The sequence below is a fragment of the Scyliorhinus canicula genome, chromosome 9 (assembly GCF_902713615.1).
Source record: "Scyliorhinus canicula chromosome 9, sScyCan1.1, whole genome shotgun sequence".
Taxonomy (NCBI): domain Eukaryota; kingdom Metazoa; phylum Chordata; class Chondrichthyes; order Carcharhiniformes; family Scyliorhinidae; genus Scyliorhinus; species Scyliorhinus canicula.
The window spans coordinates 157,960,561-158,019,451 of NC_052154.1; the positions used below are offsets into that span (position 1 = coordinate 157,960,561).

The following is a 58,891-nucleotide window of genomic DNA, read 5'->3' on the forward strand; positions in this document are numbered from 1 at the left end:
ATTTTGGGGGGTCCTTTGTAGACACAGCAAACGCCAGAGAACACCTGTAAACAATGCACATAGCCAGAGTTCCTGGTAACTGCTGACACACTTTCAAGACCCCTCTGTAAATACTGCACACACCTGGGGAGAATCACCTGTTAAATTCTGGTACATGGCCCGGGCACTCCCTGTTACTATTGGCCCAATCCCACTGACCCCTGTACATATCGCCAGATACGTGAAGATGTGTTAATGAACTAAGTTAGCACTGAGACTCTTAAGAATAATGTTTATTATGAGAATCCAGGAACAATTTGTGGAAACCTGTCTGCAGACAACTGGACAGAGTCTAGGGGTTTACTGGAATCCCCTCATGGAGATGTACGCAAAGTTTAAGACCTATCGATTAAAGAGCTTGTCATCCTGCTTTGGTAGGAGGGGTCAGGTTCAAACTATCCTTTATTCTGAAGACTATTAACTATATCTAAAAATCGGATCAAAATCTCAAAATTCATTCCCAATCATCGTGGTGTGATCAGTTGGAATCTGATGGTCTACTTTACACATTTTGTTTTCCTGTTGAATTTGATTTGAGGTTGAAATCTGAGAGAAAGATCTTGGTTCCATGGCGCCTCATTGGTCCTGGCCTGAAACTTTCAAACTGTTCAGCCAAGGGTTTCAGTCAGATGTCTGCTGTACTTATGGAAAATATCCAGATGTAAGTAATTTCCAGATCTTTTTCTGAGAAGTTGAACCTAGAGAAAAAAAAACATTAAGGAAAATGATCAAAATCTACCATTAATATGAAAGAGACTGGTATCTCACATGCCCATCTGTCTCAGACATCAGTCTTCCCCAGAGACAAATCCATCAGTTACCTGTCACTACAATTACCCTCTGATTGACCTTGACAATCTAATAGCAGCTATCAGGATCTGGATCTGTCCATTTATTGGACCTTTCTCATATGTATGCAACACCCCTACTACCCGTGCACTCAAACTGAGCCTTTTACGCAGATGATGCAAAACGTGTGAACTGTGACGATCATTGTGATAGACTTCAAGAGGAAGTAGAAGGCTGATGGAATGGGCAGAGAAGTGTGAAGCGACACATTTTGGGATGAAGACTGAGAAGAGGCCATTTCAAATAAAGTGCAAAATTCTAAAGTGGTTGCAGGACTCGAGAGAACTTGGGAATATACTGGAGACAAATTGTTGCAGATGGCAGAGCAGATTGAGAAAGCAGTTAACATGGCACACAGGATCTTGGGCTTTGTAAACAGAAGGATAGAGTTGTAGGATAGACATAGATAAGAAGTTATAATGAACCTTTACAAAACACTGCTTGGCCTCAACTGGATAACTGTGCCCAGTATTATACTATTTGGCCATTATCAGTACTTGCCCCAATAAAAATCCTTGCAGCACTATTTGTATTTATCCCAATATCTGTAGTTACACCATTAAATATACTTGCCCCATTATTAGTATTTGCTCCTTTGGCTGTTGCCCTTCACCAATAGTCCAGTAGAAGGTCTACTGATACCCAAGAGTCCCTGACATAGGACAGAAGGCCATTCAGCCCCTTGGGTCTGCTGCACCATTCAAACAGGTCATAGTTAATTTGTACCAGAACTTAATTTACTATCTATTACCTCTAAACCTGATTTGCCCCAGTGGGAGAGGGGCATCATCGACAGTGTTCATAACCCTTACCACAGTGTGAGTCAATATATTTAAAAAATATTTAATGTACCCAATTAATTTTTTCCAATTAAGGGGCAATTTAGCGTGGCAATCCACCTACCCTGCACATCTTTGGGTTGTGGGGGCGAAACCCACGCAAACACAGGGAGAATGTGCAAACTCCACACCTGGGACTTCGGCGCCATGAAGCAGTAATGCTAACCACTGCGCCACCGTGCTGCCCTCAGCATGAGCCAAACTAACCTACGAAACTCAAATTGTAAATGTTTTCCAAAAAGTGGTGCGAAATCTAAAGATGTCTTGTTTCTCCAAATTATAATTACTCACTCATAATAAAAGCTTCACAATTCCAGGAATATTTTATTTCAAACATGTTGCAAGAGAATCTAGTTCACCGGACGTCAATTCATTTTGAACGCTCAATGTTATCCCTTTCCAACTGTGAAGAAAAAGCAAGACTTAAACACAATCAATCAATTTCTGCACACTGTGTTTCTCTGCGCCCCATGCCCATTTACGGCCCATGTTCATCTATCTGTCTGCATCCAATGTCAGTCTATGCCTTGTGTCCATCTGTGGCCAGTGACCATCTGTAATCTGTATCCTTCTGCACCTCATGTCTATCTGCATTCCATGTCTTGCTGAACTTGATGTCTGTTCCCCCGTGCCGATCTGAGGGAGTGTGCTGGTGGGAGCAAATGGGTTAGACCCCTTTTTGTGTCACCCCGCCGGCCTCTTGTTCCTCTTGCCCCCTAGTAGATGTATACCACAGGAAGTAGTCCTACACCACAGGAAGTAATTGACGTTAAATCATTGCATATATTCAAGAGGCGGCTAGATTTAGCAATGGGGGAGAATGGGATCAAAGGCTATGGGAGAGAAAGCAGGATTAGGCTATTGAGTTGGATGATTGTGATGAATGGCGGAGCAGGCTTGAAGGGCCAAAAGGCCTCCTCCTGCTCCTATCTTCTATGTTTCTATGTATCAATGTGCCTCACTGTCTGCGATTGGACAATGGGTATGTATTACCTTTATAATTGGACAATACGTCTGTACTGCTGTTTGTAATTGGATAATAGGTCTGTGACAATGGATATGTTCGCAAGTCTGTGATTGGATAATGTGCCTGTACCGGTTTGTCAATCGGTCAGTACCTTCTCATGCTCTCTGGTAAGAAGGTCGTTAATTTCCTCGTTCCATCCCAGCATCTTGGAAAATCTCTTCACGCCCCCGACAATATCCCCCAGTTCCACAATGTCATTGACCCTCAGTGGATTCCGAGCGACTGATCCCACCAGATCCTGGTTGAAGAGGACTCGAGGCACAGATTTCCTCACCATCTCTGACAAACTCGCAAACGGCTCCACCTGAAAGATTCTTTTTGGTGTAAATGATCCACAAATCAAACCAGTTTCAATTATTCATCACCACTCCCAGCTCCCTCACTCCAAACTACTCACTCCTCACCCCCTTCACCCCTCACCCACACCCTTGACACCTCACTCCTTACCCCCGACACCCATTGCCTGACTGCTCATCACTCACCCTTCACCCCAGACCTTTTACCCCATCACCATCCTTCATCCCCATGCACCCAATCTCTCATCCATTCTCACTCCCCACCCATCTTCTGTTACTCAGCCCCTACCCATCATCTTTCACTTACCCCACCACCCATCCTCTTACCCCCCAAACCATCCCCTCTCACTTCCCAACCTATCCCTCCTTTCACTCCTCCCCCTGACCCATTCTCTATCACTCCCCCATCCATCTTCTCTCACCTCCCCCCCCGCCCATCTTCTGTCACTCACACCCCATCCATTCTCTCACTCATCCCCCTGACCCATCCTCTTTCACCCCCCACCTGCCCTCACTCACCCCCCACCTATCATCTTTCACTCACACTCCACCCATTCTCTCTCTCTCTCTCACCCCCACCTTTTTCTCTCACCCCCTAACTTCTATCACTCACACTCCACTGATCCTCTCTCTCACTCACCCCACCTCACCCATCCTCTCTCACCCCCTTATGTCAAATTAAACTTCCAAAGATCTAATTGTCCAGTTTCAGCTTTCATAAACGAGCGATGACCAGTTTACCAATCTGCTCCGAGGAGGCTGTTTTGCACTTTAAATATTATATCCACACCGTGGGCAAGATTTCACCTTTACTTATCGCTGACTACATTTCCCAAACGTCAGGAAACCTGACAGCTTCATACAGAACAAGAGGGTTTTTACCCCTACATCCAGTGTCCTTGCTTGGGAAACCCTGTGAATGTCCCCCACTCCCCCCACCCACACAGAGCCCACCCCACCCACAATATTCATAAGGCCCCCAATCTCCTAGCACTGAGGCCATCATTCCCAGGACACCGGGATTGATAGCGTCCCTCAGGATCAAGCCCCATCACCTGACCAACACCGAGATCAACCGGCCCATCGACATTAACCTCCACAACAAATGAACCCCCTTTCCAATCAAACACTGTTCCCTTCCCCTCCCCTTATCCTTCAACCTCTAACAACCGGCTCCCAAGCCCAAGTGGAGACCAAGCCTGACGATCAGGTTGGGTTCCGGATGGGGAACCTCTCAATCTAATATAGTGTGAAATACCTGGTGCTTTCAGGTGAGTTAAAGTCCAGGCAAGGTCATTACTATATGAAATAGGCAGACATGCAGAGACAGACAAAAGTGTCACTCTCAGAGAGTAGGGAGAATCACGGGTGACTGGGCTCCAGCACCCAGGGCAGATAAATGTGGCTTGAATTCAAAGGGTGAGTAAACACCAATTCCAACTGGATGATCTGAATGGCCTCTTTCCCTGTTGTAATTACAACGTGATCCTATAAATTGGCAACCGTGGGCAGAGGTTATACAAGGTTAGAGTGAAGGGGGTTCGGGGCAGGGGTATGGAATAGGATCTTGGATATAGAATGAAGGGTCGGGTCAGGGAGTACAGGGTCAGGGACAAGATGCAGGGTCAGGGAGGGGGCAATGGAATCTGGGATATAGGGTCAGAGACCATGGAAAAATAATGACTGTAAATTCACAGTGACATAGGATGCCTTCCTTAAGTCAATCATGCAAGATAGGAAATTAGAGCTATTTAACAAAAGGAGGCTTCATAGCCATTTCTGCACATGCTCACTTTCCAGCAGGGTCACTGCATAGGAACTTGGACTCATGTTCTTCCCCCATCTCCTCGGATCTCAGTTGAATCCAGCTCACTCACCAATGACCCCATCCTTCAAGAAATGTTAAAAGCCCAAAGACATTCCCCTATCACCCCCCCCCCCTCCCCCCCCATCCTTAGTCACACTACTTCCCAATGGATTTCATTGTTCAAATCCTCACCCTCAGCAACAAAATCCTCCAAGATCCCATCGGGAATCTCGATCTGGATTTTGTGCTCAGGTCTCTGGTGTGAGATCTGAATTAATTACTCAGAGAGTGCTGTCCATTGAGCCACTGCTAGCCAGTGAGATCGGGACAGAGATTCAACACACCAACAGGTGAAGTCACTTCCCCAGTAAAGGTGGGCAGTATCAAGTCAGTATCTGGTCAGTATCAAGTTAGTGTCTGCTCAGTATCAAGTCAGTGTTTGACAGTATCAAGTCAGTGTTTGGCAGTATCAAGTCAGTGTTTGGCAGTATCAAGTCAGTGTTTGACAGTGTCAAGTCTGTGTCTCTCAATATCAAGTCAGTGTTTGACAGTGTCAAGTCTGTGTCCCTCAATATCAAGTCAGTGTTTGACAGTGTCAAGTCTGTGTCTCTCAATATCAAGTCAGTGTTTGACAGTGTCAAGTCTGTGTCTGTCAATATCAAGTCAGTGTCTGACAGTATCAAGTCTGTGTTTGACAGTATCAAGTCTGTGTCTGTCAGTATCAAGTCTGTGTTTGACAGTATCAAGTCTGTGTCTGTCAGTATCAAGTCAGTGTTTGACAGTATCAAGTCAGTGCTTGACAGTATCAAGTCAGTGTTTGACAGTATCAAGTCAGTGTTTGACAGTGTCATGTCTGTGTCTGTCAATATCAAGTCTGTGTCCGTCAATATCAAGTCAGTGTTTGACAGTATCAAGTCTGTGTCTGTCAATATCAAGTCAGTGTTTGACAGTATCAAGTCTGTGTCTGTCAATATCAAGTCAGTGTTTGACAGTATCAAGTCTGTGCTTGACAGTATCAAGTCTGTGTCTGTCAATATCAAGTCAGTGTCTGACAGTATCAAGTAAGTGTTTGACAGTATCAAGTCTGTGACTGTCAGTATCAAGTAAGTGTTTGACAGTATCAAGTCAGTGCTTGACAGTATCAAGTCAGTGCTTGACAGTATCAAGTCAGTGTTTGACAGTGTCATGTCTGTGTCTGTCAATATCAAGTCTGTGTCCGTCAATATCAAGTCAGTGTTTGACACTATCAAGTCTGTGTCTGTCAATATCAAGTCAGTGTTTGACAGTATCAAGTCAGTGCTTGACAGTATCAAGTCTGTGTCTGTCAATATCAAGTCAGTGTCTGACAGTATCAAGTAAGTGTTTGACAGTATCAAGTCTGTATCTGTCAATATCAAGTCTGTGTTTGACAGTATCAAGTCAATGTTTGACAGTATCAAGTCTGTGTCTGTCAGTATCAAATCTGTGTCTGTCAGTATCAAGTCAGTGTTTGACAGTATCAAGTCAGTGTTTGGTCAGTATCAAGTCAGTGTTTGACAGTATCAAGTCTGTGTCCGTCAATATCAAGTCAGTGTTTGTCAGTATCAAGTCAGTGTTTGACAGTATCAAGTCAGTGTTTGACAGTATCAAGTCAGTGTTTGGCAGTATCAAGTCTGTGTCTGTCAGTATCAAGTCAGTGTTTGACAGTATCAAGTCTGTGTCTGTCAGTATCAAGTCTGTGTCTGTCAGTATCAAGTCAGTGTTTGACAGTGTCAAGTCTGTGTTTGACAGTGTCAAGTCTGTGTCTGTCAGTATCTGGTCAGTGTTTGACAGTGTCAAGTCTGTGTCTGTCAGTATCTGGTCAGTGTTTGACAGTGTCAAGTCTGTGTCTGTCAGTATCTGGTCAGTGTTTGACAGTATCAAGTCTGTGTCTGTCAGTATCAAGTCTGTGTCTGTCAGTATCTGGTCAGTATCAGGTTGGTGTCTGGTCAGTGGTCGGTCAATGTCCAGACAGTGTTGGGTCTGTTTAGTGTCAGTATCGGGTTAGCTTTGGGTCCGTATCCAGTCAGTTCCCAGTTGGTGTTGTGTCAGTGTCCAGTTTATGTCTAGTCATCGTCAGGTCAATGTCTGGTCAAGAACTAGCCAGTGTCAGGTCAGTGTATGGCGAACCTGCAGTTAATGTCGTCAGTGTGACAGCGTCCGGTTAGTCTTGGGTCAATGTCTGGACAGGGTCCGGTCAGTTTCTGGTCATTGTCCACTTGGTGTCAGGTCAGTGCCAGTTAGTATCGGTCATGGCGACAGTGTCCGGTCATGGCGACGGAGTCCGGTCATGGCGACGGAGTCCGGTCATGGCGACGGAGTCCGGTCATGGCGACGGTGTCCGGTCATGGCGACGGAGTCCGGTCATGGCGACGGTGTCCGGTCATGGCGACGGAGTCCGGTCATGGCGACGGAGTCCGGTCATGGCGACGGTGTCCGGTCATGGCGACGGAGTCCGGTCATGGCGACGGAGTCCGGTCATGGCGACGGTGTCCGGTCATGGCGACGGAGTCCGGTCATGGCGACGGAGTCCGGTCATGGCGACGGAGTCCGGTCATGGCGACGGAGTCCGGTCATGGCGACGGTGTCCGGTCATGGCGACGGAGTCCGGTCATGGCGACGGAGTCCGGTCATGGCGACGGTGTCCGGTCATGGCGACGGAGTCCGGTCATGGCGACGGAGTCCGGTCATGGCGACGGAGTCCGGTCATGGCGACGGAGTCCGGTCATGGCGACGGAGTCCGGTCATGGCGACGGTGTCCGGTCATGGCGACGGAGTCCAGTCATGGCGACGGAGTCCGGTCATGGCGACGGAGTCTGGTCAATGTCAGGTCCATGTCTGATCAGTGTCTCACCTCGAGTGATGTCCCCAGGATGATCAGCAGGTCTGCGGAAGGCAAGTCAAAGATGTACTGATGGAAGTTTGCTGGCAACTGTTCCCCGAAAAATATAATGTCAGGTTTGATTACTCCAGAGCAGCAAGGACAGTGAGGCACCTTTCTCTCCATGACATCTCCCTGCAATCAAAACCAGGGCAGAGAGGGGGTCAGGAAGACATGGAGACTCAGAACATCAAACAATGCGGCCCCCTCATCACCAGGTCAAACATCCCCTTATCACCCTCCCATCTTGTCTCCCTCACCCCTCCTCATCTTACCCCTTATCCCTCACTCCACTGCCTGTTCTCCCTTTACCTCATCATCCCCCATCCTATCACCACTCATTCCCTCAACCCGTTTAGCCAATCATCCCACACCCTCTCTCCATCACACCCCTTACTCCCCTCACTTTCTTCCCCACTCCCTATACCCCATTGTCCGTGAGCCAATAACACTCGTTTTCAACCTCCGCATTTCCGCCCCTCATTCTCTCCCACCCATCCACAATCCACTCACCTTCTCCTAACCCTCCCCACTTCCCTTCATTCTCTCCCCAGAGTTCCTCCCTCTTACTCAACTTGCCTCATCCCCACTACTACCTTCCCCCCTCTTTCATCTTCCACCCTCTCCCCTCATTTTCCCCCTCACTCTCTACCCTTTCCCCACTCTTGAGATTCTGCACTTTCAGGAAAAATTGAAGTCAATTGGGATAAAGCGGGAAACTATCCACTGGTTAGAATCATACTGAGCACAAAGCTGGTTGTGGCGGTTGTAGGTTAATTACCTCAGTCCCAGGACATTGCTGCAAGGTTCCCGCAGGGTAGTGGCCAAGACTCAAACATCTTTAGCTGATTCACCTTTGTATTGCTAGGTCAGAAATAGGATGCTTGCTGATGATTTTTCTGCACAATTTGTGATTCCGCAGAAGCAGTCCATGGCTACTTGCAGCAAGGCCCACACAACATTCATGTTTGCTCCGATAGTTGCAGTAACATTCACACCACACAAGTGCCAGGCAATGACCATTTCCAACAAGAGAGAATCTAACTATCTCCTCTTGACGTTCAACATCATTAACATTGCTGAAACTCCCACTATCAACATCCTGGGGGCTTAGCATTGACCAGAAACTGAACTGAGCTAGCCATTTCAATACTGTGTGGCTACAGGAATTCTGCAGGAAGTAACTCCCCTTCCAAATCCTGTCCATCATCTGCAAGTCAGGAGTGTAATGGAATACTCTTTACTTGCGTGGATGAGTGCAGCTCAACAACACTCAAGAAGCTCAACACTATCTAAAACAAAGCAGCCTACTTGATTGGAACCCATCCACCACCTTAAACATTCACTCCCTCCAATACCAACACGCAGTGGCAGCTGTGTTTACGTGATGCACTGCAGCAATTCACCATGGCTCTTTAGACAGCAACTTCCAAACCCATGACGTTTACCAACAGGAAGAACAAGGACAACAGATACCCGTGACTCCTACCACCTGCAGTCACTCAGCACCCCGATTTAGAAATATATCACATTTCTTCACTGTCGCTGGGTTAAAATTCTGGAATACCCATCCTAACAGCACTGGGTGTGTATCTACACCACATGGACTATAAGTTAATCACTAGCACTTTCTCAAATGCTACTGGTGATGGGTATTAAATGTTATTATCATTAAATGGTTTTAAATGACGGCTTTGCCAGCAAGGCTCATATCCCAAGAACAACCATCAAAAGGGAGAAAAGCCTGGTGATGGGAGCGGGAGAAACTTTTGGCCCAACTAGTGTGTGGTGTGGGGATTGGGCTCAGTGTCCGGAGGCGGTGGGGGGGGGGGGATTGGGTTCAGTGTCCGGGGGTGGGGGGGGCTGGAATGGGTTCAGTGTCCAGGGGCGGGGGGGATTGGATTCAGTGTCTGAGGTGGGGGCGGGGGATTGGGTTCAGTGTCTGAGGTGGGGGCGAGGGATTGGGTTCAGTGTCTGAGATGGGGGCGGGGGGTTGGGTTCAGTGTCTGAGGTGGGGGCGGGGGATTGGTCTCAGTGTGCAGGGGCGGGGGGGGGGGGAATTGGGCTCAGTGTCCGGGGCTGGGGGGGATTGGGTTCAGTGTCCGAGGGGGGGGCGGGGGATTGGGTTCAGTGTCCAGGGGGGCGGGGGGGGGGGGGGGGGGGGGGGGGGCGGAATGGGTTCAGTGTCCAGGGGCGGGGGGGGGAATTGGGCTCAGTGTCCGGGGGGATTGGGCTCAGTGTCCGGGGGGTGGGGGGATTGGGTTCAGTGTCCGGGGGATTGGGCTCATTGTTCGGGAGGGGGGGTGTGGTTCAGTGTCCGGGGGGATTGGGCTCAGTGTCCGGGGGGATTGGGCTCAGTATCCGGGGGATTGGGCTCATTGTTCGGGAGGGGGGGTGTGGTTCAGTGTCTGGGGGGATTGGGCTCAGTGTCCGAGGGGATTGGGTTCAGTGTCTGGGGGGATTGGGTTCAGTGTCCGGGGGGGATTGGGTTCAGTGTCCGGGGGGGATTGGGCTCAGTGCCCGGGGGGATTGGGCTCATTGTTCGGGAGGGGGGGGTGTGGTTCAGTGTCCGGGGGGATTGGGCTCAGTGTCCAGGGGATTGGGCTCATTGTTCGGGAGGGGGTGTGTGGTTCAGTGTCTGGGGGGGATTGGGCTCAGTGTCCGAGGGGATTGGGTTCAGTGTCTGGGGGGATTGGGTTCAGTGTCCGGGGGGATTGGGCTCAGTGTTCGGGAAGGAGGGGAGTGGGGGATGTGGTAGTATGGCTAGGGGTATTACGGTACCTGGGAGTGTGAGCTGCCGTTGGTGCAGAGGGCTCGCTGCCCATTGGCCCAAGTATCGTGTTCTTTGTATTCTCATTGGTCGAGAGGAAGGTAGCTCCACCTACGAAACCCGTGTTTCCCAGCAGCCAGATAATTTCTGTACTCCTGCTGCTGGGCACATTTCTTGCTGATTAAAGCCTTCGTTTCACACTACTCCTTCATTTCTGTGTTCATTGATTGTGCATCAGGGGATTGGGTTCAGTGTCCGGGGGGATTGGGTTCAGTGTCCGGGGGGATTGGGCTCAGTGTCCGGGGGGGATTGGGTTCAGTGTCCGGGGGGGATTGGGTTCAGTGTCCGAGGGGATTGGGTTCAGTGTCCGAGGGGATTGGGTTCAGTGTCCGGGGGGATTGGGCTCAGTGTCCGGGGGGATTGGGTTCAGTGTCCGGGGGGATTGGGTTCAGTGTCCGGGGGGATTGGGTTCAGTGTCCGGGGGGATTGGGCTCAGTGTCCGGGGGATTGGGTTCAGTGTCCGGGGAGGGGGATCGTGCCCAGTGTTTGGGGCTGAGCTAGTGTGTCGGGCTATGTTATGTTACGCAATTCTGGCTTACCCTCAGCTGTTCCCAGGAGAAGTTTTCCCGACACACAGTGCAGGTCGCTGTGGCGAATGTTCCGTGAGCTTCCACTAATTTGTCTGGTGGGATTCCAGCAACTGAAAGACAGTTGGAAAGGAAGCCAGTGACTGGGTGATTAGAATCACAACTTCCTCGCCCAATCCTTCCTGTGTTCCACAGGTCTAGACTCACCCAAGAACTCAAAATAACCATCTAGTGAGATTGGACAGCAGACTGTGAAACCGTGAGCAGATTACAACCAAATTCCTGTTTGTACTCAATGTCCAAACACCAGCAGACAGTCTGTGGAGAGTGCTCAGCAGGGGCTCTATGGACAGGGGGTGGCAGGGGGGTTAGTGGGTGTTCACCACAAACTCTATGAACAGGGATCACCACAAATTCTCTAATCAGGAGTCACCCCAAAGTCGATGGCCAGCATTCGGCAGAGATTCTGCAAATAGTGGTCAGCAGGGGATATTCTGACAGAGTATTCAATAATGACTTTCAAAAGGCAAATTGGTCAAATATTCAAAGGGGGGAAATCTGCAGATCTTTGGGAAAGAATAAGAGGAGTGAGACTAATTGAATTGATCTTTCACAGAGCCAGCACAAGCACTGGGCCGAGTGGCCTTCTGTGTTGTATCAGTGTATGATTCATCGACCCACCACAGAATCAGCACGAGACCTCCAACAAAATCACAAATCTGTGTTCATTTGTTCATTATGGGCACCAGTTCATTCCAACATGCCTCTCCCCCCCCCCCCCCCCCCCCCCCCCCCCACCCCCCCATACTGCCCACTGCCAGTCGGAGGTGTTTCAACTCCTTCAGCCATTTAAATGGAAACAGAAGGAGACCATTCAGCCTTTGAGCCTGTTGCAAAGGAAGAGGAGAAAGGCCACTCAGTCCTGGAGGTTGCTCTGCCATTCTATACGATTTGCACCTTAACTACATTTACCCACCAGCGACCTCTACCTATCAATCTCAGTCTTGGAAGTTCCAGTTGTCTCCAGCATCTGCCACAATCTGAACATTCCACATTTCCCCAACCCTCTGAAAGACATCCTTCCAATTTTCCGCCTAAATTCCTGAGCTCTATTTCCTTATTTCACCAACACTCAAATGTTGCTTACTGCGTTCTAGGCCATCAATGTTCTGAGTGTACATTCGCAGCAGTAACTCTTTCTGGTGTAACAATCGAACAAAGTAGTGGGTGAAGTTGGGTTTGCAGTTTCCAGGATAGAGCTGTTTGGCCAGAGCAAAGAAAGGCTTTGGATTGTGGAAAAAGTAGTTGATTTCAAAGATGGCTTCGGGGTATGGGATGTCATATTGCTGTAGATTATCATACAGTCCACTGCCTGGTGACCTGAATAGGAAAGCACGGAAATTAATATTAAATCATTTACACACAACTTGTCACTTTATCCACCTAGGTAGGATGCCATAACAATGAATGAGAACACAATAACCTGAAACAAACATTTCAAAAAGTAAGGAAAAAGCCAGTCCTTTGACACTGTTCTTCCTGACCTGGAGACAATGCTGGATAATAACAGAAGGCAAGCGGCTGTCATTCTTTGAGGACGACAAAATTGGTTGACATGAAGCTCAGCCACCAGATTTGGACCAATCCCCTGCAGAGATACCTGAGCAGTTACGTCCTGTGTTCATGACCCTGACATCACTTGAGATATAAATGCCTCCCCGAGACATGTGCTTTCTTCACAAGGATTAACCTGTCAGGAGAACCTGGGAGGGGCACCAACAGAGGGCAGCATTGAACCAACTTTTAGCCAACGTCCATTGAATTTATAGACGGAGAGAGTGTTACCAGGAGAGTGTCACCAAGATCAGGAAACATTCTCTGAAAACCAAACCCTGCAAATGATGGTCTAAAGGTCTAAACCGTATATCACAAAGGTGAGATAAATAAAGTGCCCTTTGGTTACTTTTGTGTTTAGGAGCAAGGCGACAGGGGGGCGGAATTCTCTGATCCTGAGGCTAAGTGTTGACGCCATCGTAAATGCCATCGCGTTTTACGACGGCGTCAACAGGCCCCTAGGGGCAGTGATCCTGTGCTGCAAAGGGTGCTAGCACAGCACTGGAGAACCTCACGCTGCTCCAGCTGCTGTTACCGGAGTCAGAACGGGCGCCGCAGGTCTGCGCATGCGTGCTACTGCCGGCGCGACTTCGCGCATGCGTGCTAGCTGCCTTCTCCGTACCGGCTCCGACGCAACATGGCGGAAAGCTACAGGGGCCGGGCGCTGAGGAACATAGGCCCCCACCAGGATAAACCCACCCGCCGATCGGTAGGCCCCGAAAGCGGGCCAGGCCACCGTAGAGGTCCCCCCGGGGTCGGATCCCCCCTCCCCCCCACCAGGCCAGCCCCCGCAACAAGAACGCCGAAGTCCCACCGTGAATGGCGCCGGCGGGACTCAGCCTAACTCGTTGGGCACTCGACCCATCGCGTGCGGAGAATCGCCGGGGCCCCCGACCGGGGCAGCGCCGGCGCCAATGCCGCGAATTCTCTGGTCACCGGAGAATCGGCGGACCGGCGCCGGGACGGAGTTGTGTGAATCACACCCCTCCCCCTGTAATTCTACGACCCGGCGCGGGGTCGCAATCCCGCCCAGGGTTTTCTACTGTTTTGTTTCAGATTAAGGGCAACCAAAGGAACATGAGAAACTCTAACGATGGACATGATAAAACAATGGAGCGGGAGAAGATCCCAGCATGAGAAGGAGACAATCTTTGAAAAGAGAGAAAGTTGTATCGGAGAAGGTGTGGATGCGACACAAGAGTGGAAAGGTGAAGGGTCAAGACAGCTAGGAAAAGTTAGAGACACCTAATACAGCAAGGAGCAAAACTGATCAACCTGCCCCAGCTACAAACGTGAATGAACAGGGATCATTGAATCATAGAATTTACAGTGCAGAAGGAGGCCATTCGGCCCATCGCGCCTGCACCAGCCCTTATAAAGAGCACCCTACTCAAGGCCACATCTCTACCCTATCCCCGTAACCCAGTAACCCCACTTAACCTTTTTGGACACTATGGGCAATTTATCATGGCCAATCCACCTAACCCGCAAATCTTTGGACTGTGGGAGGAAACTGGAGCATCCGGAGGAAACCCAAGCAGGCATGGGGAGAACATGCAGACAGTGCCACAGACAGTGGCCCAAGCCGGGAATCGAACCTGGGACCCTGGATCTGTGAAGCAACTTTGCTAATCACTATACTCCTATGATCATTTCAATGTTTTCAGTAATGATCCTCACCAGACTCATGGGGATGAACTAATTGATCTTCCTGTGGGGCTTGCAGAATACTTCCCTGCTGATGGGCGGAAGCCTCGTGAACCAGGTACTTAAAAGCCGCCCGAAGGCTCGTGAACCAGGTACTTAAAAGCTGCCAGGCCTGTACTGGCATGATCGGTAGTCCCGGCTGTGACTTAAGTGCTGTACTCCGCATTGTGGCCTTTACTTTTGTTTGTCTAAATAAACCTTTGTTATTTCACCTTCCCGGGACTCCTGGAGATATTGAGCGGGATTCTCCGTCCTGGGATGCCCGGAGTGTGTTCCCCGGTGGGATGGAAAATCAGCCGTCAATGCAAATTCAGGATTGATGCCGGGGGCAACGATTGCCCCCTTGGCCCACCGCGAGGTCCACCATGCCAGGGCCAAGCTGGTACAGACCATCCGAGCCCACCCCTGGATCACTCCCTCCCCAACAATGCCCTGCCTGCCCACTCTTCCTCTGCTAGACACCCCTGTAATAGATGAACACCTCAGAGGCCCCACTAATAGGGGGAAACCCCACAAGGATCTTCCCCTCAGACAGCCGCTTCCACCCAGAAAAGAGACCCCTGTCAGGAAGCTAGAGAGTAGTCCAGACAGGGGCTGAGAGAGGAATTACAGCTGTAACACTTACCTTGCATGCCCCTCCTGGAAGGAGAGCCGCTGTGACCTGCGTCTGGTCTTAACATTTTGAATTGCTCCCAGCTTCAAAAACTTTTTCAGATTTCCACCACCCCATGTTAGATACAGAGAAACACTCCCTCTATACTGCCCCATCAGTAGGGAAGGCAATAAATTTCTATTGTTAAGACCCTAATGCAGTCCTTAACTCATGCTAACCAGCATCATTAGTCTATCACTGAGTAACATTCCTGCTTGCTAGTTAGTGCCTCTAGTGGTTACTTGTCTCTGTGATGTTCCCGGTAATCCCAGGATGGGTCGAGGTTACCTGAAATCGGGGATTCCACTGGGTGTACTGATCCCAGCACCAGACATCACCACAATCCTGGAGCACTCCTTGTTCTGAACGAGCCTTGCGATGTCCTCAAGGGACTGCACTCTCGCACCACTTCCAATCCCACTGAAGATGTACCGGGCAGAAGATGTGGTTGATGGAAGATTCACACATCGGTTTCTGTAACAATAGATAAAGCATCCATAGACTGGGCTAGATTCTCCCTTGTGCAGTTACGAATCCGAGTTCCATTTGTATCTAGACTTTCTGTGTCAGCCAGATGGTCAAATAACATTGCACCATTTACAGGACAAGTAAAAGGGTGTCTCCACAACCAATCAGAATGCAGAACCGATAATAAGTAGCGTACAGTCTGAATAAGCTTATTGCACCCCAACTTCACATCTTTCCATGCTGTTTGAATGCTGAGCCTTTCAGTGAGGTACAGGTGGTGCGAACCTTCTGGAGGGAAAGGGAAATTAAAGTCGCAACTTCCTGTTCTCTGCATTTTACGGCGATTGTGTAGTTGCTGGAAGTGCTGTTAGCATCACTGTTATTCCGATCACAATATCCGGTCCTTCAATATCAGACAGTGCAAATATAACTCATGTTTACATGCCCATACCTTGACGTTTTGCTGTGTGCCTGTCTGTGAGTACCGAGTCTGGCCAGAATCTCGGTTTGGAAATTCCGGATGCAGCTGTAATTAAACTGTAACCATCGAGAAGCAAAGAGACTGGGCTGGGTCCAGGTGAAATTGTGACACAAGGCGAAACTCATGATGCCAACTGAAACAAAGACAGAACACAATTCACATATTTTTAGATGTCACACTGCAGCTTAAGGAAGTGCAGTCAGAGAGGGAATGGGTGAGAAGAAGGGGGCAGGTGAAAGCCCTGTGGTGATCTTTGTAAGGTTGACTTCAGGATGGAAAGCGTAGTGTTCGCAAAGGTCGCCGACCCACTTAAGCCCTCACTTCCACCCTATCCCCCTCCAATAACCCCTCCTCACCTTTTTGGACACTAAGGGCAACTTAGCATGGCCAATCCACCTAACCTGCCCGTCTGAAGTTAGGTTCATCAACAAAGCTAAATTTATTTACACTACTTAAATAAAAGTTCAACACTTATTCCTGTGGTAACCAAATAGATTATATTAAACTACACTCACTAACACCATCTCTATACTCTAACTGTAACTGTATCCTCTCTAGCTCCACTATGCACTTCACTCCAATTTCCTCTCCACTCTCCCCCAGAAGCCTTAGAGTCAGTGCCTTTTATAGTACTGTCCCTCACCCCATTTAGTGGCTAATTGTAACATGACATTAACTCTTCACATGCTGTACATTTCTATAATGTCACATCTCACTCAAGAATTGGTTTGTGTTGGATGGCAGTGGGAATGACGGCTCCACTGGGGAGTGCAGCCATAGCCCCGGCACTGTGTGTGGCTCAGCTGCACAAGGTGGGAGGAGTAAGTAAGTAATAGCGGTAGGAGACAGGCTTTTCTGTGGCCGCAGACGAGACTCCAGGATTGTGCGTTGCACCCTGGTGCCAGGATCAGGGATGCAGGGCATTCTGAAGGGGGAAGGTGAACAGTCAGAGGTCGTGGTTCACATTGGTACCAATGACAGGTAGAAAGAGGGATGAGGTCCTGCAGCAAGAATTTAAGGAGCTAGTTAGCAGATTGAAAAGCAGGACCTAAAAAGGTTGTAATCTCTGGATTACCACCAGTACCATGTGCTCGTGAGTATAGGAATAGGAGGACGGAGCAGATGAATGCGTGGCTGAAGAGATAGTGCAGGAGTTTCTGGGGAAGGTGGGACATATACAATTTGGACGGACTGCACCTGAACTGGAATCGGCCGAACATCCTTGCGGGGAGGTTTGCTTGCACTTTTGGGGGTGGGGGTTTGAACTAATTTGATAGGGGGTGGGTCACAGTGTGGAGGTATTGTCTGGACTGTACGCAGAACAATACTTTTCACTGTGCCTCGGTACACATAAATCAAATCCAAATCCAAGTAAAGTGAGGGTTGATGCACAGCCAAATATTGAAGAAAAACTGAGTCAGTCTGGAAGGCAGTGCAAAGGGAGACATGCTAAGGCCTGTGGGAATATGGCAAGGCTGGATGGTAAGGAGCCATATGGGTAACGCTGATGAACTGAGGGTGTTGATTCACACATGGGAGTATGATATTGCTATCTCACAGACATGGTTGGGGAAGGGGCAGGACTGGCAACTCAATAGTCTGGAGTATAGAGTAAGGAGGAGAGATGGAGGGGGGGATAAAAGACAAAATGGTACTGCAGTATTGATCAAGGGGTCTGCAATGAGGAGGGATGATAGCTTAGCAGGCTCCTCAATTGAGGCCATATGGGTGGAACTTAAAAACAAAAAGGAGGCAATCACGTTGCTGGAAATTGCCAAGGAGAGATAGAAGAACAGATTTGTAGACAAATCTCAAAAAAGTGTAAAAATAATACGGTAATAATAGTGGGGGATTTCAACTTCCTGAATATTTATTGGGATAGGCAATGTTTGAAAGGCTTAGAGGGGGCAGAATTCTTAAACTGCATCCAGTTCTCGCTCGAGTGCATCAAGGCCTGTGAATAGCGGGAGAGGCTGAAAACGAGAACCACGTTAAGCGCCAAACAGTTTACGATGCAACTGGCCTGCTCCCATAGGCAAAATCTGGATCTCACCGTAGCATGGCGAGAATCCAATTATCACCACTTAAACCCTATTTCCATACAATTAACGAGAGCCACCCCATATCAAACGGCCTCCCGTCATTCATCGGCCTCCCCAGCAAGTGGTCACGCTGGCGCCGATTAGTACCCCTTTTTAAAAACTAGAACCTGATGGAAGGGCTTCTGAGGGGAGCAGAGGAGATGAGTAACCATCTTTGCTCGCAGGCAAAGAGCCTGGGGGCTCTGGTCATAACACCATGGGAGGATGTGGGGGGAGCAACCGCGGCACCACCATGCCAACCCCTGGATCGTGTGTACCCATTCCAGGGCAGCCCTTGCCCTTGCCTGTCTGCCCCACAGACCACCCATAACCCCCTCTGGCGGTGCGGCTGATGGCCATTGCTAATAGGGAATTGGCAATCATGGTTAAGTGAGCACTTCACACAACCCATGTGGATTCCCGTGTGTAGGTGAGCCATGTAGCATGTGGGAATCATTACCTAGCATCCCAATCAGACCACGATGCCTGGATTCTGTGCCTGAGCACTGCGGGAGGCAAGACCACAGAGGCAGCAGCCAATTTTCAAACAGCCAGGGGATGGGACACAGCTCCGGGAACACGTCCACGGCTGGAGGGTGGGTGAGTGCAATGGGGAGGGAACCAGCGCCTGATCCAGGTGACATTATGAGCGGGTGTTCAAGGTGCAGGGTCTTGGGCCCGGTGAGGGGGCCCGCTGCGGCAGGGAGTGCGTGAGCTGGGTGTTCCGGGCGTGGGGGGAAGGGGGGGGGGGGGGGAAGTGAGGGTCCCAGGGTGGGAGCCATCGCCGTTTGTCAATCCAACAACCTCTTCCAGTTCTTCACAAATATTGAACGGTATGGACAGTATTTTGGATCCCGCAGAACAGGCCCTCGTAGTGCTGCTGCAAGGCCGGGCGGCCAGACGCCGGTGTCTGCAGATGCTCGAGGCAGCGGATCATCTGCCAGACCCCAGCCCACACCCTGAGGACCCGTCCGCCAATCAGGCCAGGGAGGGACCCAGAGGGGAGGTCTGCGACAGCCCAGGATGTACAAGCGTCACTGGTCATTTGAACAGATGACGGACGGCGTGTGCCGCAGGAGGCTCCACCTCAACAAACAGACGGTGCAGCGCCTGTGCCATGCCTTCGTGGACTTGGTACCACATGGAGAAGAAGGACACCCACTCCTAGTGACCATCGAGGTCATCTCAGCTCTGAACTTTTATGTCTCGGGATCCTTCCAGGGCTCGAGCGGGGATCTGTGTGCCATCTTGCAGCCCACAGGTGCATCCGGCAGCTCATGGATGCCCTGTTTGCCGGGCGGAAAACTATATAAATCTTGACATTGACCAAGCCCAACAGGATGCCCGGGCAGCAGGGTTCTCCTCTGTCGCCTGGATGCCCCAGGTCCAGGGGCTGATAGACTGCACAAATGTCACCTTGCGATCACCGGGCCAACTGGGAGTGCCCTATGTTAACAGGAAGGGGCCCCACTCCCTGAACATTCAGCTTGTGTGTGATTACCACATAAAGATTATGCACGTGTGTGCACGCTTCAAACGGAGTGTGAATAGCAGCTACATCCTGGGGCAGTCGGTCAGTCCTGGCCTCTTCGAGGACCATCCCAGGATGGGCGGTTTCCTCTTGTGGAATATGGTGTACCCGCTGAGGACCTGGCAAATGGCGCCAGTACAGAGGCCGGAGACCGAATCAGAGACCCAATTCAACAAGGCCAAGTGGCCACTCGGGCTGTTATTGAGTGGTGCATCGGACTGCTCAAACTGGGGTTCCGATGCCTCAACAGCTCCTGGGGTGTCCTGCACTACAACCCCGGAGGGTTGTTTTGTGGAGGTCTGCTGTGCCTCCACAGTCTGGCACAGCAGCAGGGCGATAGCTGGAAGTTGAGGGATGAGGAACATGTGGCCATCTCCGAGGAGGAGGACAAGGATGATGAGGCACTGCACCAACAGGGGATGGAGGATGATCTCAGGAAGGAACTGGAGGTCCAGCTGGAGGCTGCAGGACAGGTGGCAGTGATGAGGGTCCGGCAAGCCCAGAGGGCCAGGGAGGCCCTCATACTTGCCTGCTTCACATAGGACATGGCCTGGTCCGTCATCAATACATTACCCACCCCCACACCCATTTCCCACCCTCTCAGGGTATGTGTAGTATGTGTAGCATCACTTCAGGGTGCTGGGACTGTGTCGGGACCGTCAGCGGGTTACTTCCTAGGGCGGGGGGGGGGGGCGAGGAAAACCCACAGAGAGCTGAGTGCCAGTGCTCCTCAATCTAGCCAAATGAAGAGAAAACCGAACAATAAACTTGACTAGAGTATTAATCATCATCTAATCCTGATAGCTATCATTATTTTAGACAACAACAAAACTTAAATTATCCAAAAATTTGAGTTCAATTTGACCATCAATAACAAAGTAACATAGTAAATCAAGAGGCAAAGAAATCTGGCTAATGGCATCAATGTCACAAATCCAATTTCAACAAATAATCTGTTTTATAAACTGTTCATAGGGTAGTACAAATATGGGTACTCAATGTGGGTTTGTACCTGGCGTACATCTTGGTGTGAGGACATACTGGTTATACAAAGGTCAATATGAGCATATGTGGGAGTACAGAGCTCAGCATGGATATCTATTGGACGTACGGAGCTCGGTGTGGATATCTACCGGATGTACGGAGCTCGGCGTGAATATCTACCGGATGTACGGAGCTCGGCGTGGATATCTGCCAGACGTACAGAGCTCGGTGTGGATATCTACCGGATGTACGGAGCTCGGTGTGGATATTAGGGCAGCACGGTAGCATGGTGGTTAGCATAAATGCTTCACAGCTCCAGGGTCCCTGGTTCGATTCCCGGCTGGGTCACTGTCTGTGTGGAGTCTGCACGTCCTCCCCGTGTGTGCGTGGGTTTCCTCCGGGTGCTCCGGTTTCCTCCCACAGTCCAAAGATGTGCGGGTTAGGTGGATTGGCCATGCTAAATTGCCCGTAGTGTAAGGTTAATGGGGGGATTGTTGGGTTACGGGTATAGGGTGGATACGTGGGGTTGAGTAGGGTGATCATTGCACGGCACAACATCGAGGGCCGAAGGGCCTGTTCTGTGCTGTACTGTTCTATGTTCTATCTACCGGACGTACAGAGCTCGGTGTGGATATCTACCGGATGTATGGAGCTCGGCGTGGATATCTACCGGACGTACAGAGCTTGGCGTGGGTATCTACCAGATGTACGGAGCTCGACGTGGATATCTACCGGACGTACGGAGCCTGGCGTGGATATCTGCCAGACATACAGAGTTCGGCGTGGGTATCTACCGGGCGTATGGAGCTCGGCCTGGGTATCTACCAGATGTACGAAGCTCAGCGTGGGTATCTACCAGACGTACGAGGCTCGGCATGGGTATCTACTGGACGCGCAGAGCTTGGCGTGGGTATATACCGGGCGCGTGGAGCTCGGCATGGGTATATACCAGATGTACGGAGCTCGGCATGGGTAAATACCAGGCATCAAGGAAAGGGAGGGTGCGAGTTGGTGCTTCTAATGTGCTCCCTCAAGGGGACGGCATTATGGGGATTTTGAAGGACTTTGGCCGGTTCTCTGGCTACAAGTTGAAGATGGGCAAGAGTAAGGTGTTCCCAATTGAGACTAGAGGGCAGGAGAGGAGGTTAAGGGAGCTGCCGCTCAGGGTAGTGGGTGCGAGTTTTAGATACCTGGGCATTTGGTAGCACAGTGGTTACCACTGTTGCTTCACAGCGTCATGGACCCGGGTTCGTTTCCCGGCTTGGGTGACTGTCTGTGCGGAGTTTGCACCTTCTCCCAGTGGCTGCGTGGGGTTTCACCGGGCACTCCGGTTTCCTCCCACAAGTCCCAAAAGACATGTTTGTTAGGTAAATTGGACATTCTGAAGTCTCCCTCAGTGTACGCGAACAGGCGCTGGAGTGTGACGACTAGGGGATTTTCACAGTAACTTAATTACAGTGTTAACGTAAGCCTACTTGTGACAATAAAGATTATTATTCAGGTGACGCAGAGTTGTGCGCATAAGTTAAATTTGACTCGGTTGGTGGAGCAGATGAAGGTGGACTTCTGGAGGTGGGATTGGCTGCCACTGTCGGGACGGGTGCAGACAGTAATAATTTCGGTGCTACCAAGGTTCATGTTCATATTTCAGAACTTCCCGATCTTTGTCACCGAAGACATTCTTAAAAAGGTTAACGCACTGATCTCTGGGTTTGTATGGGTCAAACGGGCTCTTTTGGAGCGGGGGCCGAGGAGGGGGCAGTTTGCGTTGCTGAATATAATGAACTACTACTGGGCGGCGAACATTACCATGGTTCGGAAATGGGTAGTGCGGGAGGGGTCGGCATGGGGGCGGATGAGGCAGCTTCTTGAACAGGAACGAGCTTACTGGCATTGCTAACAGCACCTCTGCTGTTCTCGCCCACCAGGCACGCTGTCAGCCCAGTAGTGGTGTTGGTCTTGCAGGTATGGGGAAAGTGGAGGCAACATTTGGGACTGCAGGGTGCTTCGGTGTGGGGACTGATCTGTGATAATCATGGATTTGCATTGGGGGGGGGGACTGGATGCGATTTTTGAGGGGTGGCAGCAGGCAGGGATTGAGCGATTCGGGGACCTGTTTGTAGGGGGCAGCTTTGCGAAATTAGAGGACCTGGAGCAGGTGTATGAGGTGCCCAGGGGGAATGGTTTCAGGTACTTGCTGATCCGGGACTTTGTGAGGAGATAAGTGCCCTCCTTTCCTAGGTTGCCACTCTTGGGTATGCAAGACAAGGTGTTGTCGAAGGAGGAGATGGGGGTGGGGTGGAAGGTGTCTGAGGTCTACAATGAGCGGATGGATTGGGAGGAGGCCCTGGTGGAGACATGAAGCGGAAGTGGGAGGGGAGCTGGATGGGATGGTGGAGGCCGGGATGTGGGAGGAGGCCCTGCAGAGGGTGAATGCATTCTCGTCGTGTGCGAGGCTAAGCCTTATTCAGTTTAAAGTAATTCACAGGTCACATATGATGGCTGCGCGGATAAGTAGGTTCTTTGAGGGAGGACTGGTGTGGGCGGTGCGGAGGGTGGCCTGTGAATTATGTCCACATGTTTTGAGCATGTTCGAAGCTAAAGGCATTCTGGCTGGGGTTTGCGGACTTAATGTCCAAGGTCTTGAGGGTAAAGGTGGTATCGAGTCTAGAGGTGGTGATATTTGGGGTGTCGGAGGACCCGGGAGTCCAGGGGCGAGTGAGGCCGATGTCTTGGTCTTTGCTTCCTTGATAGCCCGGAGACGGATTTTGCTTGGATGGAGGGACTCGGAGCCGTCAAAGCGGGTGTGTGGGTGAGTGACCTGGCAGAATTCCTGAGGCTTGAGAAGGTCAAGTTCATCCTGAGGGGGTCGGTAGATGGGTTCGCTCGGAGATGGAAGCCAGTCATTGATTTCTTTAAGAAGGATTGAGGTGTCAGCAGAGGGGGAAGGGAGGGGATAAGGGAGTTAAAATGGGGAAGGCAGGTCGGGAGGCATGGTTGGGGAGCAGGGGGGGGGGGGATGTGGGTGTTGATTATTTATTACGTTGTATAATTTTACTCCTGCTTTCATTTGTTTTTTATCAAAATGCCTGAATAAAATATTTTTTAAAAACAATTATGCATCCCTTTTTAGAGGAGTCGCACTGGAGTACTGTGTGCAGCTCTCCTTACCTAAGGAAGAATATTAACCTTGGAGGGTATTCAACAAAGATCCACTAGGTTGATTCTTGAGATGGAGAGATTGTCCTATGAGAGATTGAGTAGCCTAGGTCTATAGTCCCTAAAGTCTTGGACAGTAAGAGGTGATCTAACTGAAATACTGTACATAAAAGTTTGAAGGTGCTTGCTTGACAGAGTGGATAGTGAGGTTGTTGCCATTGACTGGGGAATCTGGAACACAGTTCCAAAGTCAAACAATGAGGGAGTTGATCATGGTGGCACAGTGGTTAGCATTGCTGCCTCACAGTGCCAGGGACCCGGGTTCGAATTCAGTCTTGGGTGACTGTGTGGAGTTTACACTTTCTCCCTGTGTCTGCGTGGGTTTCCTCTGGGTGGTCCGGCTCTCTCCCACAGTACAAAGATGCACAGGTAAGGTGGGGTTAAGCAGTTACAGGGATAGGGCAGGGCAGTGGGCCTCGGTAGACTACTCTTTTGGGAGGAGGGTCAGTGCAGACATGATGGGTGGAATGGTCTCCTTCTGCACAGTAGGGATTCTATGGCGTTTTGTAATTCTAATCATTCAGGACTTGAGATGAGGAAAATTTTAATCACACAGAGAGGGGTTGTGAACCATTGAAATTCTCTCCCCCAGATAACGGAAAATGCTTCGTCATTGGGTGTATTCAAGACCGGGATGGGTGGATCAGGTGGGAAAGTACAATTGGAATGGAGATCAGCCATCTCTGGAATAGCAGAGAGAGGCCAAATGGCCTACTCACTGCTCCTCCTAATGTTGATGTCGTTCTGGGTTGAAGAGACTGATTGCTGGTATTTACCTGTTGCTATCTGTGGACAGTGGCCAGTATTTACCTGTCCCGCTGTCTGTGGCTGGAAACCAGCGGTATTTATTTGCCCTGCTGTCTGTGGCCGGTAACCGTCGGTATTTACTGTCCCGCTGACTGTCGGCGGTATTTACCTGTCCCGCTGACAATCGGCGGTATTTACCTGTCCCGCTATCTGTTGGTGGCATTTGCCTGTTCCGTTGTCTCTGGGCGGCATTTAACTGTCCCGGGCGGAATTGACCTGTCCACTGACTCAGGGAGGTATTTACCTGTTCCGCTGTCCCCGGGCGGTATTTACCTGTCCCGCTGTCCCCGGGCGGTATTTACCTGTCCCGCTGTCTCTCGCCTCGGGCGGTATTTACCTGTCCCGCTGTCCCCGGGCGGTATTTACCTGTCCCGCTGTCTCTCTCCCCGGGCGGTATTTACCTGTCCACTGACTCAGGGAGGTATTTACCTGTTCCGATGACTTCGGGCGGAATTTACCTGTCCCGCTGTCTCTCTCCCCGGGCGGTATTTACCTGTCCCGCTGTCCCCGGGTAGTATTTAGAACATAGAACAGTACAGCACAGAACAGGCCCTTCGGCCCTTGATGTTGTGCCGAGCAATGATCACCCTACTTAAACCCACGTAACCCGTAACCCAACAATCCCCCCATTAACCTTACACTACGGGCAATTTAGCATGGCCAATCCACCTAACCCGCACATCTTTAGACTGTGGGAGGAAACCGGAGCACCCGGAGGAAACCCACGCACACACGGGGAGGACGTGCAGACTCCACACAGACAGTGACCCAGCAGGGAATCGAACCTGGGACCCTGGAGCTGTGAAGCATTGATGCTAACCACCATGCTACCGTGAGGCCCCCTGTCCCGCTGTCTCCGGGCGGTGTTTACCTGTCCCGCTGTCTCTCTCCCCGGGCGGTATTTACCTGTCCCGCTGTCCCCGGGTGGTATTTACCTGTCCCGCTGTCCCCGGGCGGTATTTACCTGTCCCGCTGTCCCCGGGCGGTATTTACCTGTCCCACTGTCCCCGGGCGGTATTTACCTGTCCCGCTGTCCCCCGGCAGTATTTACCTGTCCCGCAGTCCCCGGGCGGTATTTACCTGTCCCGCTGTCCCCGGGCGGTATTTACCTCTCCCGCTGTCTCTCTCCCCGGGTGGTATTTACCTGTCCCTCTGTCTCTCTCCCCGGACGGTGTTTACCTGTCCCGCTGTCTCTGGGAGGTATTTACCTGTCCCGCTGTCTCCGGGCGGTATTTACCTGTCCCGCTGTCCCCGGGCGGTATTTACCTGTCCCGCTGTCTCTGGGCGGTATTTACCTGTCCCGGTCTCTCTGTCTCTGTGCGGTATTTACCTGTCCTGCTGTCCCCGGGCAGTATTTACCTGAAACGGTCTCTCTGTCTCTGGGCGGTATTTACCTGTCCCGCTGTCCCCGGGCAGTATTTACCTGTCCCGGTCTCTCTGTCACTGGGCGGTGTTTACCTGTCCCGCTGTCCCCGGGCAGTATTTACCTGTCCCGGTCTCTCTGTCACTGGGCGGTGTTTACCTGTCCCGCTGTCCCCGGGCAGTATTTACCTGTCCCGCTGTCTCCGGGCGGTATTTACCTGTCCCGGTCTCTCTGTCTCTGTGCGGTATTTACCTGTCCTGCTGTCCCCGGGCAGTATTTACCTGAAACGGTCTCTCTGTCACTGGGCGGTGTTTACCTGTCCCGCTGTCCCCGGGCAGTATTTACCTGTCCCGGTCTCTCTGTCACTGGGCGGTGTTTACCTGTCCCGCTGTCCCCGGGCAGTATTTACCTGTCCCGCTGTCTCCGGGCGGTATTTACCTGTCCCACTGTCTCCGGACGGTATTTACCGGTCTCGCTGTCCCCGGGCGGTATTTACCTGTCCCGCTGTCTCTCGCCTCGGGCGGTATTTACCTGTCCCGCTGTCCTCGGGCGGTATTTACCGGTCCCGCTGTCCCCGGGCGGTATTTACCTGTCCTGCTGTCCCCGGGCGGTATTTACCGGTCCCGCTGTCGCCGGGCGGTGTTTACCGGTCCCGCTATCTCTCTCCCCGGACGGTGTTTACCTGTCCCGCTATCTCTCTCCCCGGACGGTGTTTACCGGTCCCGCTGTCTCTCTCCCCGGACGGTGTTTACCTGTCCCGCTATCTCTCTCCCCGGACGGTGTTTACCGGTCCCGCTATCTCTCTCCCCGGACGGTGTTTACCTGTCCCGCTATCTCTCTCCCCGGACGGTGTTTACCGGTCCCGCTGTCTCTCTCCCCGGACGGTGTTTACCTGTCCCGCTATCTCTCTCCCCGGACGGTGTTTACCGGTCCCGCTGTCTCTCTCCCCGGACGGTGTTTACCGGTCCCGCTGTCTCTCTCCCCGGACGGTGTTTACCGGTCCCGCTGTCTCCCTCCCCGGACGGTATCTACCTGTCCCGCTGTCTCTCTCCCTGGGCGGTATTTACCTGTCCCGCTGTCTCTCTCCCCGGACGGTGTTTACCGGTCCCGGTCTCTCTGTCTCCGCCGGTTCCTGGGCCTCCCGCTGCCGTAACCCTCCGAGCAGACGCGCCCCCTGAACCAACCCCAGCCAGACTCCCAATGGCTCCCTGTCAGCGGGGGGCTGTCACCCTGCCAAGCTTCGTCCCAGGAGACGGCTGCCGGCTCCACATTGATCTCCGGGGCGCTGCAAACCCCAGAAAAATAAAACCGTTAACACCAATGATGTATTTATTTTCATTTCCTTTTGACATTTTTGCTTTAATCTGTGAACCTTCAGGCACAGGAATATCTGACTGGATGGGTCGGTGTGGGCCGAAGCCGAGAGGAAAATGGCAGTGTGTCTTCAGATTGATGGGCCTTTGGGGTGGAGTGGTTTTAACCACACTCAGCAGGCCGGAGCCTGGGCCCTGTATTCGGAGATGTACGGTACCGGAAGTGACCCTGCTGCCGGGTGGAACTTCCGGGAGGAGCCGCGCGGAGAGAGACCGGGACTGAACCTGGAGCCTGGACCCGGAGTTCGAGCCTGAATCCTGATCCTGAACCGGCAGAGCCTGAGCCCGACTGAGCGGGGGCTGAGTGACCCAGAGCAGACAGGCCGCAGCGCTCCTCTTCCCCTTCCCCAGCACGGGCCTCGGGCGGCAGCGACCGGCAGCATGAGGGATGTGAGCGGCTTCCTGCAGCAGCAGCAGAGCGGGGCTGGGGAGCTGGGCCCCGACTGGCAGCAAATGGAGGAGCTTTACAACAAGAAGTGAGAGCCCGGAGCCCAGCGAGCAGGACCCCTCTCCGCAAGACCCTGTCCCCCCTCTCCCAGGCCCCGGGGCTTCCCGCTGAGTCACCGTCCGGGGCCTGTGATTCTCTCTCTCTCTCTCTCTCTCTGAGTCCTCCCCCACCCCGACGCTCGCCCAGGGACACACACAACCCGCCTCAGGGTGACCTGGGATGGGGATGCACTGAGAGAGACCTGGGTGATGGGGGTGGAGTGGGCAGAGAGATCTGGGTGATGGGGGTGGAGTGGGCAGAGAGATATGGGGGATGGGGTGGGCAGAGAAAGATCTGATTGATGGGGTGGAATGGGCAGAGAGAGGTCCGGGTGATGGGGTGGGCTGGGCAGTGAGATCTCGGTGATGTGGGTGGGTGGGCAGAGAGATCCTGGGGGTGGGGTGGAGTGGGCAGAGAGATCCTGTGGGTGGGGTGGGTAGAGAGATCTGGGTGATTGAGGTCGGATGGGCAAAGATATCTGATTGGTGGGGTGGGCAGAGAGATCTGGGTGATGGGGATAGGCTGGGCAGAGAGATCTGGGGGGTTGGGGTGGGCAGAGAGATCTGGGGGGTTGGGGTGGAGTGGGCAGAGGAATCTGGGGGGTGGGCAGTGATCTGGGTGATGGAGGTGGGATCAGCAAAAGGATCTGATTGGTGGGGTGGGCAGAGAGATCTGGGTGATGGGGTGGAGTGGGCAGAGGAATCTGGGAGTGCGGTGGGCAGAGAGATCTGGATGGTGAAGTGGGCAGAGAGATCTGGTGATGGGGTGGGCAGAGAAACCTGGGTGGTGGGGAGGGCAGAGAGACCTGGGTGGTGGGGTGGGCAGAGAGACCTGGGTGGTGGGGTGGGCAGAGAGATCTGGGTGGTGGGGTGGGCAGAGAGACCTGGGTGGTGGGGTGGGCAGAGAGACCTGGGTGGTGGGATGGGCAGAGAGAGATCGAGATGGCGGGGTGGGCAGAGAGAGATCTGGATGGTGGGGTGGGCAGAGAGATCTGGGTGGTGGGGTGGGCAGAGAGATCTGTGTGGATGGTGATGGGGGGTTGGATGAGTTCAGGGTGAGAGGATTGTGATTATGGGGGGGGGGGCATTTTTGTTACATGGGATACAGTTGCAGCAGTCAGGGGTTAGGTTTAGCTATTGCTGGTTCCCTCGGGAAGGTGCTGACTGCTCTAGATGTCTTTGCTTTGTAACCCTGTTTTGTTTTAACCACAGATTGTGGCACCAACTCACAGTCCGACTGCAGAATTTTGTGCAAAACCCCTGCTTCGCTACAGGTGATGGTTTGATCAAGGTAGGCAATTTGGCCACAATATATCTTTTAATGCAAACAATTTAGTTTGCCCTTTTTGCATTACATAATAAAACATTTTCTTTTGCAGCTTTATGAGAATTTTATTAGTGAATTTGAGCACAGGTAAGAAGTAAATTTTAATTATGCCTATAACTTATCAAATGTACTTTTGGAATTTAACAACACGAAAGGAGGCATTTCAGCCCATCCTTGTCTGTATCAATTATGTGCTAGGGCAGTCCCATACTAATCTCTGTTTGCGCCAGTGTCTCTGTATCACCCTTGCTACAAGTACTTATCTAGCTTTCCCATTGAGAAGCTTCACTTGACTCTTCCTCACCATCTGTGTTTCAAGCCATTCTGTACTTCAACAGCCGATTTGCACTAATTTCTCAAACTCTTTATCACTTGCCAAAACGTAAACGTAAACTTGCAATGTAAAATCTGTTGTTAAACTTCCTCTGACTTTCCTTGCTTCAGGGGTAACAATTCCAGTGTTTCCAGTCTGTCCTAACCGACGTTTCCATCCCTGTTACCATCCTAGTGAATCTATGCTGATTTATCCTGTGTGGTTTTAATCTTTGAAACTCATGGTGACACCACACGCAGAAAGAGATTGTTCCTCCATCAACCACATGCTGCAGTGTTATTCCTTTTCTCTATTTCCAAACTCAACAAGTTTATTTCCCTCCTTTTGGAATCACTGTCTTCATTTCTACTACTGTCGTAGGCACTGAGGTCTTCACCACTTGCCATGTAAAACAAAAAAATTCTCTCATTCTCTCTCATCTCCTACCCCCATCTCTTGCTGAAAACCGTAAATCTGTGCTTCCTAACTGTTAAGCCATCAGCTAATGGAAACAGATTTTATTTGTCTATCATACCTAAATCTGCATAATTGTGTAGACTTCTATCAAATCACCCCTCTACCTCCTTTGCTCTAAGGTGAACCTAGCTATAGTTTTATTAAGGTTCAACATAACCTCAAGCTTTTTTACTCCATACCTCTATTTATGGAACTCAAGATCTCTTGTGCTTTGCTAATTACTTTCTCAATGTGTCAAACCACCTTCAAGCATCAATGCATCTGAAGCCCCAGGTCCTTCTGAATCTGAACATTGTTTAGAGTTGTGCCATTAAATCAATATTGCCTCTCCCACTCCTGCCGCATGACTTCACATTCCTCTATTAAATTCCATGTGCCACTTGTGTGCTCATTCTGACAGTCAGTCTCTCTTCTGTTGCCTTTGACTAGTATCATCCTTACTATACCAAAAGTTGTGGGCCCAGCACTAACTTGAGAAACACTGCTGCTCATTATCGTCCAGTCTGAATAACAACTATTTACCACAGCTGTCCTTAAGCTAATTTGTTTATCACTTGTTCCTCTTGGTGATTGAGGTTGTGGGTTTGGAAGGTACTGTTGGTGAGTTGCTGCAGTGCATCTTTTATATGGTTCACACTGCTGCCGCTGATGTTGGATGGAGTGGATATTAAAGATGTTGGATCAGTGCCGACCAAGCAGGCTGATTTGTCATGGATAGTGTGGAACCCATCCAGTCAAATGGGGAGTAGTACATCACACTCCTGAATTGTGTCTTGTAGATGGTGGACCATCTTTGAGAAGTCAGGAGGTGAGTTAACCACAGCAGAACTCCTAACCTCTGATCTGCTCTTGTAGCCACAGCATAGGTATTTACATGGCTGGTCCAGTTCAGTTTCAGGTCAATAGTAACACCCATGATAATATTGTTCACAATTCAGTAATGGTAATGTCATTGGTTGTCCTTAGATTCCCTTTTGTTGGAGATGATCATGGTCATTGCTTGATACTTGTGTGGTGCAAATGTTATCTACCACCTTACTTTCCACCTATCACCTCAATCCCAAATGTTGTCCCATCTGCATGTGGGCGCAGACTATTTCAGTGTCTGATGAAGCACAAATTGTACTGAATATTGTGCAGTCATCAGCGAACATCCCCACTTCTGACCTTGTGATGGAAGGAAGGTCATTGATGAAGCAACTGAAGATGGTTGGATTTAAGACACTACCCGGGATTTCCTGCAGTGATGTCCTGGGGCTGAGTTACTTAGCCTGCAACAATTACAACCACCTTTCTTTGTGCAAGGTATGACTTCAGCCAGTGGCAGGTTTTCCTCCTGAATCCTATTGACTTCAGTTTTACTTGGGCTGAGTATTGCCTGGATGTTAAGGGCAGCCGCTCTCATGTCACCATAGGTTCGGTTCATTTGTCAGTGTTTGGACCAAGGTTGTAATGAAGTCAGGAGCTGAATGGCCCTGGCGGAACCCAAACTGAGAACCGATTTGACTTTAATTTTGATATACTGAACATTTCAGCATATTTATTGTAGGGCCAAGAGTACAGTGAGGAGCAATGGTGAGTTCATCGTCAGCTGTCCCTCGATTCCAGGATGGTGTCTACTCAGTGTCATTGGTCTCATTCATAGTTTTTCCTGTGGCTGAACTGGCCCACAGGTCGTTGAGCACATGGAGCAGAATACCCCAAGAGGTAGTGGGACCTGGAGTGCAGGATTTGCTTCCTTTTCTTTCCTTCTCTGCCACCGTTCTGCCTCAGGTTATTGCTGTGTAAGTGCCACTTGATACCATTGTTGACAACACTTTCCATCACTTTGATTGAGAATAGACTGATGGGGTGGTAATTGGTCAGGTTGGATTTGTCTTGTGGCGGGGCATACCTGGACAATTGTCTACATTAATAGCAAATTAGTGCAGATGCTGCAATCTGAAACAAAACAGAAAATGTTAGACAATCTCAGCAGGTCTGACAGCATCTGTGGAGAGAGAACGGAGGTGATGTTTCAATTCTGGATGATTCTTTGTCAATTGTCCACATTTTCAGCTAGATATGAATATTGTAGCTGTACTGGAACAACTTGGTTAGTGGCACAGGTAGTCCTGGAGCACAGGCCTTCAGTGCTATCACTGGGATGTTGTTGGTATCCAGTGCCTTCAGCCATTTCTTGAGATCATATGGAGTAAATCAAATTGGTTGGCGATCAGCACCTGTCATACTGGGAACTCAGGAGGAGGCCAAGAAGGGCCATCTACTCTGCACTTCTGGCTGAAGGTGGTTACAAATGCTTCAGCCTTATCTTTTGTACAGGCGTGCTGGGTTTCCCATCATTATGAATGGGGATTTTTGTGGAGCCTTCTCCTCTAGTTAGTTTAATTGTCCATCACCATTTACAACTTGATACGGCAGGACCGCAGAGTTTTGATCTGACTTGTTGGATCTACCGTAAGGCTGTTTCTGCTGTTTTACACGCATGTAATCCTGTGCTGGAGCTTCAGCAGATTGGTGCCTATGTTGTGATGCTGCTCCTGGCAAGCTCTCCTGCACTCCCCATTGAACCAGGGTTGATTTCCTTGCCTGATAATGGTCGAGTGAAGGATATTCCAGAGCCTGATGTTACAGATTCTGAGCCTGATGTTACAGATTGCACGCAAGAAGATTCGGTAGCTGCTGATGGTCCATAACACCTCATGGATGCCCAATTTTGAGCTGCACGATCAGTTGAGAATCTGTCCCATTTAACATGGTGGTGTGCCACAGAACATGATGGGCAGTATCCTCCGTGCAAAGATGGGATTTTTGTCACTTATACCAATACGGTATTGGAGAGATAATAATCTTTATTATTGTCACAAGTAGGTTTAGATTAACACCGCAATGAAGTTACTGTGAAAAGCCCCTAGCCGCCACACTATAGTGCCGGTTCAGGTACACTGATGCAGAATTCAGAATGTCCAAATCTCCTAACAGATAAGATTGGTGACAGCCAAGGGTCAAACAGGTCTTTTCCTCTTATTAGTTCCCTCATAACCTGCTGCAGGCCCAGCCTGGCATATGTGTCTTTCAGGACTGGGCCAGCTCCGTCACTGCTTGTGCTGCTGAGCCATTCTTGCTGATGGGTATTGAAGTTCCCCCCACCAAGAATACACTCTGTGCCCATGCTATCCTCAGAAGACATTTTTCCAGGTGGTGTCCAACATGGAGGAGCAGTGATTCATCAGCTGAGAGGGTGGTAGTTGGTAGTCAGCAGTAGGTTTCCTTGCCCATGTTTGACCTGATGCCATTAGAGTTTGTGGAGCTTGGAGTCAATATTGCAGACTTTCAGGCCAGTACCCTCCTGACTAAACTCCTGTACCATCGCCTCTGGTGGGCCTGTCCTGACAGTTGGACAGGAATGGTTGTGGAGGGTTCTGGGACATTGTAAACTCTAAAACTAACTTTTTCTAGCTGTATTAATTAATTAAATTCCACCTGTTGCCTTGGTGGACTCCTGTCGCAGACCATAGAAAAGATACAGCACAGAAGGAAGCCATTCAGCTCATTGTGTCTGCACTGGCTGATTTAAAAAAAAAAAAACGACCCATTATAATCCCACTTCAGCCTGCGGCCTGTAGCCTTGCACATTACAAAAAGCAAGGTTCATATCCAGGTATCTTTTTAAATGAGTTTAAGGTTGCTGCTTTAATCACCAATCTGGGCAGCAAATTCCAGACACCTACCACCCTCTGGGTGAAAAAGCCTTACTTAATATCCGCTCTAATTCTTCTATCAATCACCTTGAATCTGTGCTCCTGGTAATTCACCTCTTCTGCTTGGAGAACAGGTCTTCCCTGTTTACTCTATCTCAGCACCATGTAATTTTATATACCTCATCCATAAGCCTCTGTTCTAAGGAAAACGACCCTAGCCTATTCAATCTTTCCTCATAGCTGCAATTTTCAAGCCCAAGTAATTGGATATATAAATGATATAGACGAGAACATGGGGGAGATAAGAAAGTTTGAAGATGTCACCAAGATCGGATTGGATTGGATTTGTTTTATTGTCACGTGTACCGAGGTACAGTGAAAAGTATTGTTCTGCGTTCAGTCCAGACCGATCGTTCCATACATGAAAAAACATATGACATACATATATACACAATGTAAATACATAGACACAGGCATCAGTTGAAGCATACGGAGTGCAGTACTACTCAGTGAAGATTGGTAGGCTGGTTAACAGTGAAGAGGAGGATCGTAGGTTACAGTAAGATATAGATGGGTTGGTCAGATGGACAGAGAGTCTAAGAGGCTCAGAGGAACAGATGGGCCTTTGGGAACTTGTTCACAGATACCTGAAGATGGCAAATAAAAAGGGTAGTGAAGAAGGCATATGGGACAACTGCCTTTATCAGTCGTGGCATAGAGCAAGTAGGCTATGTTGGAGCTGTACAGGACATTGGTTAGGCCACAGCTGGAGTACTGTGCAGTTCTGGTCACTTCACTACAGTATAGGGAGGAGATGATTGCACGAGACGGGGTACAGAGGAGATTCACCACGATGTTGCCTGCAATGGAGCATCTATTATAAGGAGAGACTGGATAGGCTTGGATTGTTTTCTTTAGAGCAGAGAAGGCTGAGGGGGATATGATTGAGGGGTTTGGACAGGATAAATAGAAAGCAGCTGTTCCTCTTGGTTGAGCAGTCACAAGAGCATAGTTTTAGGGTGAGTGACAGGAGATTCTGAGGGGATTCGAGAAAATGAAATTTCACTCGTTGGTGAGAACCTGGAATGCCCTGCCTGTGAGCAGAACGATACACAAAACTCCAGCTGTGGCCTAACCAGCATTTTATACAGTTCCACATGACATCCCTATGTACCTTGTGCAGTAAAGGAAAGCATTCTATATCTCTTTACCACTTTATCCATCCACCTTCAGTTATCTTTGAACATGCACCTACTCTACCCTTCTCAATATTTTCCTGTTTATTATGTATTCTCTTGCTTTGTTTGCCTTCCCAAATACATGACTTCACACTTCTCTAATTGAATTCTATTTGCCACTTTACCTCCCACTCAGCCAAACCATTGATACCATTCTGGAGTCCGTGGCTACGCTCTTCACTATAAACTACACGGCCAATTTTTGTGTCATTTGCAAGTTTCCCAATCATGATTCCCACATTTAAGTCCAAATCGTTAATAAAACCCACAAACGGGGGACCCAACACCCCTGTGGAATACTGGAACTTGCTTTCTATTCACAAAAATATTTGTCGATCATTGCCCTTTGTTTCCTGTCATAGATCCAATTTTGGATCCAACTCTGCACATTCCCCTGCATCCGATGGGCTTTTACTTTTCTGACCAGTCTGCTTTGTGGGACCTTGTCAAATGCCTTATTAAAATCTATTTTGAACATATCCACTGCAGTATCCCCATTAAACCTCCTTGTTACTTCCTCTAAAAAAATCAATTAAATTAGTACGGCACATCTTCAACCATGCTGACTATCTCGATTAATCCGTATCTGTCTAAATGTCAGAATCAGTTCATCCTGGCTCTCAGAATTGATTCTCATAATTGGCCCTCTACTGAAGTCACTTTGACCAGAGTATAATTATTTGACTGATCCCTCCTACACTTTTTAAACAATAGGATAAAACATTTGCAGACCTCTAATCCTCTGGTACCTCTCCTATATCCAGTGAGGATTGAAAAATGACCCTCTGACCATCTGCTATTTCCTCCCTGGCTTCCTTTAACAGCCTGGGATACAGTCCATCTGGCCATGGCGATTTATCCACCTTCAAGGATGTCAGTCCCTCCACTGCCTCCTCTCCTGTTATGCTTATTCTATGTAATGTTTCACACCACTCTTCGTTTAACTAGAACATTCGTGTTCGGGTCCTCTCGATCACTCGCCCTATATGCTGCCACTGACCCTTCTATTCCAAGACACTTATTTTTGTTAGCCAGTCTTTTTATATGGTACATTGTCAAATGCTTCTTAAAATTCTAAAGACAATATCATTGCTTTCCCATTCATCAACCTTCTATGTTATTTTATCAAAAATACAATTAGATTGGTCAAGCAGTGCCTGAATCTCCTTAATGAACTCTAATATCTCCAATGCCTGTTGATGTTTTCTGATGCGAATGCTGCATTTTCCTGCGTTATAATAATGACCATCATTCACAAAAACTACTTCATTGGTTGTAAAGCTCTTTGTGTCATCTTGAGCTTGCGAATGTGCTCAGAATCGTCAGAAGTAATTTGCAGGAAATGGTGTTTCTTCAGACAAAAAAAAACTGACCAAACACACAGTTGTGACCTTGTGAATCCCAGCTGGATCTGGAGAATTAATGTTTTTGTGGATGGAGGTGTGTCAAGGAGTGGAGCTGGATTGGCAAAGCAGAAGCATATTTTGTTTAAATTATATTGTTAGATTAAATCAAAATTCTTCAGGTTAAACCTTTTTTACAATATATTGTTACAGGATTAACCCTCTGTCTCTTGTGGAGATTGTTCTACATGTTGTGCGACAAATGACAGGTGAGTGTGTTTCTCCCGAGCATAGGAACAAGATGAGGACGTTCAGCCCTCAAACTTTATAATTCAGTTAGGTCACCACCAATTCCATCTTTACCATCTGGGCTCCATATCCCTCGAAGCCCTTGTCCAACAGAAATCTATCCATCTTGGTCTTGAAAGCTCTGCTTTTTGAGAGAAACATCCAATTTTTTCATATTTAAATGCTTTTTATCTTGTTAAAACTAATTAGCGGTCATGTGACTCCATTCCTCCGCGTTTTTTTAAAGTAAAAGTTGCGGTCTTTTGAGCCAGGGTTCCATTCTGCAATCTTCCCGTCTAGTTACAATAGTAACTGGGATTGTAACACCATCTGCACCTATTAAAGACAATGTCATCTTAAAGCCAGCCAGTAGGAAGTGCATATTGGCTCCGGTAATTAAATCATTGATCAGTCTTCCTATGTCCTTCGTGATGAATATGCCGTGTGTTTAATTGCAGATCCTAATGTAGCCCTAACATTTTTGGAAAAAACAAAAGAAAAGGTGAGCGTTGTTTTTTTTTTGTGTTCCACTAGGTTTATTCATTTTAGTTTCTTTATTCTATTTATTTTTTTGCATATTTTCATTGATTTAGATCAAATCCAGCGATGAGGCAGTAATTCTCTGCAAAACAGCTATTGGTGCTCTGAAGTTAAATGTTGGAGATCTGCCGGTGACAAAGGTAAAGCATGACATTGAGAATCTTGTTTTCATTTCATTATATGGAGAACACCTCCGAATGCTGCAAGGAAAAATGCAACTTAGTATCCTACGGATGGAGTGTGAAATGATATGATTTATGTAAGATTTACGTAAGATACTAAATCTTGCGTACAACTGCCTAACCCAAGAACATAGGAAGTAGGAGCAGGAGTAGGCCATATGGCTCCTTGAGCTTGCTCCATCTTTCAATACAATCCTGAGTGCTTGTCAGCCTTAACTCTACTTTCTCGCTCGCTGTCCATATCCTGAAGGATTTTATTGGGCATTTCATGGAATACTATCACCCAGTACTGAGGCAGGAAGGAACTGTTGGACTTCATCGGAATTGAGCAGGGACCAGGGTCCTAGCAGGAAGGATGAATAGGGTGGTCACAAGGACTTTACATTAGTAAATGGTGGAAAAGATAATGAGTCATGGTTTGCAAACAAAAGGGAATGGAGTAACAGTCACAAATCGTGTTAAAGGTGCTACTGGTGAAGGGAAAACTAAAAGATGTAAAGTAATTAAACCACAATCAATTTTATTAAAAATCCTACAAGTCAAATGTAAGAGCAGAATGACGGGTTCGGTTGTATGACCCAAATAAGCGTTCTTTACACAAACTCAATAGAAGCAACAAATTGACTGAGTTGCCAACATAAATTTAGCTTGAAGGGTATGGCAGCATAGTCATTATCGAGACACAGCTACAAGATGACCAGGACTGGGAACGGATTATATCAAATTGTAAGGTTTACAGGGAAGATGGGAGAGGGGAAGAACCGATGTGAATGAGGCTGAAATTATAATGATGGGCAAGCAGGCTTGGAGACTTGATGGATAGAATTAGGAAATAGAAAAATATTTAAGACTGTAATGGGAGTTGTTTGGGAACATAGAAATTAGGAACAGATGAAGACAATTCAGCCCCTTGAGCCTGCTCCGCCATTCAATCAGATCATGGCTAATCTCTTCCTTGTATCAAGTCCACCTCCCTACCTATTCCCCATATCCTGTTTAAAAAAAAATCATAAATATATGTTTCACCCTCTTGAAACCATTTAATGATTCGGACTCTACTGCACTATGGGGCAGCGAGTTCCACAAATTCATCACCTTCTGCGAGAAATAGTTCCTCAGATTTAGGTCTACAACCTCTCAACCTATATCTGTGGCCTCTCGTTCTAGATTGTCCACAAGGGGGAACATTTTGACTACGTTTACTTTATCAATCTTCTTTTAGTATTTTATATACCTCGGTCAGATCCCCTCTCAGCGAGTATAAGCCCAAACTGTTTAATCTCATCTCCGGAATCAATCTGGTGAACCTCCTCTGAACTGCCTCCAGTACCACCACATCCTCCCTCAAATAAGGAAATCAAAACTGGATACAATACTCCAGATGTGGTCTGATAGTAGCTTCGAAGTGATAGAATGTTAGAAATAGAAATTGGGCAGCACGGTAGCATAGTGGTTAGCATCAATGCTTCACAGCTCCAGGGTCCCAGGTTCGGTTCCCGGCTGGGTCACTGTCTGTGTGGAGTCTGCACGTCCTCCCCGTGTGTGCGTGGGTTTCCTCCGGGTGCTCCGGTTTCCTCCCACAGTCCAAAGATGTGCGGGTTAGGTGGATTGGCCATGCTAAATTGCCCGTAGTGTCCTAAAAAGTAAGGTTAAGGGGGAGTTGTTGGGTTACGGGTATAGGGTGGATACGTGAGTTTGAGTAGGGTGATCATTGCTCGGCACAACATCGAGGGCCGAAGGGCCTGTTCTGTGCTGTACTGTTCTAAGAGGTTTTAAGCAAGTGTGCAGGGGTGGGTTTGGGGGGGGAGGAGGAAAGAGTGCAGGGAAAATAAAAGAAAGATCTGTGATCAGGTGGAGGGTAGAACAGATTAAATATGAACATTTGAATTGTGAGCAGGAGTAGGCCACTTGCCCCCTCGAGTCAGTTCCACCATTCAGCAAGATCACGGCTGATTGGAATATAACCAACTCCACGTTCCCACCCTCCCTCTAACCTTCCACGCCTTTGCTTATCTAGCTCTGCCTTTAAAAGAAAATTCAAAGACTTCATCACCTGAGGAACAGAATTCCAAAGAATCACGACACTGAAAGAGGAAATTTCACCTCATCTCTGTCGTAAAGAGGTGACCGCTTATTTGTAAACAATGACGCCGTGTCCTGGATTCTCCCACAAGAGGGAACATTCTCTCTTCACATCCACCCTGTCAAGACCCCTCAGGATCTTCTATGTTTCAGCCAATCCTTACTCTTCTAAATTCTAGTGGATCAAGCCTAGCCTGTCCAGCCTTTCCTCATAAGACAACCCTGCCGTTTCAGGCATTAGTCTCCTAAACCATCTCTGAACTGCTTCCAGTGTATTTACATTCTTTCTTAAATTAGGAGGCCCACACTGTATGGTGCAGATGTGCCCTCACCTTTGCCCTGTATAACTGAAGCATAACCTTGTTTTCAATTTCCCTCGCAGTAAACATAACATTCTATTAGCTTTGCTATTTACTTGCTGTACCTGCATACTAACATTTTGTGATTCATGCACTAGGGCACTCTCTGCATGTCGGAGCACAGCAATCTCTAACCATTTAGATAATACATTTTTTCCTTCCTGCCAAAATGAACAAATTCACATTTTCCCATCTTGTACTCAATTTTCCAGATCTTTGCCCACTCACTTTATCTTCATATTTTGTAGCCTCCTTATGTCCTCTTCACAACTTACTCTCTTACCTATCTTTGTCATCAGGCATTTGCCAACCATATATAATATATATATATGTTAACAATTGAGGGCCCAGTCCTCATCCCTGTTGCATACCATTCATTACATCTTGCAAACCAAAAAATTACCCATTTATGCCTACTGTTTCCGGTTTGCCAGTTAGTCTTTTATACATGCTGAAATGTTACCCTTACACCATGCGCTTTTTTTAAAAACGAAAGGAAATTGAAGTACAATACATCCACCTGATCCCCTTTATTCACAGCACACGTGACTCCTTCAAAGAACTGCAATAAATGGGTTCAGCATGATCTCAATTTCGCAAAACCATGTTGACTCTGATTACTTTGAATTTACCAAGTGCCCTGCTAGATCATATTTAATAGCTTTTAACATTTTCCCTGTGACAAATGTTTATCTAACTGGCCTATAGTTTTATGCTTTCTGCTTCCCTCCTTTTTGAATAAAGGAGTTGCTGTCCTTTAGCTATTTTCCGATCTAATGGCATTTTACCCGAATCTAGTAAATTTTGCAAAATTAAAACAAATGCGTTAGGTGTTTCGCTAGCCGCTTTTATCGCTCTAGGATGAAGTGCATCAGGATCCAGGCACATGTCAGCCCGCAGTTCCAACAGTTTGCTCAACACTGCTTCCCTGGTGAATGTAATTTTCCTGAGTTCCTCTATCCCTTCCATTTCCTGATTTACAGCTATTTTTGGGATGTTACTTGTGCCCTCTATAGTGATGACTGATGCAAAATGCTTGTTCAATTGTACTATTTCCATGTTTTTTATTGTTAATTCCCCAAACCCACTTTCTATAGAACCAATGCTCACTTTGTTAACGTTTTCAAAAATATCCATGGAAACTTACTATCTTTATATTCTTAGCAAGCTTTCTCGCATACACTAATTTTTCCTCCCCTCATTAATCCTTTAGCCATTCTATGGTTTTAAAAAAATTATTTTATTCAATCTTCTGACCTGCCACCATTGGGGCGGCACAGTGGTTAGCACTGCTGCATCAAAGCTCCAGGGACCCAGGTTCAATTACAGCCTCGGGTGACTGGAGTTTGCACATCCTCCCTGTGTTTGTGTAGGTTTCCTCCGGGTGCTTCGGTTTCCTCCCACAGTCCAAAAATGTGCAGGTTAGGTGGATTAGACATGCCTTTGTGTCCAAAAGGCTAGGTGGAGTTACTGGGTTAAGGGGGTAGAGTGGAGGCGTGGGTTTAAGTAGGGTTCTCTTTCCCAGGGCTGGTGCAGACCCGATGGGCCAAATGACCTCCTGCACTGTAAATTCTATGATTCTTGCGCAATTATATGCTTTTTCTTTCTTTAACCTTTTCAGTTAGCCATAGATGATGGAACCTCACCTTAGAATTTTTCTTGAAATGTATCCCTTAAAATGTTTGCCTCTACATCTCTATTGACCTATCCCTTAACCTAATTTCCCAGTTCACTTAGCTAGCTCTGCTTTCATGTCCTCATAATTGCTCTTATTTAAGTTTAAAATACTAGTCTTGGACCCACTCGTCTTTCCCTCAAACTGAATATAAAATTCAATCTGTTATGATCACTGCTGTCTGATTGCATCTTCACTGTGTGGTCATTAATCCTATCTAGTTGCACAATACCAGGCCTATAGACTGATCTCTGGCTCCAGAATGCGCTGTTCCAAGAAGATACTGTGAAAACATTTTGTGAACTGCTCATCTAGGCTACCGTTGCTCATCTGATTTTTCGAGTCTATATGTCGATTAAAATCCCCCATGATTATTGCTGTACCTTTCTGACAAGCTCCCATTATTTCTTCCTTAATAATCCATTGTACCATGTGGTTACTGCTTGAGGCTTGTACACCAATCCCACTGTGATTTCTTGCCTTTATTTTTTCTCGCCTCCAACCAAACCGCTTCTACATGTTGAATTCCTGAACTTCCATTATCCCTCTCTATTGTGCTCATACCATAAATAATCACCAGAACCATCTCTGCCCGTCCTTTCTCCTAGCTTACTGTCCTTCTGAAATGTCTTGTACCCGTCAATATTCAGGTCCCAATCTATGCAATTCTGCAGCCATGTCTCTGTTTTAGCTGTCAGATTGTGCTTGCTCATTTCTATTTGAGTAATGAAATAATGAGAGGCTGAGTACATTGGGCCTATACTTCCTTGAGTTTAGAAGAGTGAGAGGTGATCTCATTCAAATGTAAATTTTCTGAAAGGGCTTGATGGGTTATTAGACACTGAGGATGTTTCCTCTGGCTGGTGAATCTAAAACATGAGGGCACGGTTTCAGGGTGATCATTTCGGACTGAGATGAGGAGAAATTTCTTCACAGGGTTCTGTATCTTTAGAATTTTCTACTTCCAGAGGGGTCAGGATTCTTCTGATGGTAGAGTGATGAACAGCTGTTCTCTGAAAACATTACCAAGATTAAAACCGAGACATACGATGAGAAAGGAAACGAGATTGAAGCAGAGCGAGATTACATTCTGAAATTGTTGACCTTGTCCAGTGCCCAATCAAAAGGTGTGGTGCTGTTTTGAGCTTGCATTGGAACAAATGCTGCAGGAGGCTGAGGACAGTGTAGGGTGGAGAATTAAACTGACACTTAATCGAAAAGTCGAGTTCCTACTTGCGAACATCACTGTTCGGTTTGCAAAGCATTCTCCCCAGTTTAGAGTAGACTGCATTGTGAGCAGCGAATATAGTAGACTAAATTGAAGGACGTGAACTTAAATTGCTTTTTCACCCGGAGGATTGTTTGGGACCTTTTATGCTGAGGAGAGAGGAGGTAAAAGATCTGATGTTGCATCTGCATGGAAAGATGCTGTGTGAAGGGAAGGAAATGGTGGGGTGATTGCAGAACGGACCAAACCGTCAAAGGGGAAATGATCCCTTTGGTTTGTGTATTCGTCAATTTCTCAAGTTTGTCTGTTCTTCTGCAACAATATTTTAGAACCAACCGAGGGCAGGCTTTTATCTTAGAACCAACAGAGGGCAGGCTAAGTTAAGTTTAGTCATGTGTAATAAACCAGATTTAATGACAGCCTAATGTGTGTAAACATTTATTTAATAGTGATTGCAATATGATTGAATTTGTCATAGTGTTTGAAAGGAGACAAGCTGCTAAGATTCTGAATTTAGATAAAGCTTACTTCACTGCAATGAGACTAAATCTGTTAATGGGTAAGGCGGCAGAAGATCAGTGGGAGGTGTTCAGAAAATAATGCAATGTGCTACAAGAACAGTTTATATCCCTATGGGGCACAAGCTCTACTTGCCAAAAAAGGCATCCATGACAAACTAAAAAGGTAAGAGACAACATAAAACTAAAAGAAAAAGCATACAAAAATGCAAAAAGATAACATCCTTGAGTACACTACAAATAACAGCAAGAATGAAGACAGATAAATGTTAATTTTATTATTTCATGAGATGTGAATATTGCTCTCAAGGCCAGCATTATTTGTCGTAATTGTCCTTGAGAAGGTGGTGGTGAGCTGCCGCCTTGACCACTATCATCCATGTGGTCTCAGGTGCAATATTGTAAATTCCTCAACAGTAACCTTCCTACATTCTCTTGATTTGAGAACTCTGCCTTTTGGTTGAAAAGTTGTGCATGTCACTCAGCTAATTAAGAAGGGTGATAGCAGATACCAAGTAATTATAGTTGGGAAATTATGTGAAGCTATAATCAAGGACATTGTGGCTGAATAGCCCGAGCAGCATTGGTTTGTAGAGGCTAAGGTTTTTGCTGAAAAATCTGGTTGAATTTTTTAACTGAAGTATTAAACAGGGGAATGTCTATAGATGTTATTTATCTGTCAAAAGCATTTGAAAAAGTTCTTCATAAGAGATTGTTAACTAAAGTTGAAGCCCTGGCTCGGAAATTGGCTGAGCAGCAGGAAACGGAGCAGGGATAACGGGCGGGTACTGTTCCAACCAGGATGGGAGTAGTGTGCATATTACTTAGCGCTTCTACTGCAGGTTGTATGATTAATTTAATAGTTCAGTTTACTCCCCAAATTGGCCAATTGTTTACCTTCTCTCCGGTCCCCAAAATAGAGTTTTTAAACCAGACCTCTTTCAATAAACAATTGTTTATTCATACAAAACTTTTTTTAACAAGTTGAAAGTATTAATTAACACAGTTGTAATCAAGGAGTGTAACCATCTATCTCTTCATAAAAAAGAAAAACAAATCGGGCTTTACAGGATGTGCGTTATAAAGGATAAAGTTCACAGAATCTCAGTGATGTTGACTTGGAGTACCTTGTGTGAAGACAGGTGCTGGTTCCGGTGGACGTCTGGGAGTTCTCACCAACTGGTCTCTGCAGATCCAAATGCAGACCAGTTACACTCAGATGAGGGATACTTGGTTGCAAGTTGATAGCCACACCTCATTTTAGGCAAGGTTGAGACACTGAGAGAGACGCTTACGGTAGGCTTCCTTCCGCCGCTTATTCCCTAACACGCCTGCCTTTAAATCCAGCAGGTTCACAGCTAAAGTTTTTTCTCTCCCTTGTGATTTCCAGTCAGTGGCCTGCTTGTTGACAACTCTAAGGTGAACTTACGATTCTTTAAAAAAATTCCAAATGTACAAATTATGCCATGTCCTTCCATTTTGTAAAAGAAAAGTTCAGTCTGGAAATATTGCCAACATTAACAAAATGAGATTGACGTCCTGTGTGTGTGTGTATCTGTGCTGGGGCCTCAAAATATGACTTAGATGATGAGATAGAGAGCCACATAACTGAGTTTGATGATGAGATAAGGATAGGCGATATTGTAAGCAGTGTAGCTAGAAGCATAACATTACAAAGAGATATTGATTTTAAGTGAAATGGCATTACAATTTGTTCATGTGTGAAACCGTCCACTTGGGAGGCGTGAGGAGGGGGGATAGAACATGACACTTCCTCACTGAGGGCTCAGAGACTTGGGGTTCTAGTTAAGTAGATCATTAACAAATAAGGAAAATAATTGAGAAGACAAATAGAATATTGCCGTTTATATCCAGAAGACTATAATACAAGGAGGGAAAGATCCTGCTTCAGCCACCTGGAGAATAGTGAGAAGTTCTGGATACCGCACCTTAGGAAGGATATGTTGACCTTGAATGAGAGCCAGTGCAGAGTTATTCGTGTGGCACCAGGACTTCACGCATTAAATTCCAAGCCGAGGTTACACAAGTTAGGGTTCTGTTTCCTGGAACTTAGAAGGTTAAGCGGTGATTCAAGAGGATTGAAAGAAAAACCGTTTCACGGTTGGGTTATATAGGACTAGGAGGTAAGAGTCTAAAAATATATAGCCACTCCTGAAAGATCTGAACTTAGGGAAGAAAAAAACTTCAGATAAAGTGTGGTAGAAATTTGGAACCTTCTTCCGCAAAAGGCGCTTGTTCATTTTTAAATATTAGATTGATCGATTTTTGTCAGCCAAAGGCATTGATGGATAGGTAGCCAGGCAAGTATATGACTATAGGTTACAGATCAGCCGTGGGCTCAGAGCCACACATTGGAGAACAGTAGTTAGAGCAATGATAATTTGTGCACTCATTAATGACTCTGTTGATCTGATGCATAATCATAGAATCCCTACAGTGCAGAAAGAGGCCATTCAGCCCATCGAGTCCCAATATTCTGTAAATTACCAAATAGATGGGAGAGAGAGGAAGCTTTGCAGAACAGCCATAGATCAGTCATCAGAAAGAACACAGTAAATGAGAATTTTACATAACACTCATCAAAGATAATGTGCATCTGATTTATCCTTAATGTGTATGGGCATATATATGTTAATACCTTGAATACAAAACAAAGCTACTGGTTTGATGTAAAATTTATCACTGAAAGTAAATCTGAGAGAGAAAGGATTCAGGACTTTTCAGCAAAATGTAGACTTGGAGATGGAGCCAGAGGGGAAGTTGGGAATGACTAATAGGCTATTCTGGGAATGGCAGTGGTAGTTTTTAAAGTACTGGACTGGCATTCTTGCCTCTGTCAGAAGTTGCAGGACTTGAACCCTGCTCCAAACATTCCCTGGAGATGGGAAGGGAAATCTTTAGACAATCGTTGAGCAAGGGATACATGAACCTGAGCTCTGCACTTGAGCAGGTGGGTGAGGATGAGATATGTGTGTTTTAATAATAATAATCTTTATTATTGTCACAAGTAGGCTTACATTAACATTGCAAAGAAGTTACTGTGGAAAAACTCCTTAGTCGTCACACTCCGTCGCCTGTTCGGGTACACAGAGGGAGAATTCAGAATGTCCAATTCACCTAACAAGCACACCTTTTGGAACTTTCCAGTTCCACATCTTCCTATTGCTAAAGTTAAATCTTAACTTGGCACACTTGATTCATTTAGTTCTTTATCTTAATCCTATTCCTGTTTGTTTTTAGTTCCGGGAAGGGTGTAATTTTGTTGAGAAGAATAACTTGAATTCAATTATCTTTTAGAAAACAATTGAGGAGGTGGATGAGATGCTGGTGAACCTTCCTGGGGTGACATCCGTTCATGGACGTTTTTATGATCTGTCAAGCAAGTATTACCAGATAGTTGGGAATCATGCTTCTTACTACAGGGATGCCCTACGTTTCCTGGGCTGCATTGATATCAAAGATTTGCCAGGTGACAAACAGCATTAAAAATGTTTCTCAGCAAAGTCGTGCTCAGCCCTTTCTGGTATTTCTAACCTCGATGTTTGTGCAACAGCCAGATTCAGTCAGGTCTCTTCATCTCCCATTGCCCGATACAGAGTGACATCCATCCAATTCTGCTCACTGTGACCATTTATTGTAACTTGGAGCCTGGTAAATTCCATCTTTTCCCATGGAGTGGAACACTGAGAGCGGGTTACATTTTATTCGTGGTTCCATTTAACATTCAAGGAACAATAAGTTTTAAGTGCCTTATCTTTCCCAAGAGGGTCAGCTGGGACTCTAGGTAGCAATCCTCCCTCCGAACAGAAGGTTCGAACCCCACTTCAGACTCAAGAGGGCATAATCCAATCCCTGTCAATTATCTTTAAGTTGTGTCCTCTAGTTACTGATTCTACTGCCGCCAGGAACTGTTCCAAGATGTTTCCTCTTTCAAAATCTTCCATGATTTTGCAGTCTCCTATCAAATAATTTTTTAACTTCCCTGTTCTAAGTAGAACAAATACAGCTTCTTCATGGTCAAAGCATTGATATTAAATTGTTTCAGATTTTAAAGCATTCACCGTATCTGTCTGTCTCTGTGTTTCACTGTAAGATAAATTGGAGAAGCATTGTTCATCATGAACTTTGATCCTGAGTTTTATTCTTGTATCCATGTTCTGGTCTCGAGAGACTTTCACGAAATATTTCACTTCAATTTTAAACATGTTTATTTTCAAGAGTTTTTTGCTGAAATAGTTCTTTATATAAAATGTTTACTTGTGGCTTTTTTTCCTTTGGGTTTAGAGGTTTGTTTCACCACCAAATACTTCACAGGGAGGCTATGCCTCCACCTTATTTATTTGCCACATGTTGTCATGGTGATTGGCTAAGGTTTGATTTTGTATTTCTGATTCAGTTGCTGAGCATCAGGAGAGAGCTTTCACTCTCGGTTTGGCTGGGCTTTTAGGCGAAGGTGTTTACAACTTTGGAGAACTTGTAAGTATATTTGCGATAATGAGAGTGTTTACTTGATTACTTTGTGAAATTGTACCTAACGCTGGGATCTTATTGTCCCTTTTAGTTGATGCATCCTGTGCTGGAGTCTCTCCGGACCACAGATAAACAGTGGCTGATTGACACTTTGCACGCCTTCAACAGTGGCAATGTGGAGAAGTTTCAAGCTCTCAAAGCAGCCTGGGGCCAGCAGGTAAATAGCCTCCTGGGAGGAGGGAGAGCCAGCACAGTAGGATTGGGGAGGTGTGCAGGGGACAGGATATGATGAAGAGTTTGGGGGGGCGTGGCGGGTGGAGACAGAAAGCGAGGCAAAGGACAGTGTGTGAGCAGTGGGGCATAACAAGTGGTCTCAGGTTCGGGAGAGAGAGAGAAAGTGGAACAAGGTTGGGGGGAACAAGAGAATGTGCGATGGATGACTTGGTTGGGGTTATATCAGTGATGATGATGCCTAACTTGTTTTTTCTGTATGATTCTAGCCTGACCTGAGAGCCAATGAATTGCGGCTGATGCAGAAAATCCAACTCCTTTGCCTAATGGAGGTGTGTTGAATTTCCTCTCTTGTTCTGAACAATTTCTCTTCATCTCTCACGATTTACAGTATAGCTCTACTGTCTCATGCTAACTTCCCGCCTCAGTAACCTTTTCACTAGACTTTAACTAAATGTCATCCATTTGTCTGCCGCGGACTTCCTCCTGAAATGCCGAGGTCCCTATGTGTTAGAACATAGAACATAGAACAGTACAGCACAGAACAGGCCCCTCGGCCCTCAATGTTGCGCCGAGCCATGATCACCCTACTCAAACCCACGCATCCACCCCACACCCACAACCCAACAACCCCCCCCATTAACCTTACTTTTTATTAGGACACTACGGGCAATTTAGCATGGCCAATCCACCTAACCCGCACATCTTTGGACTGTGGGAGGAAACCGGAGCACCCGGAGGAAACCCACGCACACAGGGGGAGGACGTGCAGACTCCACACAGACAGTGACCCAGCCAGGAATCGAACCTGGGACCCTGGAGCTGTGAAGCATTTATGCTAACCACCATGCTACCCTGCTGCCCCCTGTTAAGCTGCTTTTTCTCCCAGCTGCTTAAAGTCAGTGAAGTGTATCTCGTAGAACTTTGTGAAATAGTTTCTCCTGTTAGTTTGCATTTAATGTTCTGCCCAACTCGGTTCCTTCCTTTCTGACCACTTTATAATCTGGTTGGCTGTTTTCCCCCTTGTTGCCGTATTCCTTAATCAGCCGTATTAATGCTCCAGGTGGTACCTTGTCAAAAGCTTTCCTAAAGTCTGTGTATCCACTACTCTTCTCCAGGGACCATGTCACGTACTTCCTCAGAGAATTGCCCTCTTATGGAATGTGGGTTGGCTGTTTCTAAACAGTATCTTGGGTGCTAGGACAGATCCTTTAATATTTTACGAGATGAATAGGAAGTGGTCCTAACTAGTTTTCTCTTCCTTTTAGATGACTTTCACCCGTCCAGCCAACCACCGGCAGCTGACGTTTCAGGAAATTTCTCAGATTGCAAAGGTTCCTGTTAGTGAGGTGAGCTCCCTTTCTGTGACTACATTTGCACTAACCCAGTTGCAACGTTTAGAATATAGATTCTGAAAGAAAACAATGTTCAATCACTACCAAAATGCAGGAAATTCTGTCTGCAGATACTTTGTTCAAAGGCTTAAATTGTATATTCCCCCCACCCAAGTTCAAGCCTATTAAAGTCCATGAGATTCTCTCCCATGCGCCACCCTGTCTGTGTACTCGCTCCCCATTTTTGTGTGACTTCTCAAGCGTGTGCAAGTGGCTCAGTGACCAGAGTGCAGAGTAGCCTGAGCTTGAACGTTTGAATGAACGGTTACAATTGCTGCTGTCAATCTTACAGGTGGAGCTTCTCGTGATGAAGGCACTCTCGGTCGGTCTGGTGAAGGGTAGCATTGATGAGGTAGATGAGCGCGTACACATGACGTGGGTTCAACCCCGAGTGTTGGATCTACAGCAGGTAAACACTGAACCTTAAACTGGGGAACTTCTGTGGTTGTTGGAAAATATTTCAGTAATTAGCGTGTGATCACCGGGCGATGGCTTTTTACAGTCACTTTGCTTCCTTGAAATAAGTAACTTGGTTTAAAACTCACTTTCTGGCAGGCGAAAGGTTTTACCATTACTAATCATCTAATTTGTACCGTTTGTTGATTTATTTATTGTCTTTGCACTATGCCACAATTGACGATTGATGTAAACCCAGTGCATTAACAGTTGCCCCTCAATGTTACAGATTAAAGGGATGAAAGAGAGATTGGACTACTGGTGTGAGGATGTGAAGAATGTGGCGTTACTGGTGGAACATCAGGCACAGGATATCCTAACCTAACCGCTGCTATCTGTCTGGTGTAACTCAATTGACTCTTTTTAAAATAATGGTAGAAATTTCAGTGGTTCACTTTCAGAAATGAACTGTATTTTAATGTCTTGGGACAGGGGGGGCTTCACTTTCTGTACTTCCATATCACAAAGGAACAGCTTTGCTTATTCTCGCAGGGTTTTTATCGCTATCAAAGGAACAAAGTTCCATATTTTAAAGCGATGGTGGACCTGGACTTTGCTCATTTCTGTGTCCAGGCATGTCAGGAACTTTTCATTTATTGTCGCCTATTAATATTGCGCAGACTTTGTTTGTACTGGCTGTCTGCCCACCAACTGCAATCAGTCCCGGGGGTTACAGTCTCACTGATTATTTTTGTTTACAATGCAATGTGCAAAGTGAAAGCGCAGACATTGCATTTAAAGTTGATTGATTTTTTAAAAAAATTGTTTTTAAAGTAGCCAATTCTTTTTTTTTTCAATTAAGGGGCAATTTAGAGTGGCCAATCCACCTAACCTGCACATCTTTGGGCTGTGGGGGTGAGACCCATGCAGACACAGAGAATGTGCCAACCCCACACGGACAGTGACCCAGGGCCGGGATCGAACCCAGGTCCTCGGCACAGTGAGGCAGCAGTGCTAACCGCTGTGCCACTGTGCCGCCTAAAGTTGATTGATGAACTGATTCTTGTAGGTAATGAGTACCTGAAGAAATGTAATTGTCTTGATGTATACAATCGCTTCTGTCTTTGCAGTCTCCCTCTATGGTTGTGACTATCCCGATCTTTCAGGTATTCCTGCTGCTCCACACTGTCGCTGCTATCACATATGTAGTGTAGGTTATGTCACTGAACCAGTAACCCAGAGATCATGAGTCCAGATCCCTTCAGGGAATTTGAATTCAGTTTGGAAAACCTGGTCTCCGTAAAAGTGAGCATGAAGATGTCAGATTGTCCTGAAATCCCAACTGCCTCATTAATGTCCTTGTAAAGAAGAGAAGGAAACCTGCCATTTAATATGTGATTTCAGTCCCTATTCAACTCTTCTGTCTGTTCTCAGACATTGCAGCTATGTCAAAATTCACTACCATGGTTCAAGAAGGCCCATCACCACCGCCCCAAAGCAATTAGAGATGCGCAATAAATGTTGGCCTTGCCAATGCCACCCACCTCCTGAGAATGAATGAAAATAACTGTCTGATCTGTTATGTGATCTGCAGGAAGCGGAGTATTTATCTGGGACTTGTATGCTGCCCAATCAAGTAGAGGCATCGCAAATGGATAGATTTCTCTGCAGTTCCATGTAACAGCTGTACTCCTGCCTGTCCCTTTTTTAAAAGCATTTTTTAGTTAGGATCAATGAAGTTACTGCTGAAATCATGATACATGATCCATTTTACAAGAATATTTAAGATGAAATAAAAGTGTTTAAAAATGTCCAGTTGTGTGTTTATTTTTGAAGAAATTACTCTTAATAAAATATAGAACATACAGTGCAGAAGGAGGCCATTTGGCCCATCGAGTCTGCACCGACCCACTTAAGCCCTCACTTCCACCCTATCCCCATAATCCAATAACCCCTCAACCTTTTTGGTCACTAAGGGCAATTTGTCATGGCCAATCCACCTAACCTGCACCTCTTTGGACTGTGGGAGGAGATCGGAGCACCCGGAGGAAACCCACGCAGACACGGGGAGAACATGCAGACTCCACACAGACAGTGATCCAACGTGGAATTGAACCTGAGACCCTGGTGCTGTGAAGCCACAGTGCTATCCACTTGCGCTACCGTGCTGCCCGAATTCTCAGTTTAAATATAGAATTCCCAATTTGAGCCACCTCTATTTGGACAGATATTTCACTGGGGGAAAGTGTAACTGGAATTAATTTTGCTTGATTTGGGGCTCTGTATATAGTTTCACACTCCAGAACAAGCCACAATCTGCCCGCAGTACTCAGCTGGCTAATATTTTCTTATGGTATATATTGTTCTCCCAAGGATTTCAATAATCTGCTCCATTTTCCCAAGTCCCAGTCAAATCTTTCCACTGTTTCAAAATCAGAAACATGCAGAGAAAATTCGAAAGATCACTGATTAATCGATGGATGAATGACACAAACTGCCATTCATTCTGCCTGTCAAAGTCAGATTTTCCAGTTGGTTGTAGATGTAAAGCGCAAACAGAAACCAATATTTTATAATAACCTAAGTCATGGGAATTCCTAGCAGTGTTTCCGCACAGGATTCTCCCTTTTTTTTTAGATGTATTTCATCTAGATCCTAATAAACCAGGGCTGGTTCAGCTCGCTGGGCTAAATCACTGGCTTTTAAAGCAGGCCAGCAGCATGGTTCGATTCCCGTACCAGCCTCCCCGAACAGGCGCCGGAATGTGGCGACTAGGGCCTTTTCACAGTAACTTCATTTGAAGCCTACTCGTGACAATACGATTTTCATTTTCATATAATTTGGAACAAGATAAATTTCTCCAAGATTATTTAGTCATGTGAGAGTACCTTTAAGAAATGGGTGTTTATAGAATAACTAGTGGGTGTCCCTTTAAGAAATGGGTGTTTATTACTGCAGTGATGTCAGTGTGGGTGGAGCTGGGCTGTGTTTGCTTTACTTTCATTTTTGAGCAGGTTGCTATAGAGTGAGGTTTTAGTTTTTTCAGAGAGAAGAGCTGCAGTGAAAGCCAGCAGATGTACATGGATCTCTCTACAAGCTAAAGAGTGTTCATTTGGGTGATTTCAAAGGGATAACTGCTCTCATTAGAGAATTTAAACCTGATCTCTGTGTTAAAAGGGTCTTTTGTCTTCTGGATGTTGTTTGGGAATTTATTAAGGATTACTTAGTTTATTCTTTAGGGGTTGTATTTGAATTGATGGTTGCTAAGGTGTTCACTGTATGTTTTAAAAAGGTTAACTTGAGTTCATAGAATAAACATTTTGCTTTAAGAAATACTTTTCCATTTCTGCTGTACCACACCTGTAGAGTGAGCCATGTGCTCCCCGTACCACAATCTATTAAAAGTTGTGGGGCAGGTGAACTCCATGATACACTTTGGGGTTCTCTAAACCCTGGTCCATAACAATTGGTAGATCAGAAGGTTGAACAGCATTTTTAAAAAAGCAAAAGAATGACTAAAAGATTAATAAGGAGAGTATGAGAGAAAGCTAGCTAGAAATATCAAGACAGTAAGAGTTCTTTAGATTAAAAAAAAAATAAGAGTGAACAAACAGCATTGGTCCTATAGAAAGTAAGTGGGGTATTAATAGAGAATAACGGACTGGCTGATGAATTGAACAGGTATTTTGCATCATTCTTCACTACACAGGATACAAGCAACATCCTAGAAATAGCTGAAAATCAAGAATTGGAAAGAAAGCGGAAACACAAGAAAATTTTCAATCACGTGGAAGTGGTACCTGGCAAATTGTTGAAAATGTGGGTCCTGATTGATTTCCTCCTCGGTCTCAAAAGAAATGGCTAGTGAGATAGTTGCTGGATTGATTTTCCAAAATCCACTAGACTCGGAGAAGGTGCTATTAGATTGGAAAATAGCAAATGTAACTCCTTTATTCAAAAGAGGAGTCAAAAAGCAGGAAACTATAGACCAGTTAGCTTGACAGTGGTCAGAAGGAAAATGTTAAGAGATGTATTAAATATTAGAAAATGTATTAAATTAGATGTTATAATAGCACATTCAAGGTAAACAGGCAGGGTTATCATGGTGAAAGTGAAATCGTGTTTAACCAACTTCTTTGAAGCTGTAATGTGCTGTGGATAAAGGGGAACCAGTGGATGTACTGTACTTGAATTTCCAGACGGCATTTAATAAGGTGCCACATCAAAGGTTATTGTGGAAAATTAAAGTTCATGGTGTGTAGGAGGTAACATTGGCATGGATAGAAGATTGGTTGACAAGATGTAATGAGTGGTGTGCCACAGAGATCAGTGTTGCGGCCTCTGACCAGGATCGAGAGTCCTGAAGGTTGTGTTGCCTGCCTGGTTCTTGTGTTCAGGGTATCTCATCTGGGCTACAGAGGAACTTGGAGTGGGAGGGTAAAGATCGAGTTATCAGTGGTACATGTAGGTAGAACATGGGCAGAGGTTCAGCTAAGGGAGTATGGAGCTAAATTAAAAAGCAGAACCAAAAAGGTAATAATCTGCATTATTACCTGAGCCACGAGCTAATTGGGGCATAGGGTCAATAAGATTAAGGAGGTAAATGCATAGCTCAAAGATTGGTGTGGGAGGAATGGGTTTGAAATCATGGAACATTGGCACCAGTACTGGGGAAGATGGGACCTGTTTTGATGGGACGGTCTTTATCTGAATCATGCTGGGAACAGAGTTCTGGTGAATTGCATAACTAGGTTGTAGATAGGACTTTAAACTAAATAGTGGGTGGGAGGGTTCAGTTGTATGCAGAACTAGAAAATCCAAGTTGAATGAGAAAGTAGAAGTGCAGGTTAATGACGAGGACTTTAAACTAATTAAAAGAGCTGAGGGCCACATAATAATGAAATGAAATGAAAATTGCTTATTGTCACGAGTAGGCTTCAATGAAGTTACTGTGAAAAGCCCCTAGTCGCCACATTCCGGCGCCTGTCCGGGGAGGCTGGTACGGGAATCGAACCATGCTGCTGGCCTGTTTTGGTCTGCTTTAAAAGCCAGCGATTTAGCCAGTTGAGCTAAACCAGCCCCTTAATAGAACTGTATAGAAGGTGGCAGGAATCTTAACTTCAGGCAAAGCAAAAAAAGGTGACAAATATGAGTCAAGAGTTGGTGATTGCAAGACTGAAGGTGTTGTACCAAAATGCACAGTGTGTAGAACAAGGTAAATCAGCTTGTTGCACACATTGCAATTGGCTGGTACAATGCTATGGGCATCCCAAATATGTGGCTGCAAGGGGATCAGGGTTGGGATCTAAATATCCAAGGATATGTATCCTATCAAAAGGACAGGCAGATGGGCGAAGGGGGCTGGGTTGCATTGTTAGTAATGAATTAAGTTAAATCGATACCAAAATATGATATAAGATCAGCATAGAATCTGTGGGGGTAGAGTTGAGGAATCGCAAAGGTACAAAAAGACCCTGATGGTAGTTATGTACAGGCCCCCATCAGTGTTCAGGATGTGGAGCAGAAGATAAATCAGGAGATAGGGAAGGCATGTAAAAAAAGGCAATATCACAATAATCATGAGGGACTTCAATATGCATGTGGACAGGAAAAATCAGGTGGTAGTGGATCCCAAGAAAAGGAAGTTGTGGAATGTCTAATAGATGGCTTTTTGGAGCAATGATGTGTAATGTGGCAGACTTGATTAGGGAATTTAAGGTAAGGGAACCCTTCGGGGGAAGTGACCACAATATGATAGAATTTACCCTGCAGTTTGAGAGGGTGAAGCTGGAATCAGATGTAACGGTATTACAATTAAATAAAGGTAACTAGAAAGACATGAGGGAGGAGCTGGCCAGAGTTTATTGGAAGGGGAGCCTAGCAAGGAAGAGAGTGGAACAGCAATGGCAAGAGTTTTGTGGGGTTATTCGGGAGGCACAACTGAAATTCATCCCAAGGAGGAGGAAACATGCTAAAGGGAGGACCAGGCATCAATGGCTGACGAGGGAAGTCAAGATCAGCATAAAAGCCAAAGAAAAAGCATACAAAGTGGTGGGGATTAGTGGAAACCGAAAGGATTGGGAAGCCTTTAAAAGTGAGCAGAGGACAATAAAAAAGCAATAAGGGGGGAAGACGATGAAATATGAGTGTAAGCTACCTAGTAATTTAAAAGAAGGTAGGAAGAGTGCAAGAATAGTCATTGGACCACAGAAAGTGAGGTTGGAGAAATAGTAATAGGAAACAACGAAATGGCAGAGAAACTGAATAGTTACTTTGCATCAGTCTTCATGGTGGGGGGATGCCAGAACTCCAGGAGAACCAGGGGCAGAGGTGAGTGCAGTGGCCATCACTAAGGAGAAGGTTCTGGGGAAACCGAAAGGTCTGAAGGTGGATACACCACCTGGACCGGTTAGACTATATCCCAGGGTCCTAAAAGAGATGGCTGAGGAGATTGTGGAGGCATTGGTGAATCTTTCAGGAATCACTGGAGGCAGGGAGGGTCCCAGAGGACTGGAAATTGGCTAATGTAATACCCCTGTTTAAGAAGGGAGGGAGGCAGAAGACAGGAAATTATAGGCTGGTTAGCCTGCCTTCAGTCATTGGTAAGATTTTAGAGTCCATTATAAAATGAGATTGCGGAGTACTTGGAAGTGCATGATGAAATAGGACTGAATCAGCACGGCTTTGTCAAGGGGAGGTCATGTCTGACAAATCTGTTAAGAGTTCTTTGATGAGATAACAAGGAAGTTAGACAAAGGAGAACCAGTGGATGTGGTTTATTTAGGGATGCACCTCTGAGGCTGTATAAGGCAGACTCCATTTGGAGAATTGTGAACAGTTTTGGGCCCTGTATCTAAGGAAAGATGTGCTGGCCTTGGAAAGGGTCCAGAGGAGGTTCGTAAGAATGATCCCTGGAATGAAGAGCTTGTCATATGAGGAGCGGTTGAGGGCTCTGGATCTGTACTCTGAGTTTAGCAGGATGAGGGGGATCTTACGGAAACTTACACGATACTGCGAAGCCAGGATAGAGTGGACGTGGAGAGGATGTTTCCACTGGTATGAAAAACAGAACCAGAGGACACAACCTCTGAGTGAAGGGGTGGTCCTTCAAAACAGAAATTTCTTCAGCCAGAGGGTTGTGAATCTGTGGAACTCATTGCCGCAGAAGGCTGTGGAGGCCAAATCATTGAAGGTCTTTAAAACAGAGATAGATAGGTTCTTGATTAATAAGGGATCAGGGGTTATGGGGAAAATGCAGGAGAATGGGGATGAGAAAAATATCAGCCATGATTGAATGGCAGAGAAGACTTGATGGGCCGAGTGGCCTAATTCTGCTCCTATGTTGTATGGTTCTTATGGTCTAATTCTTTACAATTTATATAGATGATTTGGATGATGGGACCAAAGGTACGGTTGCTAAATTTGCTGATGACAAAATAGGGTGCAAAATAGATAAGAGAAGAGGACATAAGGAGGGTGTGAAGGGATATAGATAGGTGAAGTAAGTCTGGTAAATGGAGTATAATGTAGGAAAATGTGGAATCGTCCATTTTGGCAGGAAGAATAAAAAGCATATTATCTAAATGGTGTGAGATTGCAGAGCAATCTCCAGGGCAGCAGGGTAGGATGGTGGTTAGCATAAATGCTTCACAGCTCCAGGGTCCCAGGTTCGATTCCCGGCTGGGTCACTGTCTGTGTGGAGTCTGCACGTCCTCCCCCTGTGTGCGTGGGTTTCCTCCGGGTGCTCCGGTTTCCTCCCACAGTCCAAAGATGTGCGGGTTAGGTGGATTGGCCATGCTAAATTGCCCGTAGTGTCCTAATAAAAGTAGGGTTAAGGGGGAGGTTGTTGGGTTACGGGTATAGGGTGGATACGTGGGTTTGAGTAGGGTGATCATGGCTCGGCACAACATTGAGGGCCGAAGGGCCTGTTCTGTGCTGTACTGTTCTATGTTCTATGTTCTATGTTCTAGCATGGAGATGCAGAGGGATCTGGGTGTTCAAGTGCATGGACCACAAAACATTGGTATGCAGGTACAACAAGTAATTAGGAAAGCTAATGGAATGTTATCATTTATTGCGAGGGGAATTGAAGACAAAAGTAATGAGGTTATGCTTCAGGTATTCAGGGCAATGGTGAGATCACATTTTGAGTACCGTACAGTGTTTGCCTCCTTATTTCAGGAAGGATGGAAATATGTTGGAAACAGTTCAGAGGCTAATACCTGGAATGGGAGGTTTATGATGAAAAGCTAGACAGGCTAAGCCTGTAACTGCTGGAGTTCAAAGGAGAAAGAGGTGACTTGAGTGCAACATATAAGATCCTGAGGGTTCTTGACAGGGTGAATGTGGAGAGGATGTTTCCTCTTGCGGGAGAATCTAGAACTAGGGGTCACTGTTCAAAAATAAAGGTTGCCCATTTAAGATGCGATGAGAGAAAATTCTGAGGGTTGTGAGTCTTTGGAATTCCCATCCTCTGAAGGCTGTGGAGGCAAAGACTTTGAACATTTTTAAGGCAGAGGTAAATTCTTGACAAGCAAGAGGGTGAAAGGTTATTGGGGGTGGGTGAGAATGTGAAGTTGAGATTAAAATCAAATCAGCCGTGATCTTATTGAGTAGCAGAACATGCTCAATGGGCCGAGTGGCCTACTCTTGGTCTTAATGTGTATGTTCGTATGTAAATGATATTTGCTATTGGAAAAGTGTCCTGGACCAGCCTCCTTGTTGGGAAGAGACTGTTCCTTTTTTAAAATAAATTTAGAGTACCCAATTCATTTTTTCCAATTATGGGGCAATTTAGCGTGGCCAATCCACCTGGCCTGCACATCTTTGGGTTGTGAGGGCGAAACCCACGCAAACACGGGGAGAATGTGCAAACTCCACACGGACAGTGACCCAGAGCCGGGATCGAACCTGGGCAGCACGGTAGCACAAGTGGATAGTACTGTGGCTTCACAGTTCCTCTATTTTTCAGTCTCAGTCCCCCTCTGTGGTTTCCCATTTTCGCGCTGTTTCCATATTTGCGTGTAAGCTCACTTTCAGCAGTGATTAATAAATGTTACTCACAAGCAGTCTCCCAGCTGATTTAGTTATTTACAACTGCCTGTACTTTCCCACACCTTTTGGTGCAGTAGGGCAGATTTTCATCTGTTTCCATAACTAGCCACTCTGGAACAGGTTGCAAGTTAGTCGCCAGATGCTTACAGCTTGAAGGGCACCATGCCACATCAAA

General features: G+C 46.9%; 2 protein-coding genes across 15 annotated transcripts; one reads left to right on the top strand and one right to left on the bottom strand.

Annotated features, from left to right (window-relative positions):
• Nucleotides 1–254: 254 nt before the first annotated feature.
• On the bottom strand, nucleotides 255–27,256 carry LOC119971828 (NAD-dependent protein deacetylase sirtuin-3-like). Of its 14 annotated transcripts, none has more exons than XR_005461923.1 (9): nucleotides 27,088–27,246; nucleotides 16,006–16,168; nucleotides 15,375–15,560; nucleotides 12,261–12,493; nucleotides 11,126–11,226; nucleotides 7,730–7,891; nucleotides 2,846–3,068; nucleotides 2,019–2,130; nucleotides 255–737 (listed from the first exon to the last, which is right to left on the bottom strand). XR_005461923.1 is itself a non-coding variant. In XM_038808030.1 (9 exons), exons 3-9 carry the CDS (start codon nucleotides 16,158–16,160, stop codon nucleotides 648–650), a joined length of 1,140 nt encoding a protein of 379 aa, XP_038663958.1. In that variant the 5' UTR covers nucleotides 16,161–16,168; nucleotides 26,913–26,990; nucleotides 27,098–27,224; the 3' UTR covers nucleotides 255–647. The 14 variants fall into 14 exon arrangements, 9 of the variants coding, with proteins under 9 accessions (XP_038663958.1, XP_038663953.1, XP_038663954.1 ...); XR_005461922.1 differs by having other exon boundaries at nucleotides 2,846–3,058; nucleotides 27,088–27,238; XM_038808030.1 differs by lacking the exon at nucleotides 2,019–2,130 and adding an exon at nucleotides 26,913–26,990 and having other exon boundaries at nucleotides 2,846–3,058; nucleotides 27,098–27,224.
• Nucleotides 27,257–27,556: 300 nt separating this feature from the next.
• On the top strand, nucleotides 27,557–51,473 carry psmd13 (proteasome 26S subunit, non-ATPase 13). The gene is made up of 13 exons (XM_038808035.1): nucleotides 27,557–27,869; nucleotides 29,092–29,170; nucleotides 29,259–29,293; nucleotides 36,492–36,547; nucleotides 37,025–37,068; nucleotides 37,160–37,246; nucleotides 46,469–46,640; nucleotides 47,568–47,647; nucleotides 47,733–47,858; nucleotides 48,142–48,204; nucleotides 49,141–49,221; nucleotides 49,559–49,675; nucleotides 49,952–51,473. Exons 1-13 carry the CDS (start codon nucleotides 27,775–27,777, stop codon nucleotides 50,045–50,047), a joined length of 1,131 nt encoding a protein of 376 aa, XP_038663963.1. The 5' UTR covers nucleotides 27,557–27,774; the 3' UTR covers nucleotides 50,048–51,473.
• Nucleotides 51,474–58,891: the final 7,418 nt, after the last annotated feature.

Bases quoted from the DNA above. Each gene is read 5' to 3' on its own strand.
- psmd13 (XM_038808035.1), top strand. From the start codon at position 27,775: ATGAGGGATGTGAGCGGCTTCCTGCAGCAGCAGCAGAGCGGGGCTGGG. The intron at 37,247-46,468 runs GTAAAGCATGAC...ATTATCTTTTAG, and splicing joins GAGATCTGCCGGTGACAAAG to AAAACAATTGAGGAGGTGGA. The intron at 49,222-49,558 runs GTGAGCTCCCTT...TCAATCTTACAG, and splicing joins CAAAGGTTCCTGTTAGTGAG to GTGGAGCTTCTCGTGATGAA.
- LOC119971828 (XM_038808025.1), bottom strand. From the start codon at position 16,160: ATGAGTTTCGCCTTGTGTCACAATTTCACCTGGACCCAGCCCAGTCTC. The intron at 7,892-11,125 runs GTAAGCCAGAAT...TTTTGATTGCAG, and splicing joins TCTCCTGGGAACAGCTGAGG to GGAGATGTCATGGAGAGAAA. The intron at 738-2,845 runs GTACTGACCGAT...TTTTTTCTCTAG, and splicing joins TTACCAGAGAGCATGAGAAG to GTTCAACTTCTCAGAAAAAG.